Raw genomic sequence first — 72,089 nt, forward strand, 5'->3', positions numbered from 1 at the left:
CTCCAATAGTTTAGGTAAAAGCAAAATAATCTTTATAATAGAGAATGAGACCAAAAAAATTGTCTCCAATGGATTCTCTAAATCATGATTTATCTTAATATAATCCACTTATGACAATAGTTGATTTTATTATTATTTCCTATAATTTCTGATCAATAAATTGACTTAGGCTCTAGGAAAAAAGAAAAAACAAAACAAAACAAAGAAGGGCCAAGAAAACTGGTTATAAAGGACAAATAATTGATTACCTTCGATTTAATTTATCATTAATTACTTGTTTCGCATTTTTGCTACAAAATGAAGATTTTGTATGATAATAATGCGAGTGAAAAAAATATTTTAAAAAAATGATACTTTCCTTTACTTTGAAAATGATTTTATTAAATTTAATTAATATTTATTTTACATTTATCATTATTAGAAAACACAAAAATAATATTAAAAGTTTTAAATTACCAGATTAATTAGGATCTTCTGTAATTTTTTAGATAACTCTATCTTTAAAAAAAAATTACAAAGGGAAACACCACACATGGTATGACTATATGGTATATAGCTTTCTTAGTAATCAAGAATCGAACAAGTCTTCTAAGGTTAATTTTCCAGTGATAAAATTAAATTGACAAAGGAGAGTACAATGAAATTCGTAATATGATTTGTGAACTTTCATAGAAATTATGAATTGAGTATCCTCCACCAAAACTCTCTACATCTGATCTCTTTATCTAGGGCTGTCCATGGGTCGGGCGGGTCGGGTTTGTGCTCAACCCGCCGGCCGACCCGACCTGATCGGGTGGAGGCTGCATCAACCCGCCGCCGACCGAGAAACTGATCGGATCGGGCGGTTCAGACATCCGGTTGGTTTCGGTCGGGTCAGTCGGAGTCAAGATCTGAGATACCGGCGAGATAACGGCGAAAAGTCAGTGAGATTTCGCCAGATCTGGAAGAAATCTCACCTGATTCGATGAGATTTCACTAGATTTGGACGAAATATCACTAGATCTACTTGATAAGTCACCGAAATATGAAAATTTGAAGTCGGAATCTGGAAATTTGAGGCCGGAATCTGGAAATTTGATGCCGGAATCTGGAAAATCTAGCCGGATTCTGGAAAATCTCGCCGGAACTGGGAAAAACTCACCGGAATCTGGAAATTTTGGCTGGAAATTCATAAACATCGGTCGGATCGGATTTTTCGGGTTTTGAGGGTGGAAAACCGAGACCGACCCGCCGGAGTCGGTTTTTGGAACAAATGACCCGCCGCCGACCGGTGACTTGATCGGGTTTGCCAGTTTCGGATCGGTTTCCGGTCGGATCCTCCGGGTGGGTGGGTCTCGGATGGGTCTGGACAGGCCTATCTTTATCAAGAAAAGTAAAGAGAATTTTCATATGCATATACGTAAGTATTTTATAAATAAAGGAAAAACAATTTATCACCCTTGATTCAGTCATTAACTGTTTCACAACACAATGAGGAAGTGAAAAATGATGTTCTCTTATGAGTAAAATCAATGATACTTATTCATATACAAGAGAAAAAAAGATACTTTCCTTTACTTTTAAAACACAAATGTTTAAAATTTCATTATATATAGTTTTGTAACTTAATTGGTTATTATAATTTATATATATTTTAAACGAAAATTTCTAAGGTTTAAATCTCTCTTTCTCTACTACTAAATTAACAAATATATATATATATATTGATTATTTAAAAAACAAAATGAAAAAAAAAAATCTTTATTTAATCGGATTAGTATCTTCAAGAATTTTTAAGATAATTATATTTTTTTTTGGAAAATTTTGATAAAGGAAAACATAACAAAATTCATAGTATGAATATGTTATGAATTTATGAGCTATTAATTGTAGCGATAAAAAATTTAATAAAATTTCCGCTGTTAATTATGAGCTTTCCTTATATAGATATATATATATATATATATATATATATTTGTAGTTTCTGAAATGGGACTTATATAAAGCCTGTTTTGTTAGAGCAAAATATTTTGCTTTCTATCACAACCAACAAAAGAGAGAAGAAAATGAAGTTATTTTTTAAATAATCCCGGTGAGTAAATATGCTTGTATTTCACCAATAATTATTTATTTACATTTTTTATTTGGATACATGATTTTTTTTTTTTTTTTTTTATACAAGATAGAAATTTTACATGATTTTGTTAATAACTCGTTTTGTGCCACTCATTGAATTGGAAATCATGTTATTACCCTAGCAGCAATTAATGGCGATCACCACCATTTTCTTCTTCTTATGTGCAATATCTTTTTCTATATAATCACATATTTTGAAGATATTACTAACCATTTTTATATTTGATCAAACTCCAAATTCATGTTTATTTTTGAAAGCTCAAATAGTATGAAACATTATAGTTAATTTAGACATAGGTTTAGAAACTTTAGTGTCTATATCAGAACTTTTACCTTTGTCTAACTTAGCAAAATAAAAATTTTCTTTATTATTCTTATTGAAAGGAGGGATATAAACTTTCTTAGTTTTAGGCTTAAGAGAAATAGAAACACTTATGTTATCAACAATAGGCTTGGTTAGATTCAACTAACTCTTGTTCCAAGCTTTTCATCTTCTTATCTTGAGAGGAAATTTGATTTCTCAAAAATTCATTCTTTTTATTAGATTCATCCAATCTAACAACAAATTCATCTTTTTCAAGATTAGCCAATTTTAACTCTTCCTTAAATTTCTTAGAAATTTTCATAGATTTCAATAATTCTTTACAGAGAGTTTCACAAGCATCAATAAGATCAACAGTGTCCTTTTTATTCAAATCATCACAATAAAAAACAGTAAGACACTTAAAATTATCCATGACAACAGGGGTCAAGGATCAGCTCTTAGATCAAAAGATCTAAAATAGAAGAGCTACCCGCTCTGATACCACTTGTACGTTTTTAGACCCCTATAAAACTAGATTGTTTAACCTAATTAATTAACCAAGTGAATACTGTTAAGGATATATTTTATGTAGTTGACTAATCTTTTGACAAAATGCATTTTACTTGTATTTGGATAGATCTAAGTTGTGTTTAATACTTGAAGAAACATGTTGTTTAAGTTTAGTATTAAAGCCATGAAAATTGAACCAAGAAACAAGTGAAGAAAATGTGTTCAATCAAGCTAGATAGATAGCTCGACACCTACGGACAGATATCTTGACAGCTTCTCGACACCTCTCGACAGCTGGCTATCTATCGAGCTTCTTAAGGTGTTTCTTATCGTAATTTCGACACCTTCTCGACAACTGGTAGATCGATCGAGAAAGCTCCTGTCCCTTCGACAGCTTCTCGACACCTCCTCAACATCTAGCTATCTATCGAGGTTTAAATCTCGACACCTCCCGATCGATTGAGGTATCTATTAAGGTTACAGAAATCAAAATTTTCAGATCTGATTTTTGGGCCAGGCTTTTGTATTTGTGTAGGGTTTCTTTTCTCACAACCCTAGACCTATATAAGGCTTATTTTAGAAATCGTCACATAAGAGAATACAAGGAGAACGAATGCAAAAGGTGACTGATGCTTTATTCTCTCTGAAAGAAGCTACTACTTCTTTGCGCCTTAGGGTTTTGTAACCAAGTGCTTCTTGATTTTCATTATTGATGAAGTGAAGGACTTTGCAGCCAACAATCTTTTTCTAGTTAGTGATTAAGTCACGTATTGGGATCCGCGTAATTGGTTAGTCACGTATTGGGATTCGTGCGTTATCAAAGGGTGGCGTTCATATATCGAAGAGTTCAGAGGTTCTGAAGCGGTAGAAAGTTTCTGCTGTGAGTTCATCTACGAAGATTGTAGAGTCTAGGGACAAAGGTTTTGTACTAAATCGGAAACTTCTCTTTTCTATAGTGGATTACTTTTCGGGAAGGTTTCCCCCCAAGTTTTTTACTGTGAAACTGGTTGGTTTCATTGGTTTTCTTGGGTCATTATATTTTGTCTTATTTATTTTTTTCGCTGCATGATTTTGACATGATATTGATGTTTGTTTGTTTTAACAAGTTTTATTCATAATAAATCTAATCAACAATTTAGATTTAAAACTTGTTAATTCTATCAACTGGGGTCTAAATTTTTTAACAAGTGGTATCAGAGCGAGTTCAGTTTGATTGGATTAATTTCCTGAGGGTAATCCATTGACCCCTGTTGTCATGGATAGAGAACAATCTTTATTTATACCTCATTTATTTGATGGAACTAATTATGCGTACTGGAAAGTTCGTATGAAAGTGTTTTTGCAGGCTCTAGGTGAACAGGTATGGCAAGCCGTTGAAGTTGGCTGGATTAAGCCAAAGGAAGCACCGATGGATTGGGATGATGCAATAATCATTGCGGCAAATTTTAATAGTAGGGCCTTGAATGCTTTGTTTTATGGGGTGACCAATGAGGAATTCAAGAGAATATCATCCACAGAAGTTGCCAAAGAAGCATGGACCATTCTTGAGACCACCTATGAAGGTACTAAGGCAGTAAAGACTGTGAAATTTCAAAGACTCACTAGCAGTTTTGAAGAAATAAGGATGGAGGAGGATGAGATTTTTGATGAGTTCTATGCTAAACTCAAGGATATTGTGAATTCTGCTTTCAACCTTGAAGAATTTATAGCAGAATTCAAAATTGTGAGGAAAATCCTTAGGTCCTTACCTGAAAGATTCCATACTAAGATCACTGCCATTGAAGAGGCAAATGACATTAATCAAATTCCTTTGACTGAGCTTGTAGGGAATCTTCAAACCTATGAGATGGGATTAGGCTCAATGGAAAAAGGTGGAAAGAGTAAAAACTTGGCTCTTAAGGGTATAAAGGAAGAGATTGAGGACTCTAAAGATGAAGATGAAGATGAGGATGAGGATGAAGATCTAACCTTCATAACTGCTGAGATTATCAAGCTTCTTCAGTTTAGGAAAAAGGATAAGGACAAACCTCCTAGGAAATCTAATTCCTCTAGGAAGGGCAAGAATGAGAAACCCCTTATTCAATGCCATGAGTGCAAAAGTTTTGGTCATATGAGGATAGAGTGTCCAAACTACCTCATGAAGGAAAAGACCAAGGAGTCAAAAGATAAAGGGTTGGTTGCTACTTGGAGTGATACTAAGGATGACTCTTCTGATGAGTTTGTGGATGAATGTCGTCACGTTATGGCCTTTGCTGCCACAACCGATAAGGTGATTGTGGAGAGTGCTCGTGACAGTGAGGATTCTTCTGATGATGAAGTACCTAAGAAGATGACCCTTCAGGAAGCCTATGATAAGCTATACACTGAATTCATAAAATCTGAAAAAACTTCTCATCTTTGTAGAAAAGAGCTGAATGAGGTAAAAACTGAAAAAACTAATTTGTTAGTCAAACTAGATGAGACTACAAGGTTAGTTGAGACTTTTATTGTGGAGAACACCTCATTAGAAGAGAACGTCAATAATTTTGAGGTTGAGTTTAGTCAAGCTAGAACTCAAATAGAGAGGATGTCTAGTGCAAAACTTGATGAGGTCTTGAGTGCTCAAAAGCCTAGTTTTGATAAGACTGACTTAGGATATGCTGTTTCCTCCAGCCCCTCCTCGTCCACGGCTTCTGGATTAAGGACTATTTTTGTGCCACAATCTGAGAAAGGTGATAAAGGTATGAAATCCAAAACTAATTTAGCTAATTTTAAATCCTTTGTTAAGCCTCATGTTTGTCATCATTGTGGTGTTGCTGGACACATTCGTCCCAATTGCTTTAAGTTGTATCCTCATAAGCAATTGTCCAGATGGTCATAGGTTTCCTCTCAAGGACTTACACCTTTGTTTGGAGAGTTATTAAAAAATTTAAGCTTTTTAACTCAATTTCAGGAAAATTTTAATTCTTCTATATCGTTTAGTAGACATACTAGGACACGTGCCTTTTCATCTTCGCAGCCAAAGACTCGTGCTGTGTGGGTGAGAAAGGAGCCTAAGACTTAATTGTCTTTTATGTTTGTCCTCTGCTTTAATTCTTTTTATCTAAAGTAGGACTCTTTGTGCTTGATTTCTTATCTGTTTTTGGAATCATGCTTTCATGCATCTGCACATTTCTATCATGCTTTCATGCATATGCATCTTTCTTTCTACTTTCTTGTTATTTGTCTGTTTTTGTTTAGTCTTTATTTTGTTTGCTTTTCAAAATAAAAAGGGAAAAAAAAAAAAAAAAACAAAAACAGTGTGTTTGTGTACATTGGTACTTGTGTACCTTGAATGGCTATTGAAACAAAATTTTTTAAACTTTGTATTTTTTGTAATTTAGATGAGCATCTCTATGCACAACTAAGCAATTGAGTTTTATGGTTCTTATTTGTGATGAGTAAGATTAAGTCATCTCTTGAACTTAACACTCGTATCACTCTTTTTGATGGGTAGGACTAGAAAATCCTAAGAGAAAGACATAAATAACCATCTCACCACTGTTGCCCGCCAATTATAATATGACACTTATATGCTTCGGCATAGCAGAAGTGCAGTGTTAAAGATATCCGTATGCTTCGGTATAGCAAAAGTGTAATGTCTATGCTTAACATGTTGGGTATTTCTTTTCTCTCTCATATATACCCATGCATGATATGCTTAAAAGAAAATATGCAAAGAAAATAAAAAGCAAAAAAATTAAAATGCTTTAAATATGATTGCAAGTGTGTTTTCTATGAGATGTGGGAGTTATAGGATGTACCTCAAAGGTGATAGTCCCCATTAAACAATTATGATTGTGTGTGAGTTAAAGTAATTTTCTCATATCTCAAATTATTATAACATGTATACACTTATGCAATCTTGTGATGTTTATCACACACAACACGCAATATTCTTTACTACTCTGGATACATGTGAAGGTACAATGTGATTTGGCCATCACAAGTTTTACATGTGCTAATGTACGCTCACTAAACTGTCTTGACTTGTTTTTGATATATAAAATTGGTTAGACTTGTTTAGTGTATGTATGTGTGTTTTGGATCCATGTGTTTTTCACATGTTTTGCATCTTTATTTTATTTTGTCATCCATAGCATCTTATTTCATTACATTCATGCATTTATATGAATTCTCTGTACCCCATTGATCATCCTTGATCATCTTTATATTTCTTGGGTGAAACTTTCTAACTTCTTGTACCCTTTGTCAATCATGACAAAAAGGGGGAGAAATTGTGGTTTTTTTCTTTAAGATTCTACAAGTTAGGGGGAGAAATACATGCCTTTGTAAGGGGGAAATGTGTTTCATCTTGTTAGGGGGAGTGTTTACTTCCTTCTTCTTGTACCTTGGGTCTTGTAACCATGTTTACATACATTGTGCTTATCTTTGATATTTATATGATAATGTATGTTTTCTTCACCTACCTCTACATGTGTTGTTTCTTTTCTATCTTTATACACATGTTTCCTATTACTTGTATGCAATCTATTATTTCTGTTTCACATTAAGATGCCTTAATGAGTTTTATTTAAAGTGTTTCAAAAATACAGGTTGTCAGTCTACTTGCCATAAACTCTCTTCTTGCAAAATTTTTCAAGAGTTTGTGTTAGGATAGATTTTATTGTATTCAACAAGTGAATATGAGTTGAGTGATTTATGACTTCTCTCATATGTTCATTTGTTTGTTGTGGTTTTATTACGGATTACCAAATGAGGAGATTGTTAAAGACATATTTTATGTAGTTGACTAATCTTTTGACAAAATGCATTTTACTTGTATTTGGGTAGATCTAACCTGTGTTTAATACTTGAAGAAACATGTTGTTTAAGTCTAGTATTAAAGTCATGAAGATTGAACCAAGAAACAAGTGAAGAAAAGGTGTTCAATCAAGCTGAATAGATAGCTCGACACCTGCGGATAGATATCTCGACAGCTTCTCGACACCTCTCGACAGCTGGCTATCTATCGAGCTTCTTAAGGTGTTTCTTATCGCAATCTTGACACCTTCTCGACAGCTGGTGGATTGATCGAGAAAGATCTTGTCCCCTTGACAGCTTCTCGACACCTTCTCGACACCTAGCTATCTATCGAGGTTTAAATCTCGACATCTCCCGATCGATCGAGGTATTTATCGAGATTATGGAAATCAGAATTTTCAGATCTGATTTTTGGGCCAGGCTTTTGTATTTGTGTAGGGTTTCTTTTCTCATAACCCTAGACCTATATAAGGCTTATTTTAGAGGCCGTCACATAAAAGAATACAAGGAGAATGAATGCAAAAGGTGATCGATGCCTTATTCTCTCTGAAAGAAACTACTGCGTTTTTGCGCCTTAGGGTTTTGTAACCAAGTGCTTCTTGATCTTCATTATTGATGAAGTAAAGAACTTTGCAGCTAACAATCTTCTTCTAATTGGTGATTAAGTCACGTACTGAGATCCGCACAATTGGTTAGTCACGTACTGGGATTCGTGCATCATCAAAGGGTGGCGTTCATATATTGAAGAGTTCAGAGATTTTGAAGCAGCAGAAGGTTTCTGCTGTGAGTTCATCTACGGGGATTGTAGAGTCTAGGGACAAAAGTTTTGTACTAGATTTGAAACTTCTCTTTTCTATAGTGGATTGCTTTTCAGGAAGGTTTCCCCCCAGGTTTTTTATTGTGAAACTGGTTGGTTTCATTGGTTTTCCTGGGTCATTATATCTTGTCTTATTTATTTTTTCCGCTGCATGATTTTGACATGATATTGATGTTTGTTCGTTTTAACAAGTTTTATTCATAATAAATCTAATTAACAACTTGGATTTAAAACTTGTTAATTCTATCAACTGGGGTTTAAATTTCCCAACAAATACTTAGGTTTATTATTCAGATCTAGGTTAAAACAAAACAATCATATCATGTAAAGTAGCGGAAATATAAAGAACATAATGACATGATGATCCAGGAAAACCAAACCAGTAAAAAATCTGAGGAGGATTTAACCTAGCTATCCTCAAGGTAAAAAACAAATCTACTATGAAAGAATTGAAGTTTTACAATAGCGACTTTGACCACTAACATTCTATTGCAATCTCGAGTAGAAAACTTACTACCATGACCCTATAATAACTCTGAGTCCACTACTTCTTTCCTTGGCCTTTGCAACAACACAAGCTCGCCTGCTTGTGACTTTGAGACTTCACTCAAAGGTTTTGAATCTCCTTAAACGTTGATCTTATATGCAGCAACTTCTACAACACCAAATCTTGAGATTCTTTAAGGAATAACACCGGTAGAAGAGATGAGAGAACTTTTGGGTACAAAACCCTAGATCTACAAAAGAGGCACAAGATGCACTCTAATCTCTCTAAAAAACTCTGAAAACCCTACCTAGGGTTACCTTATGATGTCCTTTAAATACTGAAAAAACGGCTCGCGATTTGGGGTTCAAACCAAGGAAGTCAATTTCGTATCGTACCGGCCGGTATGGCCGGTATATACCGTTCCGACCAGTACACTGATACAAGCACACCCTTTGTTTCGTATTGGAAAAAATACCGGCCGTACCGACCTCGTACGGGCGAAATCCGGCTGTTTCGGCCGGTAAAGATGTTTCGGACCAGTACAAACAAGAAGAAAAAAGAAAAAGAAAAGGAAGAAGAAGATGAGAAAAAGTGAGAAAGGGAGAGAAAGAGGTAGAACAAGTGAAGGTTGAAGCAGTGAGAGAGAAATAATTTGTTGCTTTACTCTGTGTTTGAAAAACTGGGGAAGACATCCAGCTGCTTCTTCCTCTCCTTCTTCTTATTTTTCTTCTTCTTCTTCAGTTTTGACCGAGACTGAACTCTCTTTTGTGCTTTCTGTTTTAGCTTTGTGTGTGTGGCTCTTGTTTAATTGGTTTGTGTGAGTTTTAGTTGTGTGTGTGGCTCTTGTTTAGTTGTTTTATGTGAGTTCTGACACACCCCCGTGAACTCTTTTTTTTTTTTTTTGGAGAGAAAAAGTAAGGAACCCACGTGAACTCTAATGAGTTCAAATTTCCAAAATAGCTTGACTTCTAGGCTGGCGCACCCACGTGAACTCTAATGAGTTCAAATTTCCAATATAGTTTGACTTTTAGGCTGGCTGTCACTCACATTTGGTAAGAAATTTATATATATATTTTAAATAATTAATATCATCTTTTTATCTTTTTATTATTATTACAATCTAGTATGTCAACTTACATTATTGGGTTGATATTTGAGCAAAAATTAATTATATTAAAAATAAGCAATTAATTTAGAGAAATATGCTATTATAAATTTAAGGATTCTTATATAGATTTATAAATAATTTTAAATAAATAATCAAGTATGTATATTGTAGGGTCTGTTTTTGTAGCCCAAGACCAAAAGATATGGGTTAAAGGCCCAACGAACCCAGGACAATGAATTTGTAGAGAGTGGGCAAAAGAGCTGGACTGGTTATGAAGTAAACAATGGTTAGCTAGGTTACTTGCAGTGATGATAACATGAAATAATGTTTAAACAACTCCATCAATGAATGTCCGAAGAGATGTTTTATTAAGTGAACAGTGATTACAACATTCAGAGTTACAGTAAAGCTTTTTTTTTTTTTTTCTCCTCCCCCTCTTATCAGGGACCCTTCTTCTTTATATAGCACCCTTTCCCATCATCTCCATCGTCCACCTGTTCTTCATCCGCGTATCTACTTGAGTATATGTCACGTCATGTGCTTACTTTAGTTCTTTGTGAGTGGCGGTAGCTGAGGTTACACTGTTCAGGGTCTTCTCCACATAAATGCGGCCAGAAAAGCTGTTGCAGTGCATTAAATACGGTGGTGGCAGCTTTTCCTTTAGATATCTCATCGTTCTGATCATCTCCAGACCTACCCAGAGCTTGTCATCATCATTGGGATCGCTAGGAAGATTATACGGACCTTCCACACGTTTGTTTGATCAAGGCTATTTGTGGCCGAGGTGTGAGACATCTTCGGACCAGTAGTGACCTCTTCGGACGGTACTCCCCCTCTACTTCTGGGCTTCCTGCCTTCAAATGGGCCGTCCCCACCCAACTATTGCTCCTCGGAAATATAATACTTCTTAACCCGGTATCCCAGGCCCGTTAAGTAGCTCTAGGTTTTTACCCCCACATATATAATAATAATAATAATAATAGCGATAAATCCGAAACGGTACACCGGTATTGACCGGTATTCGAAATATATCGTACCGCTGGCCAAACCGGAATAGCATCCGGTATGGTATTGACTCCCTTGGTTCAAACAAATAAGTTATGGCCTTTCTACATTTGCTAATTTTGTTGATATGAGATTTTTGATTAATCAAGTACCAATCGAATGAAACAGCTTGTAACTCATTTTTTTCATCTCGAACTTGAGTTTTTTGTCTTGGACTTCAATGTAGACCATTCTAAACCAATGAGACTTAGTTTTTGTCATGTTTTGTGATAGTTTGCTAACATTACAAACTCAAAACCTAACTTTTTTTTGGGTTATTTATAGAATTTCAACAAATTAATCATACAGTCAAAAAAAAAATCATAATTGACCACATATTTATTCTATTTCACCATTATATTTTAGACAAAGTCATACTCTCAATTGCTCAATAATTTACTTATTTATTTGACATGTCATTTTTTTGTTACTTCTATGTTATTTATTTATTTTTCTTTCGGTTTCCTCAACTTGAAATAATTTACTTTTTCTCACCAATGCATTAATCAAAACATAATCATCTAAAGTAATTCTCTCTCATCCTTTTATCAAGAGGGGTCATCCCTATTTTTTAGCAAATTTTCACATTTTGAATTCCATATTTACATGTATTTCCACTTAATTATCTTAACATTTTTATTTCAATTACATTCATTATATGAATAATTTTTTTTTCTTCACAATTCAGTATTCAATATCATAGAGTTGGTCTTGGAACGGTATTAGGCTCTTTTTTTTTTTTTTTTTTTTTTTTTAAACTAAAAATTACTATAGATGAATAAGATAATTCAAAATTATATTAACTAAAAATCATTTCAATAAAATAATTTAAAAATAGCTGTTAAAATTTTCAAACTTTTAATAACACAATTTTAATTAAAATATTAATTAAATTTATTAGAACTTAAAAAATTAGTTTAATAATTTCAGTGTATAACTAATGATCATCGTTGAAGTTTATATCTTATATTCATCTATATAATTTTTTTTTTTTAAGTTTAATAATTTCAGTGTATAACTAATGATCATCGTTGAAGTTTATGGTACCTTACATTCTTCTATAATTTTTTTTTTTTTTTTTTTTTTTTTTTTTTTTTTTTTTTTTAAGTTTATACCTTACAACGAGGCTTACCATTAAATCTAAGATTTAGTGCCCATTTGGTACAAATTATTTTTAAATAATGAACTTCTATAATTGTATAAATTTGCTACTATTTGAAGAGAAGGTAAGTTATGAAGTCAGATAAATAAATTTATTTTAGATAATCTTATTCATTCAAGTATTTAAAAGCATTTGTTGATCATTTTAGAGACATTAATTATATGAGAAGGAGAATTATAAAATTAAGTATTGCAAAGTTGATACAATTAAGTAATTGATAAGATTTTATACAACATCTGTGAAGTAGATGCAAATAGATAATAAACTTATTGAAAAGCAAAAGTTTCAATTGGTGTCATTTGATGAGTTTGAAGTATTGTGCTATCTGATAAAAAATTTCAAGAAATTTAAATGGAGTTTTATTTTATTTTCAATTATTTTGTAAACTATATTTGGTTTTGATAAAAAGATATTATCTAGGTTTCAACAACTCATTAATTATTGAGATAGTTAATTATTATCTAGGTTCCCTTTTATTTTAGCCCTTAAAGCTCTAAAAATAGTTTTGTTCTAACAAAGTTCAAACTAAACAATGGAACATGCATGATTAATTAACATCAATTCTGCATTGAAAGTCGTTTTGAATTTTTATTGAGAAAGAGAAAGCAGTGATTGGCTGTCCTTCCAGCCAATATTTTCCTTTAACATAGACTCATTCATAATTTTTTATTTATTTTAAATAATGTTATTGACGAGCTGGACAACCGCGGATGCGTACATACGTTGCAAGAAAAGTTCAGCTTAGGCCGGTTGGTGAGGAAAACTTCACCAATTCCATATTTACTGTGCAGAAGTCATATACCCTTTACCCAATCAACTCAAACTTGGGACAGCTACCTGGGGAAGCCTTATGTATATTTAACCAAATCTAGATTACATCTAAGAAATTGTTTGGAGAAATGTTATGTTCACAATATTTTCATAACAAATTTTAAGTAACAAATTAGCTATTATTGATAGGCAAAAAAATTTATTTCAATAGTAAGTTTAGATTTTAGTGGTAAATTTAAATTTAAATTATTAACGATTTACCACTTATGATTTATTATGAAACTATTATGAAGATATTATAGATATCACCAATTCAATATTTTATGTGCACACAAGTCATATGTACGTATGATGTATCCTAACTGCAAGTAACTCAAACTGGGGAAAGCTACATGGGGGAAACTTTCTGTAAGTTCAATATTAAATTGACTTAAGCTCTGGAAAGAAAATAAAGAAAGAAGATAAAGGACAAAAAATAGTTTTATTCTAATAAAGTACAAACTAAACCAGGGAACATGCATGATTAATTAACATCAATTCTTTTTTTTGCTGAATTAATTAACATCAATTCTGTATTGAAAGGTAGTTTGAATTTTTATTGAGAAGGAGAAAGCAGTGATTGGCTGTCCTTTCATAGACTCATTCATAATTATTTTTATTTTTATTAACGTTATTGACTAGCTGGATAACCCGCGGATACACATACCTTGCAAGAAAAGTTTACCTTAGGTTGGTGAGGAAAGTTTCGCCAATTTCATATTTACTGTGCAGAAGTCATATACCCTTTACTCAGTCAACTCAAACAATTGGGACAGCTACCTGGGGGAAACGTTATGTATATTTAACCAAATCTAGATTATATCTAAGAAAATGTTGAGAGAAATGTTATGTCTATAATATTTTTATAATAAATTTTAAGTGATAGGTTTTTATTAGCTATTATTGATAGGTAAAAAAAAATGATTTCAATGGTAGGTTAAGATTCAGTAGTAGATTTAAATTATAACTACTAACAACTTATCATTTATAATTTGTTATTAAAATATTGTAAAAATGCTATGGATAATACAAATTACATATTTTATGTGCATATATATATACACACGTGTGAAGTATCCTAACTGCAAGTAACTCAAACTGGGGAAAGCTACATGGGGGAAACCTTGTGTAAGTTCAATATTAAATTGACTTATGCTCTGGAAAGAAAATAAAGAAAGAAGATAAAGGACAAAAAATGATATAAACGTGGGGGTTGACTACCTTGCTTCAGTGCTTGGATGTAATGTAAGACTAGTATTCCACGTTTGTGGACAACTTTTTTTTTGATAGGGTGGACTCAACCTTTTGTATTAGGCAATTTGCCAAATTAATTTTTTAACATAAGAATGACCATATATTTCCATTAAAAAACTATTAGAGATATATTAGCCCATTAATATAGGTTCAATCCTAATTTTATTTTGTTTACAAGCTTAAATCTCCTATTCGTGCTCGAAGTATATTAGTCTAGGGTTTAATCTATTACATATACCAATGTTAGGATTTATTGTAATACATGATTTGTATTTTATTATTATATATTAAAGATGTTTCCTCTATGGACGTAATCAGTTAAAGTGAATCACTTTTTATGCTTCTATTTCGACATCTATTATAACATATTTAACATGGTATATCAATACTAATATTTAACAACAAAAATGCATAATTTAAGAAAGTGGTAAAATATCCATGGAGACAAAGGAGAGAGAGAGTAATAAACTCCTTCAGACTTGTCAAAGAATACGGAACTTGGAGAGGCCAGGAGAACTCCTCCATCCTAGGTCCCAAGCCAAAGAAGAGTGGTTTTTAATCTATATATATATATATATAAAACTGAAGCCTTTAAAGTTCCCACAGTTTTCCACGTCAGCAATACTTATATAAATAATAATAAATCTTTTTTTTTTCTCACCAAATACAAATTACAAACCCGATGCTAATTATTAAAACCCAACTAGAAGAAGAGCCTAAACGTAGAAATTAGCCGCAAACAAAAAGCCTACCCATATGCAGTTTATTTTTTCTTCCTACTCTCTCAACACTATCTCTCAAATGCAAACTCAGCCCTAACAAACCCTTAATCAAACTCTCTCTATTTCAAACTCACTCCCATCTCCTTCTTCTTCTTTAACTCTCTCATTCAATGCAGCTCCCTCCTTTTTTCTCAGCCACAACTCCTCTGGCTGATGTCAATTTTGATTCATGGTTATTTTCTTCTTGAGTTTTTATCATCTGGGCATTGATTATTTTTTGGCCCCTTTTGGGCATTTATTTTTAGGACTGATTTAAAGAATTTGAATCCTTTTCCGTTTCTGATGTTGGACGAATTGGGATCCTTTTTCCGTTTCTGATGTTGGACGATTTTTTAGGTATGAAGAATTCGAATATGATATTTTTCAAGTTTCAATTTTATTTTATTGATATGGGTTGAAACTCAAATTGAAATTGGTTTAAATGGAACAGTGCCTCAAAGTTATGTTTTAATTATATGTCTTCAATTAGTTTTCTATCGATTTCGGGATTTCAAATTATATAGGTTTTGTAAGAAAATATTGTAAATATTGATGGTTTCATAGGAGATAGTATCGATTTAATGGGTTTTTTTTTTTTTTTTTTTGTGTTTTTGTGTTTTTGAAAGGCCTAAGAGTTGGCTTGATGATTAATTTATTTTGGCTGAAAAATTAATTCATATTGATGTAGATTGTGGTTTCAGAATTTTTAGTGATATGTATGGCCTGTGTGTTGCAGATAGTTATGGGGTTTAATAATAATTTTAGGCAGGGTTGATTTGATGCTATATAGTTATTGGGTTTTGTTTTAGAAAATCTTTAGATTTTTTGTTGTTATTGTGATTGATTTTTTTTCCCTTTCGGTTAATGTTGATTACTATCTTTATTTTAATGATGAAGTCTTGAAACACACATATTTTTACTCAGTAATGTGTTATACTAATAGCATATATTATTGATAAAGCACTAGAGCTTGCAGCACAATCTAGAGATAGCAATGGTTAACGGGTTAATGTTGTGGCGTAACTGCCAATACTCCCTCTTGTATCTTTAAGGGAGCCTTTGAGTTAACTACATTGAAATGGTCTGATGTTGCTGTCATCGATAATGTAGATCTGGTATGCAACATGACTGACCTTTTTCAATTTCCCTTTTTAAGTAATTTTGCTTCAATGGACATTGCTCATTTTGATTAGCATGTATTTAGCTACTTGAATTCTGTCAAATGCAAACTTACATTTAAAACATAATTGGTATGTTGTTGAAATAATTAAGGTTGAAGTTTAATCTTGGGTTTGAGACACACTCCTATCTATGTAGATAATCTTTGACTCTAATTTCCCCCCCTAATAATAAAGTAGCATTTTTGCAGCTTTGCATGTGTAAATTTTAGGTTATTTATGATGGATAAGATTTAAAATTGTAGCTATCATTGATCTGAGCATTCATTTTGTATGAGTACGTGGTTTAAAATTTTAGAACTTTTACCCTGGTCTTTTCATAATTTTGCTTGGAATCAAAAAGTGGTATGTTACTTTGAGAATAAATTACAATGGATGATAAATTACAATCGATAATGATAAAGATTTAGATTAGTGATTGTAGAATTATAATGGATAAGGATAAGGATTTAGATTAGTTTTTATAGCTACTACTTTTGTTGAATATCACAATGAATTTTAGTTACATAAATGTACTAATTGACCTAAGAAAGCTTATTTTCATCCACATTTTAGGAATCATCGTTTTCGGATGGGTGGTAAAGGGAGGGAAGTGGATAGTGCATACAAATTGCAAGTCTCCATTAATAGGAGAAATATATATATATTGATTCTTTTATTTCCTTCTAAATGAATTATTTTTTACTTTTGAATTATCTTATTTTGAAGATAATATTTTCAAGTGGAGAGTAGGAGTTGTACACTAAAGTTTCCATTCTGCCATTATGTATAAAGACAAACCACACCATTGTTTTTGACAATTGTTAAGTGACATAGCACAATATCTTTTAAAAGGGTCAACAAAGAATGCAATGATGCAACTCATGCCTTGGGTTAGTGAGAATATTATTTCCTTAGGAATTTTTAGATATTGATGTGAAAGCCATCCTAGTAGTTGTGTCTATTTAATGCTGCGTTTATTTGCTTCCCACTTTGAAGACCATTTTTTTTATAAAAAAATTATTAGTTTATTACATATCATGTGTTGGTTTTAAAACTAACGCTTGACAGGTAGATTTATGTTATTAGTGTGTTACCTAAACTTTTGATGATGGATGTGTCTATTTCAACAAACAGTTTCTAATAGATAACAAAGTATACTTGGATTAGCAACCTATATACATCTCTTTATATTTATGTGATCGGTGACATTAAGTAACAACCATATCTTAATATCAATTATATATCATTTTGTTCTGCCAAATAAAATTACTGATTTGAGTTGTCTTTCTTTGTAGTTGGATTGTCATCTCTTTTACGTCATTGAATGTTAGATTTTGCAGGTTCTTTCTATTGTCATGAACCAAGGGGAAACGATGTTTATTATCATCCCAAATTATTGTCTACAATAGCTAGGACTTTAGTGCATAGCATATGAAAAGAGTCCAAATTGAAGTGTTTCAATTATAGGAGAGAGTCCATTTTTTTTTGTATTCTAAGCTATATTCAAATCAAATTCAATAAATTGATCGATATGCTTTTTTATTGCTATTTTTTTCCTAATAAGTAAAAGAAAGAAGAAATATAATGGAAACTTTCATTTGTTATATATTTTTGTTCTTTTACCATTTTTGCAATAGTTGATATTGTTCAATTTTCCTTTAATCAAACGTGATTCCAGTTTTTGAGTATGTTGAGTCATATTATGAGTAGAAAGCCAGCCTATTTATTTTAAAGTGAATTTTTAAGCAAAGTAAATGTATATTATTTTTTAGTCCAATTCTTCTATCCCATTTTTCCTATTCCACTATATATTCAACAAATAAAAATATGTCACATGTCCATATAATTTATTAAATGCTAAATTTATGCCTTCTATTATTTCAATTTCCTAAAATAAATAAATAAATAAATAACCCATCATATTTAGGTAATTGAAATAATAGAAGACATAAATTTAGCATTTAATAAATTATATGGATATGTGACATGTTTTTATTTGTGGAGTATATAGTGGAGTAAGAAGAGTGAGACAGAAGATTTGGGCTCATTATTTTTCTCAAATTATTCCGTGCATTGCACGAGTTAGTGACTATGTACAACTAGCTTGTAAAGAAATACAATAAGATGCATAATATAATTCCTATATATGTAATTGAAATAATATTGATAGTCATTTTTATATTTTGTTAACACTTTAAAAAATTTTGTAAGGATATTATTAAGTATAAAATGTAAATTATTCATTTTTTTTAATTATTGTGAAGCATTTTTTTTTACAATTTATTTATTCTAAACTCTTTAGTTTTTGTACTTAATAATTCACTTGGATGAATATTTATGATGTGGTCTCATATTTGATTCTAAAATTAAGAAATAAAACTTTTTGAGAATAAATAATTTAGAACACATGATACAAAATTGAAATTCTAATTTGAGTCTTTCTTAGATTCACCTATTATTATATATATATAGATTAAAGTGGAAGAGACAAATAGTTGTTAACATCTACTTACACAATAGTTTTCCTTTGCATTGCACGGGTTAACGACTATATATATATATAATTGAAATCTTTGAAACTCTCATAATTTTCCACATCAGCACAATATTTAAATAAAATTATCATTTTATTTAAATAAAATTATTTTTGTTTAGTCCAAACTTAACATGAAGTAAAACTCTATTTTTTTAACAAGTCCAACTTAAATTCAAACTTATCATTATCATTTTTTTTAAACAAAATTATTTTTGTTTAATCCAAACTTAACAATGAGTGAAACTCTATCTCTTGAATAAGTCCAACTTAAATTCAAACTCAAACGTTGATAATTTATCTCCAAATTTGTAAAGTTAATTATGAACACTATAAAAAAAAAAAAAATGCAAACCCCAATATATTTTTTTTTTATATAAAACTGAAACTTTTGAAACTCTTACAATTTTTCACGTTAGCACAATATTTAAATAAATTATCATTTTATTTAAATAAAATTATTTTTGTTTAGTCCAAATTTAACAAGGAGTGAAACTCTATCTCTGTAACAAGTCCAACTTAAACTCAAACTCATAATTATCATTTTTTTAAAACAAAATTATTTTTGTTTAATCCAAACTTAACAATGAGTAAAACTTTATCTCTTGAACAAGTCCAACTTAAACTCAAACTCAAACGTTGATAATTTGTCTCCAAATTTGCAAGGTTAATCATGAACACTATAAAAGTAATGCAAACCCCAATATTTTTTTTTAAAGCCGAGTAGAGATTTGAGCTCTTCTTATATTATTTTCTTCTCCTCTACTTTGTTAAAATAAATTTTATTTTATGGTTTTTCACGTATTTTTTAAAAAGTAATTTTCGCATATGAACCACCAAACTCTCTTCAGCCGTTTTTTACAAGATAAAAAGCTTGTAATAATTGAAATTATTCTTTTAAATGTAACTCATCTTTCTCTTATATTTTTCTATTTTTTAGTCATATATATTTTGTTTTTTTTTTTTCAATAATTTCTAAGCAGTGAATCATCTGATTTTTTAATATTTTTTGGCCTTTTAAAAATTTTAATATCTGAATTTTTGAGTTATTTTTTTGCAGTATTTGAAACTGTCTGACAAATTTTTTATAAGCCATTGCATGTTCAAGCAATGACTTCTTTATCAAATTGTAACACAAATTGAAGTCATACAAGAGTAAATCATGCCGTGCAGTTTCTTAATCAATTTAAAATTTTATAAAATTATTTTAATCTACCTCATAAATAGATAGGTTATCGTGCATAGTACGAGTTAGCAACTAGTTTTAATTCTATTTTTAAAGCCAATGCCCTGGCCTAAGGCACTTCGTAACCAATGATGCAATACACATATGAATTATCAATAAAAGTACAACTACTACCGCATTGACTTCCAAAAATAAATAAAATTGAACAAGTTGCTTCCCAATAATTATGAATTTATGAGCTTTCTTAACGATCAAGATTAATTGAACCCTTCTACAGTTCTACTTCTACTAATGGTGACGGTATTTGACAATGACACAGGCAAGCACTATGAAATTCATAAATTGATTTATAACCTTCCTAGAAATAGCAAGTCTTCCATAACTTTTTTTTAAAATTTTTTTTCTGAAATGAGACCTGCATAAAGTCCGTTTTGTAAGGGTAAATAGTTTTGCATCCAACAAAAGAGAGAAGAAAATGGAGTTTCTTACATAGCTTTCAAATAATCCTGGTGAGAGAAAATATATATATGCTTGTATTTTTACAATTAATATTTATTTACATTTTTTTCTTTGGATAAATAAATTTTGTTACTTAGTAACTCGTTTTGTGCCACTTAATGAATTGAAAATCATGCTATTACATATTACCCTAGCAGCAATGGCAATCACCAGTATGTTCTTCTTCTTGTATGCAATCTCTTTTTTAGATAATCATGTATATTTTAAGATTCTCTGAAGTGTTAATCATCTTTTTTTTTCTGGATCAAACTCTAAATTCATGTTTATTTTCACTTAAATTGTGCAGGAAATTTGAGATCAACAAGAAACAAGAAAGGCCATATGCAAGTCAATCTTCTGAGAAGATATGTCGAAAATTACTGAGATGCAACACTCTAGCCACAAACATCAGCTTAAGCTGATGAGTGTCAAAAAATCTAATTATCAGTGTGCTGGATGTAAAGAGCCAGGGCTTGGATCATGTTACCAGTGCAACAAAAAGAAGTGTGGCTCTTTACATGATCCAAAAAGAACCACTTTACATAAAGCGCACTCCTCATGTTACCAGTGCAACAAAAAGAAGTGTGGCTTTCACCTTCATGAGGAGTGCGCTTTAGCTTCTGGTTCTGGCTCCATTACTCACCCATTCTTCAAGAACTGCCACTTCATATTTCATGATGATGAGCCTCAATGCGCTTTAGCTTCTGGTTCTGGCTCCATTACTCACCCATTCTTCAAGAACTGCCACTTCATATTTCATGATGATGAGCCTCAATCTGACACTATATTACTTTGTGTTGCATGTGGCAAGAATGTTCAAGGCTTCATGTACAAGTCTTCAAGTAACAAAGCACATGCACTTCACCCTTGTTGTTTGAAGCTCCCACACAATAAGACTGATGATGAAGGGGTGAATGTAAATCTTCGTAAAAATTTATCACTGACATCGAAGTGTCAAATATGTCAAAGTAGGAAAATTTCAAAAGAGATTAAGGGCTGGGCCTATGTTTCCAATTGTGGCAAACTCCATTATCATGTGGCATGTGTGAAGGAGATGATTTTCAACAATTTGAACAATGTTCAAGTCCTTGGACCAACTGGTGGTGGAGAAAGCAACAACGGTAACCTGACCTTGCAAGTATTGCAGCAAAGTGGCTTAGCTGGAAAGAATGTCCGTGAGTTTAGCTTGCCAATTTTGACGTTAATTATTAAGGTCATTATTTCTGCCATCTCCGGAAATGTGTCATCTATCGTGCTTAATATTGCAGATTATTTAGGCTTAGACTAGTATACATGTTTTCTTTGAAGAAGAGTGTGTTAGGCGGTTCCTTCTTACATGAAGGTGGTATCTTGTGCAAATAATGAATCTCTCATGTGAGAGAGGCCGATTTCTCCCAAAAGATCAGAATATGATGAAGAAGTGTACGCACGGTTAAGTAGCTGCAATTGTTTTTATTTTTGTAGAAATTTTCTACATAATTAGCCACTTTCAAATCAAAATTGGCCTTTGCCTATGTTATAATCTTCTTGTTATACATGTGGTATATACTTGTATAAACTCTCGATATCTTGATTGTGTGGTGTTGCTGAATGTTTTGTTTATATTAATTATATGTTTGGCAATTTTATTTGCAATACCCACTGAATTTAGCCAAGAGGGGAAAATGATAGAAATCCACTATGTCTTGATAAAGGGAGAAGACTCCCAGAAGAAGTTTAATTTTATAATTCTTTTGGGAGTGAAAGAAAATTCATGATAAGAGCTACGCAAGAGAGATTAAACGTTGTAATCCTTATTGAGTAAAGTGGATTTGATAATCATTCTTGCGCTCTCTGTATGAGTTCTTGTTGATTTATTTTCCATTACTGTTATTTGTTTAGATCTTTGAGTGTTATTGCACAACAAATAGTAACAAAACACTGGACCCGTGGGAACTTGTCTGGTGTCCTATTGCAGTGTCCTTAACAGTGAGACTGCTTTTGTTTAAATCTTGTCTTATATGTCTTAAAAAGTTGCCATATAAGACAACACATTGATTACCCTCGATTCAATCATTACTTGTTTCACTGCAACATGAAGATTTTGGTTTTGGATTATAATAAAGGCGAGTGAAATTAAATTATATATTTTACAATATTGATGATTTAGAAAACACAAATAAAAAGTAGACTTATTTAATCGGATTAAGATCTTCTATAAATTTTTTGATAACTCTATCCAAGAAAAAAACAAAATTGACAAAGGGAAACACAAAGAAATTTTTAATATGACTATCAAACTTTATGAGCTTTTTTGGCTATGTAGATTGAACAAATTCATAATATGACTATCAAACTTTATGAGCTTTCCATATGCATATATGTAGGACTTTTTATAAATAAAGGAAAAACAATTTATCATCCTTAATTCAGTCATTACCTTTTTTTCAAAAAAAAAAATCAGTCATTACCTCCAACATGTTATAATTTTCTTTTTATTCTATAAATCAACTAATGTAATAATATAATTTGAAAAAACTATGTATAAATTTCTAAAATGTAGTTAAGATACCCATTAACCTTTTTCTACATTTGCTGATATCATCAAGGTGATTACTCATATGACATCCAATACAATAAAAAACTGAACGGTTTTAGACCCCTTAAACAACCAGATTACGTAGTGTAGATTAATTAGCCAAGTTGTTACTTAGTCAAATTATGCAATTCTAGGTTAAAGCAATCAATTAATCATATCAAGATATAAAGCAGCGGAAAATAAATGAACACAAGATATGATGACCCAGGAAACCACACGGTAAAAACCTAGGGAGGATTTGACCTAGCTATCCTCAAGGTAAACCTGAATCCATTATGCGAAAGAATCGAAGTTCATACAGAAGGACTACAAGCTCCCCGCTTGACTTCCTAATGCTACCCACCAGTAGAACTTACTGACACGACCACGTGCAAGCTCCGAATCCACGGACTCCTTCTTTCTTGGATTCTTCAATCAGCTACAAGCACCCCCGCTTGATTATCTTTAAGCTTCAATGGTAGCAACCAAGTTGATCATCAAGATGTAGATAATATCTCCAACTTGAAAACCCTAAGCTTTGTGTAAAGGAAAACTCCTCAAAAATCTCACAAGAGATTTACACAAAACAGCAATGTATGAGCAACAATACAATTGGAGCAACCTACAAAAACGTGGCTAGGGTTTTGTTTATATACCTAGGGTAAAAACATAAAACCCTAAACGTTTAATGAAGTAGGGCTGAGTTGGAAATTCTGCAAAAAAAAACAACCTGTGCGATTTTCGATCGATCGAGTCTATTCTTCGATCGATCGAGCCAAGCCGAAAGTCCCAAGTACTTCTGCAGCCACTCGATTCCAACTTTACAATAATAAACCAACTTTGAGCAAGCCTAAACAAGACTAAATACATTATTTTGTTCATGGTTTGCCAATATTACAAATTAGAGTTCTAAATACATAAAATCCTAAGACCTTAGAACCTAACAAAAACACTTTCCAAACTTGACCAACATATCATTCAAGAAAACTTTTTTTTTTTTGAACTGTTCAAGAAAACTTATCAATTGGGCAACTGAAGTCCACATATATATTAAGAGTCCGGTTAATGTGTGCCCTTAGGGCACATATTAAGTCATCCATTTTTAGAAATATTTTCTCAGGAATTGAAAAAGCTGTTAATACTTTTTTAATTTCCAAATTTTTTTTTCCATAAATAAAAATTATTGTGTGCCCTAAGGCCACACAATAGCAAAATCCATATATTAATTCATGAAAAGCTCAAAACCAAGGGAATTACATGATGGTGTTGGATTAATTGGTCGGTCTACTAATTGAGCCAAAACTATCAAGTCAATGACTAGAGGTTGTCGGTGCTTTAAAGAGAAGCGCGTTAGACCTAAGAGCAGTCTCATTGTCTTGTCTTATTATAAAAAATTTTCTAATAGGGCACGACTTTTGTCCAATGTCATAGGACTCTAGGTCTGTTGCTATCATGACACATCTATATTGGACAAAAGTCGCATCCTTTCTAATTTGATTTGATCAAATTCCTTAGATTCTATCAGGGCTCAGATTCTTTAAATTTTTGTACTATTTGGAGAGTAAACAGTTACATTTACCTTTTACTTATCTATTTTTTCAAATATAATTTAATTTCAACAAATTTTCTATTTTTTCTCTATTCAATAAAATATTAGTTGATATAATATTATGAGATAAAAGAGAAATCAAGAAGAAAGAGAAAGAATTGAAATAATAGTAGTTGCTATAATTTTTTAATAAATAAAATCCAATTGCTAATGTATAATACTCATCAAACTTAATGAGCTACTGCTCATGAGCCAAAAAAATTTCTGATCTAGAGAAACCATTGGAGACCATTTTTTTTGGTTTCATTCTCTATTGTTAAGGGAAAATTTATTGCTTCTGTGGGGATAAGAACCCCAATTTTGTATGTTGGGCCTTGGGCCTTATCCGAAAACGTAGATATTTCCGAGGAGTAGTAAATGGTTGGAAGAGGCCCCAAAGTTAAGAATCTCGAAAGAAGAGAATGGAGGCATATAGTCTGAGGAGTAACTCCTTCTTGGATACAATGAATATCAGTCAAGTACGCATTTGGGTGACCTTCCAGGGAGTTCCAACGATAATCAGGATGAATCTCAAGCACGTACAAAGATGATAAGAACACAGAAATATCTAAAAGAAAAGCTGCTACCATCGCATTAAATGCACTGCAACAACTTTTCTGGCTGCATTTATGTGGAGAAGACCCTTGAACAGTGCAGTCTCAGCTACCACCATTTGCAGAGAGCTAAAGAAGATGTTTGATGGGACATGTACTTAAGTGAAGGCTTAGATGATAAACAAGTGTACGATGAGGATGGCCTGAAAGGAACTATATAATGTAAAAGACCTCCTATAATAGGATCGGGGGAAAAAACAGAGAGAGAAAGGAGAGAAAAGAAATTACTGTTGTACTAAGAATTGTATTAACCATCAAAACTATCAGATTAATTGATAATCTATCTCATCGGATAATCATTTTATTGAAGCTTACGTGTGTTGCATGCTTGTTCATCTTTTTAAATCATTATTAATCATTGTCCAATTCACCAAAAGCCCAGCTCTCTCACCCACTCTCTACAAATTCATTGTACTGGGCTCATTGGGCTCATATCTCATATCTTTTGGGCTTGGGCTACGAATTGTGACCCTACAGCTTTCATTTGAAGTATATTTATTTTCTGGTTCAAAATAAATACCACTACAAGTTTAAAGGTGTAAGGACTTGATTCGATTCCTTAGCCCAAAAGATGGATGGGCTTAGGCCTAAAAAGCCCAAAACAATGAATTTATAGAGAATGGGTCGAAAAACTGGGTTTTAGTGAATTAGTCAACAAATAAGGTAGATCTTGATGACAAGAGAAATAAAAATAGGCAAGTTTAAGCTTAAGAAAATCATCCTCGGCAAAATTCGAGGAGATTGGTTCTTTTGTATTGATTCTCAAGTTGGATTACAAGTTTTGTTTTGGATTGTTACAGTGTTTTTCTCTATTTTTTCCGATCCCCCTTTCTTCAGGGGTTTCTTACATTATATATCTCCCCTTGATTGATCTTGGCCCTCCATTTGTTGATCATTCAGATTATTACTTGAGTGCTTGTCCCATCGGACACCCTCTCTAGTCCTTTGTGAGTTGAGATAGCCAAGGTAGCATTGTTCAAGGGTTTTCTTCACATAAATGCAGTTAGAAAGTTAGTTGTAGAGCATTCAATGCGGTGATAGCAACTTTTCCTTAAATATTTCTGAGCTTCCATTCCCCTTGTACCTTCATAATGCACGTCCTTATCAGTGGAATTTCCTAGAAGGTCACTTTGAATGATAAGATATGCATTCGATCTGTACTTTGTTTATCCGAGGAAATACTCCTCCTCGGACCATCTTCTCCAACTTTTTTGTTTGCAACTTACTCATAGGATTCTGAGTTTAACACCTTCACAACTGTTTATTCGTCCTCGAACCAACCAACATTCTCAGCTAAGGCCTAAGGCCCAATATATAATTTTAGGCTCTTATCCATACAAAATGTATATAGAATGCCACACGAAGATTCAGCAGACTCAGCACATTGATTACCCACGATTCAATCATTACTTGTTTCATTGCAACATGAAGATTTTGGTTTTGCATTATAATAAAGGCAAGTGAAAATAAATGATATATTTTACACTGATGATTTAGAAAACACAAATAAAAAGTAGACTTATTTAATCGGATTAAGATATTTTATAACTTTTTTGATAACTCTATCTAGGAAAAAAAAATTGACGAAGCAAGCTTCTTGGTGATGAAGATTGAACAAGACAACACGTATTCCGAGGTTTTCGATGACCAAAATATACAAAAGAGAGTACGTTGAAATTTTTATTATGAATTATGAGCTTTCTCATAAATCAAGAATTTGAGCAACTTCTGTCAAACATTCTCTTTATCAAGAAAAGTAAAAAAAAAAATTGTCCATATGCAAATATGTAAGACTTTTTTTATAAATAAAGGAAAAACAATTTATCATCCTTAATTCAGCCATTACCTTTTCCTCAAAAAAAAAAAAAAAAAAATCAGTCATTACCTCCAACATGTTATAATTTTTTTTTTTTTTTTATATTCTATAAATCAACTAAATTAATAATATAAATTGAAAAAACTATGTATAAATTTAATTGGGATTAAAGCTTTGTTAGGTTTGCTTCTTCTTCTTTTTTTTTTTTTTTTTTTTTTTTTTTTTTTTTTTGAGAAGGAGAAGGAAAAAGGGTTTGCCTTTTGATTTCTCATATACGAGACAACATAATTACGTTATGGCTAAAAAGAAAAGAAAAGAAAAGACACCATAATTACATTTTTCAAGGCTAAATCACAATAATTTTCATTTGTTACTACAAAATCTAACATAAACTGTGGCTTGAATATTTGTTCACATCTTCATATGTTTCTTAAAAAAAAAAAAAAAGAAGAAGATCACACCTTCATATTGAGATATTTCAAAACAAAACACACAATACATTTGGTGTTTATTAATAATGAAGAATAAACATCAATCAAATATAAAAGAATTATTTTAGTAGCTTAAATAATTAAGTGAGAGAAAGAAAGTTCTAGCCATGTGTCATAAACTCATAATAACTTTGCTATTAAAAAAGCCAAGAATGAAAATGAATGAAAACTGAAAGTGTTTAAAGCTGAGTATGACATAGAGTTGTTTTTCGAAAAATTTAGTGAAAAATGACTTCTAAAAAATGTCATATTTTTAATTGAGTTTTCTGTTGATTTATTTATTTTTGATACTACAAAATATTGAAAAATGTAAAAAACTATTTTTATATAAAGTTTTCTATCAGAACAAACAAAGCGTAAAAATAACTCTATTTTATTGGAAAAGAGTTGTCACGCCCCAAACCCGATATCCGGATTTGTGACCATGACCGGCATGCTAATATCAAGTTTAAACCTGATATTAACAAGAACCAACTTAACTTTTAACAAAAGTTTTAACAAAAGCTTTTACAAGGGCTTCCCTCTTTCATATCATCTTTGTTTCTTTACTTAAATGGTATACTTTTTCACTTGACATTCAGAGCATCTATACTAAACTCAAAGAATAACATAATCCACCAGTTTTTTTTTCAAATTTCATACTTTCACATAATACATCTCTTTATGCTTTAAGGTATACACTTTCATTAGATCCTAAAATACACAATGCTATAAAACTAACATCAAATTCCTAATTTAGGATCTATACATATAAAACTAAAACCAACTCCTTCCAAAACTCGACTAAGGCTCCTCTGCTCCAAATAAAACCTGCTAACTGAAAGAGTGGAAGGGGTGAGCTACACAGCTCAGTAAAGGTAAGATATATGAGAATTCAATAAGTATGCATGTAAATTAAATCATTTCATTCTAGGAGTATTCGAATAGGAGAACATCTTTTCATACATAGTATCTTATACTATGTATAATAATAACTTATATGCTCTTCGTAGGAAAATAATTGTTCTCCCTTTTATTATCAGAATAATATTATCAAAGCATTTCGAATTGAATTTCTTTCATTTCTTACAAAGTTACCATATATATATATATTCATTACAAAATGATCATTTTAACTTAAAATCAGATAATCGGTAACTTTGTCTTAAAATAGAAGCATCTTAAAGAATAATAAAACTTTCCTTCATAAACTTCTTCTTGTAAAATATTATAACTTTCATAATTATAAAACTTAACGTTTCATAAAAAACAAATATCTGATAACTTCTTAACATAAACTTGTACTTTCTTCAAAACTTTATCTTTATAGCATAACAGAACTTCAGAAACTTTTATCTTTAATGAACAGCTTTCTTTTCATCAGAAACTTCTTATTTCACGAGAGCTTTTACTTTTCACAATGCATTTAAACAAAATACTTCTCTCATGATTAATAACATAACATAGCTGTTCATAAATAACTTGTTGGTTAGTCCATATCTGATAAGTCTGTACTTATTTGGGAGGCTTCTAGCACCTCGGTCTAGGCATCCAGCATTCCCCACAATGCCAGGTATTCCCGGATCACATCATAATACATAACTTCCAACCATGGGGTAGGTTGGCTTCCCCACAAGTTAGCCGTAACCAACAAGGGGCGGGTACAGCAGAGCCAGTCCCACTTATAATGGCCAATCAGATAACGTTTTCCATGGAAAGCTAGTAATTAACCCCTACTAGCAGAGTTCAGATCACCAGAGGACATAACCCGAAAACATTTCATACTTATTCCTCATATTGAAACTCATAGTTTGCATTACATTTTACAATAATAGCATTTCTATTGTTTTCTTTAATCATCATGTTCGTGGAATTAGTAATAGCATTAATATGCTTAAATCATATACATAGGGTTTCGGAAGCCCACGAACATATCTTTGTCTGATAATGCTTACATGCCATATCTCTAATCAAAAACATTTTAATGCATAATATACTTTAAAATAACCTCATGACTTACCAAACGCTCATATAACTTATCCCTTACCTGAAAGCAGAGGAACGAAAGCCTACAATCGAAGGAGCTTAGACCTGACGGCTGGTAACACCTAAACCAAAATCAAAGCTTATTACTATCCATTACCCTTATCATATCTTACACATTCATCTCAAAGCCTATCTCTTAGAATCAAGGAAATCCTAATCCCACCTTAAAGAGGTTCCCACAAACATATTATGCACACATCAACAAATGATGTCCAAACCAAGGAGGTTAATTTCGTACCGTACCGGCCGGTACGGCCGGTATATACCGCACCGGCCAGTGCACCGGTACAGGTACACCACTCATTTCGTACCGGAAAAAATACCGCTGTACCGGCCTCGTACCGGCCGTACCGGCGAAATTCGACTGTTTCGGCCGCTAAAGATGTTTCGGACCAGTACAAACAAGAAGGAAAAAGAAAAAGAAAAGGAAGAAGAAGATGAGAAAAATGGGTCTGACTCACTGACTTGGTGCCTAATGACCGAGCTCTGTGCTCCAAATCTTTCATTTTTTCCCTTCTATACCCTTTTCTAATTTAGATCCCATTCTCTTCACTGTAGCTACCACTGCAACTTCTTTATTCTTCTTCTTCTTCTTCTTCTTTTTTTCCTGCGTCTTTGGCTTCTTCACTGGTAATGAGCTTTCAGCTTTGTGTCTTTCAAATTTTCTTATTTAATAGTCAATAATGTCAGATGGTTTGGTGGAACTATGAAACACTCAAAAGTGTTGAATATTTTTCAAACTTGTCTTTAGTATCAATTCATTTCCACCAACCACGTGGCCTATGCTCTTAACTTTTGTTTGCCCCGGTACTTTCTTTTTCTTTCATTACCAAGGTATCAGGCACATGTACTGATGTATATATTATTATTATTATTATTATTATTATGTTAAATAAATTGGTGGGACTTGTTTTTAACGTGCCACTCCATAGTAATCCACCCAGTCACGTAGAAGGATATAAATATACATATAAATATATATATATATATATTATATAACTACAATGGTACACACTAAAATATATTTACGGTGTTGGCTTGTTTTTTTTTTTTTTTTTTTTGGATGAACTTGTGGTTTCTCTAAAGTGTATATATTATTATTGTTGTTATTGATTAGATGAGTGACATAAATTTATCATTTTAAAATTTTATATACATACATATATATATATATATATATATTAGCGGTAATCCCGAAACAGTACACCGGTATTGACCGGTATCTGAAATATATCGTACCATTGGCCAAACCGGTACAGCCTCCGGTACGGTATTGACTTCCTTGGTCCAAACTAAGGAAAAATCAACATTCTCACATTAATCTCATAAGAGCCAACTTCATTTCAAAATGTCTTTGAGATTAGGGCAATAATGCATGCATAATCATAAACTCTTTTAAGCATTGTCATGTAACCATAAACACTCTTAAGGAAACATACAGCATGTTCAACAAAACAACTTCATAAATACAACCGTCGAATGATTTAGAACCCCTCCTTTGAGTACTATGCCTTAAACCAAGTTATAAAATTTAGCTATGATCGAAACATACCACATGATGAGCATAATAAATTATAGCTCAAATCATTCAACCTAACTTTAGAATTAAATCCTCAAAGTTAGGCATGTCCCTTACTGTTCACTGTTTCATTCCAGCAGCATATACTTCAATTATAAAATACAAACGGACCATCAAATCACATCCAAACCTCATACAATTTTACAGAGCAACTCCTCTATATGTCCAATATATACCATAAAAATTTCATAGTCAAAAATCAAATCATAATTTACTAAAAATCATACAATCCAGAATACTCAAATCTGTCCTGACAGAATTTCTTGCAACTTCAAAATTAAATCATTATTTTTCTACTCATCCAATGCTGTGAGACCAATTCCATAACAACCGTATATGTCTTAGCTTTCCTAGAAAATAACCTTAGCATCCAAATTTACTATATACAATTTAATACAGAATTTCTTTGTAAACATCAAATCTGTCACAGGGACAGCTTCAGTGCATGTTCTTTCTAAAATCATCAAAAATAGTAATAGGTCTTAATTTCATTTGGGTATTTTTATACCTATAGTATACATATTAAAATCTGTTAATAAGCATTCAATAGTCCATACACCATCACTCTTTCAACTTACAAAAACAGAATCACAAGTTCAGTCTCACAAATCAGAACAGAGGATAAAGAAATAGAAATAACAAAACAATTATACTATCAACATACCCAAAATTAAATGAAGTTTTGATTACTTACCTACATACTTTGAAGATGAAACCTTAGGGTTTAGGCTCTTAATTTCTTCATAGAGAGAGTTGTCTATGATTTTTGTTGAGAGGGTGAAAGAGAGTTACAGCCGTGTGAGAGGGGAAGAAGAAAGAAACCAGAATAAAGAAGAAGGAGAAGAGAAAGAGTGCTGAACTTTCTGGTTCAGCAAAAGAAAGATAAGGAGAAGACTTTTGAGCAGCCAAAGAGGATAAAGAGTGTGGACTTTTGGGTGGGAGATACGTGTGTTGGTGAGAAAGGCTTAAGGGGAGCTTCCTAGCTCTTTCCTTAAGAGAAAATGGGCAAAGTGTGTGACTTTTCTGATTTTTGTGTGTGTGTACCTGTGGAAATTAGAGGGGAATTACCTCTTGGATGTTCTATTTGCTTGAGAAAGTCAAAGAATGAATAAGGCGGCACTTGGTGATTGCATGGCCGGCCAAGTCTTGGCCTTTTGATTTGTCAACATGCATGATGCTTAGCATTATTTGTTTTGAATTCTCATTGGTTGCATGTGAGTTGAATTTCTACTATACTATCCTATGCATCATGCTTAATTAAAACACCTACAACTATATCTATATATATATATATATATATCATAACTTAACCACTTAGTATAGTCCAACACATATATATATATATATATATTCTCATAACTCAATCACTTAATATAGTTTTGTCCATACTTAGTATATATATATATATATATATACATAATAAAATTAACCATTTAATTATTCATAATCTTTACAATTCTTATTCAAAGGTATTATAAGATAATATATTTATTTAAATACTCTTAGATTAATTTTAGTAAGTAAGTGGCTTAACATATTAATTAACTATTAATTTGGGTCGGGGTGTTACAAGAGTGACAAAAAAAACAGTACGAAATTCATAGTATGACTATATTATGAATTTATGAACTTTGTTTGCGGTCAAGAGTCCCACTAATAGTGATTTATGTGCGTTCTCAGCAAGCAAAACTGAACAAGAACTTTTCTTCTGCTTAATTGTGGTAGTAATAATAATGACAATGACAAAAGAGATCACAATGAAATTAAAACTTGATTTATGAGCCTTCCTAGAAATCAATAATTGAGAAAGAGTCTTCCATAATTTTTTTTAATTTCAAAAATTCTTTTTTGTTTCAGTTTGTGAAATGAGACTTATATAAAGCCAGAAAATTTTACTTGGGGGGCTGAATTGTAGTATTGATATATTAACCATAGTTCATATTGAATACAAAATTATTAACTTTGATATATTGTTGTATTGTTAAATATTAATGAACATACAAAAATTATATAGTTTATTATAGACAAATACAAAAAAAAAAAAAAAATCCAATAAAAGAACAGTTCACATCAAAATTATGCCCAACAATCTTTAATGGAATAAAGATAGCAATACAAAAATGTGAACAAGAAAATCTTAAATACCCTTATGCATATCAACACACACATAGTGGCAGAAGAAAGAAACAAAAATAATACTAATAGTAAAATAACAATGATGATTGATAAAAGAAAGAGAAAAGAAAATGCACTTGCATATTCACTTCTTTAAAGGGTCAAAAAGATGATGTTGCACCAGGAAAAAAAATGGATTAATAATTTTGGTTGAGATAGGAGTTTTTGTGTTGAGAAGAAACAAAATGGGTAAATGGGCTGGCACTAGCAGCTACAACAAAGCTCTGTAGGTACCTAAAGATGAAAAAAAATTGAAATTATGTTGGAAAATGGGTTGTCAATGATGCTAGAGAGTGGGGTATTATCCTTTGGATTAATTATAAATTTTTTGGACAATGGAGAAGATCAACTATTAGTCATTATCTTTTGGATTAATTATAAATCTTAGGAATAATTGGGGTGGACAAGTAATAAAGTTTTGAACAATTGAGGAGGCCAACTAAAAATCCATTGGACTAACTAGAAATCTTAGATATATTTGGGGGGGCCGGTTCTAATTTTTTGGGAGGGCTATATCCTATTACTAGTATAGTTGTAGGAGGAAAAAAAAAATTTGGGGAGCAATGTAGCTCCGCCCCTGGGCACTGGGCCGAAGAGAGAGAAAACATAGTTATATACTTTTTTTTAAAGATAATATATAGTTATAATGTTATATAATTTTTAGTGTGTGTTTGGAAATAGATTATAACTAAGCTAGTTTTTTTTTTTTTTAAATAAATTTTTATGCACAACTTTTTAAAACTTTTTTTTTTCATTTTTTCAAAATACAAGTATAGATGTCTTTTTGGAGAAATAAAAATAAATATACTTAGTTAAATAAATTATTCTCAAACAGATATTTAGTTAACCGCTTTTAATTTTTCTTTTCAATGGATAATGAGTAGTACTACTGTTTTTAAGAGCCCTAGAACTGGATGCACATCTACTGCAAGAAAAGTTCAGCATATATATATATATATATATATATTTTTTTTTTTTTGAGAGGGAAGTTCAGCGTAAGTTGGTGGGGGAATTTGACCAATTCGATATATATTTCCTGTGAACAAGTCATGTATCCTACTCAATCAAGTCAAACTGGGAAAAGCTCCCTTGGGGGAAACCTCGTGCAGGCGTTATTTAATAACAAATCCATATTACATCTAAGAAAACATTTATGTTAATATAATCCACTCATGACGATAGTTGATTTTATTATTATTTCCAATAATTGCTGGTCAATAAATTGACTTAGGCTCAGAAAGAAAGAAAAAAAAAAAGAAAAAAAAAGAAAGAAGGGCCAAGAAAACTGGTTATAAAGGACAAAAAATCATAAATAAAGGACAAATAATTGATTACCTTCGATTTAATTTATCATTAATTACTTGTTTCGCTACAAAATGAAGATTTTGTATGATAATAACGCGAGTGAAAAAAATATTTTAAAAAATGATACTTTCCTTTACTTTGAAAATGATTGTTTTAAATTTAATTAATATTTATCTTACATTGATCATTTAAAAAACACAAAATAATAATAAACGTTTTAAATTACCAGATTAGGGTCATCTGTAATTTTTTAGATAACTCTATCTTGAAAAGAAAAAAAATGACAGGGGGAAACACCACACATGGTACGACATTATGGTATATAGCTTTTTTAGAGTATCTTCAATGGCTTCTTTAAAGCCAATTTTAGAGAAAAAACACCCCAAACGTCCACTCCAACAACTTCTCCATCTCCATTTTTTAAATTAAAATTGCTACAGTGCTTCTCTACAAGTAGGGAACACTAAAAATATTGTAACAAAATAATTTTTAAATGTATAAATAATGCCATAGAATCTAGTTTTAAAGAAAATTTTGTTGAAATTTGTACGAGTCCTGTGAACAGTTCACAGGACCCACACAAAAAACACAAACGCGTTGCCATCCAAACCCAACCTTATGTGCTTTGTCATTGTCAGTATTATTAAGCAGAAGAAAAGTTAAGCTTACTTTTCTTCTGCTTAATAAAATTGTACCAGTACTTTTCTTCTGCTTAATAATATTGACAGTGACAAAAGAGATCACAACGAAATCAATAACTCGATTTATGAGCCTTCCTAGAAATCAATAATTGAGAAAGAGTCTTCCATAATTTTTTTAATTTCAAAAATTCTTTTTTGTTTCAGCTTGTGAAATGAGACTTATATAAAGCCTTGTAAGAGCAACTATATTTCATTCCTTACAAGTTACAACCAACAAAAGCTAGGGAGAAGAAAATAAAGTTTCTTACATAGCTTTAGAGTAATTCTGGTGAGTAAATATATGTGCTTTGTATTTTTTTCATAAATATTTATTTATATTTTTTTTCTTTGGATACAAAATTTTGTTAATATCTCGTTTTGTGCCACTTATTGAATTGAAAACCATGTATCATCACCACCATTTTTTTCTTCTTCTGTGCAGTCTCTTTTCTCCACATATAATCATAATATATTTTTAAAATATTATTATGAACCATTTTTTTTATTTGATCAAACTCCAAATTCATGTTTATTTTCACTTAAATTGTCCAGGAATTTTGAGATCCACAAGAAACAGGCCAGGCATTGACTTGTGAAGTTAATCTTCTGAGAAGATATGTCAAGAATTACTGAGATACAGCATCCCAGCCACAGACATCGGCTTACACTGTTCACAAGTATACAAACTTCTTTCCAGTGTGATGGATGTAAAGAGCGAGGGCTTGAGTCATGTTACAAGTGTAACGAAGGGAATTGTAACTTTCATCTTCATGGAGATTGCGCCTTCGCTTCCGGTTTTGGTCCCATCTTTCACCCATTCTTCAAGAATTGCATATTCACATTTCATGGTGAGTATCAAGCTGACAATAGAAACTGTGTTGCATGTGGGAAGGAAGTCGGAGGGTTCATGTACGAGTCTTCAAGCAACGAAGCACTTGTACTTCACCCTTGCTGTTTGAAGCTCCCACATAGCAAGACTACTTCTGATCATGGGGTGAAAGTAACTCTTCGTAAACAGGTCTCACTCATGAGAAAGTGTCAGATATGCAACAGAAGGAAACTTAGAGAAAATATTAAGGGCTGGGCCTATGTTTCCGATTGTGGCAAACACCGATATCATGTGGCATGTGTGAAGGACATGATTTTCAACAATTTGCACAATGTTCAAGTCCTTGCACCAACTGAAGGAAGCAACACAAGTACCTTGAGCTTGCAAGTGCAGCGAAGTGTCTTCAATGTGAAGAATTTCCGCAAGTATGGCGGAAGAATAATAAAATTGATTGTTGAGGTCATCATTTCTGCCATCTTCGGAGATGCATTTTCCATCATTCTTACTCTTGTAGATGTTATACAACAAAACTAGTATGCTTTCTTCAAAGAAGAATGTTAGGCGGTTCCTCCTTGTGCGCGGTTAAGTTCGTAGCTGTTTGTTTTTCTTTTTTGAGAAATTTTCTTCAAAATTGGAATAAAATCGTTTCAATTTCAATATGTTGTTCTGGACGAAGATAGCTTCATGTTGACTGGTGTTGTTGGTTTAATCTGCTTTTCATTTGCTCGAATGTCAAGACTCACTTGGTGACATCTTGTTTTTTCTTTTGTAACCTCTAGCATTTGTTCTACTTGTGATCCCATTATTTTATAGTGAAAGTTTTTAATAAACTAGGAACCGCGGTTTTTTCCTTCTTCATTGGAGAATTTTCCATGTGAGAATTCACTATCTTGATTGTCTGAATTTTTTGTTTATATTAAAATCATGTTTAGCTAGCTTATTTGGAACACCCGCCATTGCATTTGCACAAAGAGGGGAAAATGATATAATTCCGTTGTGTGTTGTATTACTTAATTGGCTATTTTCCCAACAAAGAGTTTCTTTTCATAGAGGAGAAAACTTTAATAAGAAGAGTAATTTGATTGTTCTTATGGGGTTAAAATAAGAGTTGTGCAAGAGGGTTTGAGCATTGTTATCCTTATTGATTATAGTTGATATGGGTAGGTTGGTTGTTAAACAACCCAAATTCTTCTATATATTCTTTATATGTGTACTCGTTTAATTATTTGCTGTTATTGTTATTTCATTATTAGTTTAAATTCTTGAGTTTTATTGCACAGGTGGAAAGAAAAATTCCACCAAATTGAACAGTTCTTTATCATCTTTGTTAAAGAAAATCCAGTCTTGTAAATTGTAACAAGTTAGCCTTAATAGTCAATATTGTCAAAAAAGATTTATTGGCCAAAAAAGGAAATTAAGGGAAACCTACCGGTTTGTTCACTGATCCAAGACTAGGATTAAGAATTGTTCTCAGGATAATTTAATCTTAGCATCCTATCTATCCCATTTGAAATAAATAGATTGGATTTTATTACTGAAAGGGCTCAGATTTGTGCTAAAAACACACGAGGTTGTTTAGACCCCAAATTTTAAATTACGGCTAGATTACTTTTACTCTTACTTAATCAAAGTGCGAAACAAGAGTAAACATGCGTAATGAACCGATACTACTCTAGTGCATAAACATAAACAACAAATAATAAATGTAAAGTACAAGAGTAAAGGAAGAGAGATGCAAACACAAGATAATACCAAGACGTGTTATCAAAGAGGAAACTAAAGAACTCGGCGAAAAACCTCTTCGCGACCCTCCAAATCGAAATCGATCTACTAGAGAATAAAGTTGAAGTACACGAATGACAAAAGATCCTCTAAACCTAGTTTACCCAATGTACTTGAGCCCTCCAAACTCTTGCTACCAACGGATTTCTCGGAGTCATGTCTTCTCTAACTTTCTAGATTCCGCAATACGCTCGATTGCATCCGCCAAGCCTCACCAGCTTCTTTTGGCAAATCCCCAAACTTTTCAAACTCCAAAACACTCTCTACACTCTAAATAAGTATGGGTTGTGTTTAGGTACAAATTTCCTCTCAAGGTATGACAATGGGAGAGGAAAGGAGAGAGGCAAGGAGAAGATGCTACAATGATTTTTCACTAAAGGATGAATAGCTCTCTCTCTAAAAGATAAGTGTGTTGTGTTGTAGAAAACCTATCTAGAGTTTTTCTCTCTAATAATCTTTTTACATTTGTGGGTAATGAGGGTATATATAGTATGGGTGAAAGGTAAAAAAGTCACACTTAAAATCCTCAAAGTAGAGAGTTTCGCGAGTACCTCGCGGGTTGGCCCTTCTCGTGAGACACTTGAGAAACTGACAGCTTGTCATAACTCTTCAGCTTCCAGTATGTGCTTCTAATGTGCCCTTTTCGCGGGAACCTTTACTTGCGAGCTTCTTGCGAGCTAATTGAGAAATTGCACTGATTCTTGATTTCATGCTCAATTTTTCACTAACTACACTAAACTCAATGCAATAAAAACCCACAAAATATAAGAAAATAATTTAAAACACTTAAACACTTTTTGTCATAGAATAAAGATGACATAAAACATAGTTGTAAATCACAACTTTACAATTACATTATCAATAATTTAAATATTTATGACAATGATGATAGTTAACACAAATTTTTTTTTGGTCGAAATTTTCTACGTAATTAGCCACTTTCAAATTAAAATTGGCTTTTTGCCTATGTTGTAACCTTTTTGTTATACATGTGGTGTGTTATCTATACACAGACACACTAGTGTAGTGGATGGTATGTCCAAAAGAAGAGTACATAAAAGAAGCAATTTTGAAGAATTTGCATAATGTCCACCATTTGTATCTAATCCCTACCTATGGAGAAGGTATTACATGTTTCAGAAACATGCATCCTCCCCCTCACAGAAAGGTGGACCCCATATTGTGAGGGGGAGGATGCATGTTTCCGAAACATGCTGAATTTTCTTCTACCTATGGGATCTTTTAAGGCACACTCAAGAGAGTGCTTTGTAAAATATTTGGAAAATTGACACTTGCTACACAACTAAATCTAATTAAATCTAATGCATCCGCTACATAACTAAATCAAATTTCCTCTTTTTATCTTTAACCAAAAAAAAAAAGTAATAACTCTAGAGGGGTACCCAAACACGTGCAAGTCCTAATCGACATGCAGAATACGCATCTTCTGCATCCAAACATACACAGTACACTCTCTCTCCAGCAGCAATTTACCATCCGAAACAGAGAGAAAGATCTCAAAATTTTCTGATTCCGAAACCCGAAACCAAAAAAAAAAAAAAAGAAAAAGTTCCCTCAGTTCGGAGCCACGGCGGAGACTCTAAGCAAAGCGTCGTCTATGGGGTTCCGAATCGGCACGGACGCTCATCTCTACGACGATCCCGAAGATGTCAACATAGCTCCTCTCCTCGACAGCAAGTTCGACTCCGAGAAATGCGAAGCTCTTAAGCGATTGCTCGCTCTCATTGCCCAAGGCTTCGACGTCTCCAATTTCTTCCCTCGGGTTCTCAAAACTACAATCACACCACACAAACAAAATATGCCTAAATCTCACTTAATTTATTGCTCAATTAATCGAATTTCAGGTCGTTAAGAACGTGGCAACTCAATCATTGGAAGTGAAAAAGCTGGTTTACTTGTATCTACTACATTACGCTGAAAAGTACGTAACCTAGGGATTTTGACTTTTATGTATGTATGTATTCATGTATGTACGTACGTATATATGCGTTGTTTGGCTAGTGTGTAATTATATAATTTGATGAAAAATTAGGCGTCCGAATGAAGCATTGCTATCTATTAATTGTTTCCAGAAGGATTTGGGGGATCCGAATGCGTTGGTTGAAGAATCTTATAACAGTTACTTGACTGTTATAAGAGATAGGAGGACCGGTAAATTTAATCATTTAACCACATGCTTCTAACAGGACAACATGAATTGAAAAGGGTTTTTTTTTTTTTTTTTTGTTGGTTTTTTATGACTTATGTAGATTGTTGGAATATTGTTAAATGACCAATCACCTGGAGTGGTTGGAGCTGCAGCTGCTGCATTTGCTTCTATGTGTCTGAATAATTTTTCACTCATTGAGCGGAATTATCGGAGGTTATGTGAGATTCTTCCCGATGTGGAAGAGTGGGGTCAGATAATCTTAATTGGGATCCTTTTGTGCTTTGTGATAGCTAGGCATGGGCTTGTTGAAGAATCTATTATGTTTTCTTTGCGTAGTACAAAGAGTGGCAAGTCTTAAAAGAATGGTGAAGCTACCAAAATTTCAAATAAAGAAGACACTGGATATGCGAGTGGGAATGATGATTTTGGATTAGGTGCTGACGTGAGTGGAAATATTGACTTGTAGTTAGCAAATATGGTTTCCAGGTGTTATATTGAAGGGCTGGATGAATACTTATCACAATTAAGTTACGCAAACACGGGTCCTTCAGAACTGAATGTTGCACAATTTACTTCTGGAAAAAGTAATGACGATGTAAAGATCCTGCTGCAATGTACATCCCCATTGTTGTGGTGTCATAATAGTGCAGTGGTACTTGCAGCTGCTGGTGTACACTGGATAATGGCACCAAGGGAGAATGTCAAGAAAATTGTCAAACCACTTTTGTTTCTTTTGAGATCATCCAATGCCTCAAAATATGTGGTACTTAAAACATCTCTTTGAATCTTTGGTTTATGCATACTTCGTATGATCCTTCTAGTTGAATTACATGTTTATATGAAATGCATGCATATCTTATCTAAAAGAAAAGGGATAGCTTATTTCTTTTTTTGGTTAAGAATATCACCTGCCTTGCTGATCTGATCCTCTATAATAGGATGAGTTTGCTTATATCTGTTATGTAACCCCCATCCTTAATTCTCCTATGCCCTTTCTGGGACCTGTTGGGTGAGAAGCGCTATCTTAAAGCTTATGGTTGGTTAAATAGCCTGCTACCTTTTGATGTGGGTGATACCCATGCATGAAATTCAAAGTTTTTCTCTGGAAGTTAGTAAGTCATGATATTGGATTTCTTATGCATTTTGTTTTTGTAAGTGAAAATAATTTTATTTGAAAGAGGAAGCGTGCATTGAACCATGCATTATGAGAATAGATATTGCTTTTGTCCGAGTAAAATCTGGGATTTTATTTACTGCTCTTATATTTTGTTATTTTTCAGTTTAGTTTGTAAGATGGTAAGGATGGTTATATCAATTGACTTTTGCAGGTCCTAGGCAACATTCAAGCCTTTGCCAAAGCAATGCCCTCTCTCTTTTCTCCACACTTTTGAGACTTCTTCATATGTTCTTCAGATTCATATCAAATAAAAACTTTGAAGCTTGAGATACTCTCATCCATTGTTACAGAATCAACCATTTCATTTGTTTTTAAAGGGTTTCAGGTATTTCCCCCCGTATTTTTAATAATCTCTTTTCACTAACTTTTAATTATAAGTGGCTACCTTTTGGAGGAATGTCTGTCAATGTTGGGCTTTTTTGGTCCCTATATATCAGATAAAGTAATGATCATTTTGGAACTTGCTGTGGGCTGGACTGTAATTGAGTTACTTACTACATCAAAATGTTGTGTTAAATAATTAATTACAGTTCTTAGTTTTCGGAAATTTACCATCATTTGTTGGAATTTAATTTATGCTGGGTAATCCATAAATAACTGTAGTCAGTGACATGTTACACTGACGTGTTTATTTTTGCATATATGGGAATGTTTAACAGATGCAGCTCTAAAATGGCAATGCGGTCATGCACAATCAAATGTGTAGGGTTCATGCATTAGACCAAATTTGAAAATGGTCATGCTTCCGTACATCTTGATACTAACTATTTCATGACCTTGATGCTGTCAGTGTATCTGCTTGGAACTTTGTTGAACACTTTGCTTTTATTTCTTTTTTTGATAAAGTAATATATATATATATATATATATAAAAGAAAAAAGGAGTCACCCAAGTATACAGGAAATATATTGGGGTGAAACAATCAGTTACAAAAAATTTTTAAATCTAATAAATCAACAATAGAAAAGAAAGAAAGATTTCTTGAGGCAGTCAGCCCGTCCAATAAAGTTTGGAAAAAGAATAACTTGAGATCAGGCATAGAATGCTTGGTATCTTCAAAACTTCTGCTATTCTTTCCCTCCAAATGCACCACATCAAACAATGTGGGATAATCATCCAATTGTGACCATTTCGATGACCTACCAAAGTGACCTTGCCAGCAAGCTAGAAGCTCAACTGCAGATTTTGGCATCACCCAGAAAACTCCAAACAAACCAAAAATCATGGACCACAAATCTGAAACAATGGGGCAATGTAGCAAAAGGTGGTCAATAGATTCACCGTTACATTTGCACATATAACACCAATCTATGATCTTTATCTTTCTGTTCCTTAAGTTGTCAATAGTCAAAATATTACCCAAAGCTGCAGTCCATACACAAAAAGCTACTCTCAGAGGGACCTTGGATCTCCAAATTATTTTCCAAGGGAAAAGATGATCAGTAGTAGCAGTATCATTATCAGTAGCAGTATCAGAGTCTAAAAGTCGGTAATAAACACCGACCTTGCAGTCCTTTTTCTTATCTGGTTTTCAGCACATCTTATCCTCTCCTATCCAAAACACAATAATGTAAATATAACATTGATTGGGTAGACATTGGAACGCATCCCTCTGTGTAATAAAAGAAGTTTCAGACCTGCTTCTTGGGGACAGGAAACAAATAGAAATTTTTGGCCAATTTGAGGAAAAGTCATTAGGTGGGATCATCAATTGAAGGAATCTATTTTAATGCTAATATGTCACTTTCAAGTTTGTGACACTAAGACTATGTCTAAGACACCAATCCACCATATCCTATGAAAATCTTGAATTGTTGACCAACTCTTAACATTAACTCACGTGTATGACATATGAGTCGCATGCACACATTCACGCGCAATTTTTTTGCTGTTGTTTGGATTGGCTATAAAATTATTTTATAATTTGCGTTTTTGTCCATCACAACCATTGCATCTCTTCTTTCATGTTCTTGGGATTTTAGTGCGTGAATTGATGTTTATCTTTTAGTGTTGCTAGGATTACATTAGAGATCCAGACAGGAGATTTGCTGCAGATACTGTTGCTGCTATTGGTTTATGTTCACAAAGACTTCCCGATATGGCGACCACATGCTTGGAAGTTGGCCCTGACTAGACAGGGTCTGTTGCCTGCTACTTGTTTTATACTGAGCTTTGGAAAAATGTTTTTTTCTTTTCTTCTTTGTTAAATGAAACGCACAACAATGCAGAATTTTTGTCTAGTGACTTTGGATCAGTGGATGGAGAAGCGGGTGTTTTAATTCAAGCAATAATGTCAATTCAATCAATCATAAAGCAAGATCCACCCAGTCACGAGAAGGTATTCTTTATTCTTCTGTTGTTGTGATCCTCTCTTACGTGTTTCAGCTTTCTATGTTCTGTTTATGTTATCTGAATTTTCTGGCATTTTAGAAGAATATGTAGAGGCAAGGCAAGGGACACATTAAAAAGGAATGGGATGGCAGATATGACACATTTAGTTTCATTTTGGACATAATTTTTGGCATCTTGTGTGTTGGTTCAAGAAAATTGGATGTAATTTTTTTTTTTTTGGTTCTTTTTGTTTTTTATGTTACTTGGAGGTGTTCCATGCTATTCTTTTCATTATTTTATTAGGTTTCTCAGCATTTTGAATTTCCTGTCATGTTGCATGTTAAAAAATTATCTAATAAGAATTCAATAACTCTTTATAACATTAGTTATGCATTTTTTAATTGAACTATAAATTCAGTTAGATGAAACAAAAAGTGCGTATGTAAAAGGAGAACCTTCGTATGTCATTGCATTAGTTATGCATCTTCCAGGAATGTTTTTGGTTAATACTTTCTGTTATTTATGTTGTGGTTGAGTTTTTACATTGAAGTGCAGGCCTAGTCTTTACATTGCCTTTCTTTTGGGATTAAGGCCTATTTAACAATTTAGTTATATCCAGTAACAACAAATTCAAAAGATTCTTTTTGGTTTGGATTGTTCACTACAGCACATATGCTATAGTCATGTGTTCTACAATGGAATCTTATGCATGATCTTAAGAATTTGTTCTTGCATCTATAAGTAACCTCTTTTTAACTTTTACAGGTTATAATTCAGCTGATTCATAGTTTGGATTCAGTCAAGGTACCTGCAGCCCGTGCAATCATTATTTGGAGTATAGCTCCTTGGGGGAGACAATACCGAGGACATTATCCACAGTACTGAAGTATCTTGCTTGGCACTTCACCTCAGAAGCATTAGAAACAAAGCTTCAGATACTTAATTCCATTGTGAAGGTATGTATGAGAACTTTTCTACAGTTCTACTTTAATCTCATCAATTATTTCTATATCTTAGTAGAGAACATTTTATGTTCTTCAGTGTCCCTCTTCTCCATCAAACAAGCTACTAAGGCTATAAACATTCATTCCTTGAAATCTCTAAGGAGTGTGAAGTTTAGGTTGCAGTACTCTTCCAAACTCATACACATTCATGAGTCCCTTTATTTTTGTCTGTTATAATCAATTCACTCAATACTCAATTGTACTTAAGTGTATATTTGGTCATGCTATTAAGATTATTTATTGGTCAATTTCTTTTATTATGACAGTTCTTATTCAGATTAGTTAATACGATTTAATATATATATATATATATATGATGGTTCCTGGTGTTTCTTGTTGAGGTATTGAAATCATATTGATTTTGAATTGTTTGATTTTAGTAGGTTCGAAAAAAATGTGCTATTTATTTCAAATGCCTTTTTGTACAGGTCTTATTATTTGCAGAAGGGCAAGACATTCAGAGCTTCAAAAGAGTTCTAAATTATGTGCTTGAACTGGCTGAGTGTGACTTGAACTATTATGTTCGTGACCGTGCACGTTTTCTTAGGAAAATTTTGTCAAGCAATTTAAAGCATTTGTCTATGTATCGTATAATATGTACGATTTTACGATACGATACGATTCATACGATACACACACTGTATCGTACGATTCATGAGCACTTACGATACTCTGATACGATACGGAACTTTTTACACACGATATGTATCTATCGTACGATACTGACAACCATGCTCATATATACAGCTAAAACAACCAGCAAACATTCTATTTTTGTATATTTTTAGCAATAAAATCCAGACCTGCTGAACTGAGCGGCCCAATCAGCCAAATAGAAACTTTTTTTGAATTTGTTTAAACCTTTTCCCTGCTATTTTCCTGTCTTATTTATTTACTATTATTTGTTTGCTTATTCTCAAAATGGTTGAGGCACTAACAGGAAATAGAAATGGCACACTTTTAGTGGATTATAAATACTAATATCTGTCGAGTCTCAAATATAAATAAGGTTGTCATTTTAGAAGAAGGGATCTTTACCATCACATCAAGGATACCCAAATTCTGCTTGCTTATCATTGTATTTTCCTTCTAGTAGATTTAGTCTTGATTGTAGTTGGATTGTTGAATTATTAAAAGTAAGTTTCCTTCCAATATTTTTAACTTTTCACAATTAAGCCTTATTTAGTTTAACTTAGCCTCAAATTACTTTTTTGCAAGTCTTTAAGTAGTTTTTATCCTTGATTTGGCTTATTCTCGGTTTACTTTATCTTAAATTTTGCACTTATGAACCCTAAAATTTCATAGGGTCTTTATGTCCCGGTGCAAGCAGTTTCATCTTGTTTTATTTTATTTATTTTATTTTATTTTTGAGAAAAACATCTTGTTTGATTTATATGGATTTTTAAAGACAATTAATTTTTTTTTAAATGCCATGTATCTTATATTTGGCTAAAAGTATGAGGAAATGGGAGGAGATCCATTTCTGATTGATAAATATGATTTATTCGTCTCATATTGCTTCTATTCTATTTTTCCCACTTTTATACACTGGTAATATTTTGTGGGTCTAAATAAGAGAGTAATTTTAGTCAATTTTTTTTTTTTTACGCTTTTCCGGGCAAAAAGAAAATATCAATTCATTCTTTATTACCTCTCACCTTTTTACTCTAATAATCAAAGAATCAAACCTAAATCTTTCTTTCCATGCCCTTTGAAGTGGATTTACATCTCAATTAAAGGCTCTTTTTTCACTGATGTCAAAGACTCAAATTCTCTTATTATAATTATTGAATTATTAAAAAAAAAAAACAAGTTTCCTATTTGTTCCCTAAAAAAGAGTAAATTTTTGCAAAATGTACACATGTCAAGTGGCTATTTGGTAAAAATTTGAATTTTGACAATAAAATTTTCATCTAAATATAAACTTGAATAGATATCTATTTAAGATCTTGTCATATATGTATTTTTGCAAAAATTACTGCAACTTAGTAGAAATTACTACAAATCCTTTTCAAATAAGAAAACAAGTCTCCTTTCCGTGTCTGATGGATTACATTCTCCCTTCTTTTAAGTTAAATAATGAAGCGTACATGGAAACACAATTGCCAGTGAGCACACAGCACGAGGAAACCACTTTTGACATGAAATAAAAGAAAAAATAAAAACGTGAATACTTGTCTAATCTTTTGATAGGAGTCAACTTCAAGTCAATTTGGTTGATATCTAAGCTTGTGTTTTTTTTTTTTTTTTTCCTCGTGAATGCATAAACAAATGCCATGGATCAACCAAAATATTCGTATCAATCTAATAAATTAATAATCATATAACTTGGGTTTGAGAAACAAGAGGAAGAATAGGACCTTGATTGTCAAAAGTTATGAAAAAAGAAAAGAAAAAAAAAGCAAATGACCATTATCATTTTTATTCCAAATTAACCTGATTGCATCTTCCTGAGGAGGCACTCCTCAAAAAGCATTTCTCTTTTTTCTTTTTCTTTTTTCTTTTTATATTTTTTTTCTTTTTTATGTTCACATGAGCTTGATTTAAATTTAAGAAAGATAATAATAATTGAAAAACCGGGAGGAAGAATAGGATTTTGATTGTCAAAAGTTATGAAAAAAAAAAAGAAAAAGAAGAAGCAAATGACCATTAACATTTTTTTTCCAAATTAATAACCTGATTGCATCTTTCTTTTTTTCCTATGTTCACATGAGCTTGAATTTAATTTAAGAAAGATAATAGCAATTGAGGAAGTCTTTGTGATGTGGGCTACCATAATAGGTGATCAAAAGTTTTTTTCTTGAATACTTGAACTCTAATCTTGATCTTGATTTTGATCCTGCACAATACTTCAAACAGAAGTTAATCTTGTTGTAAGAGTTTTACTACCATTTAAGGAAATTTTGTTTTGAAAAAGTGATTAATTTTTTTTTTGAGAACTTTTTAAAAATTTATAAACAATTTCAAAAATAAATAGTTAATGGTTTACTAATCTATAGCATACATTAGTAAACCATTTTAAGAAATTTTTTATGAGAAAAAAAAAGTGATATAACTTTTTTGATAATTTTTTTAATTTTTCATAAAAAATTTTCCAAAATCGATAACTAATTGGACCCTAAATTTTTTTTAACAACTTTTTAAATTTTCATAAACAATTTTAAAAAATGAATGGATAATGGATGCATGCATTGACATTTGACCAAACCTTCTTGAATTGTCAAAAATCTTCCTATGTTGTCACTTGTCAGATAGCACCATCAATCCGTGATTTGCATGGCCTCTTACACTTGATTTTTTCCTATGTGGACATTCTCCGGAGTAGTTTTCAGACGGAACGCTAGTAAATTGATTGAAAATTTGAAATCTCTTCCATTAGATAATGTTTTTTTTTGTTAGAAATTAAAAACTGAAAATACTAACAAAATAATTTTTAAATATGTAAATAATACTGTAAAACTTATTTTTAATGAAAAAATTACTAGAAAAAAAAAATTTGTAGATCCTGTAAACAGCGTATGAGATCCACTAATATACACTGTCAACTGCTTATTCTCTGGTAAAATGTCTGTCACTGTCTCATAAACGGTGACCTACAACATCTTCACATGCATCTCAATTTAAAAAATAAAAATAATAAAAATAATAAATAAAAAAAGGCCAATGCTGGCCTTTTCATCCGTATCCAGATCCGGATACATTCCATTTCAAACACAAAAAACCCAAAGAGTCGTACCGCAACTGAAGCTAAATTCTATTTTATCAGGACAATTTTCTCATTCCATTTCAAACACAAAAGACTCAAAGAGTCGTACAGCAGCTGAAGCTAAATTTTATTTTATCAGGACAATTTTCCCATGGCTCTTTCGTGGAGCCTTCCTATGCCAATAGATAGATTTTCATTTTTCTATGCAAATTAAAAATTGATATTTTCTATCGTTCTTGCTAAAAATAAAATAAAATTGATAGCTAAGTTCCGCGGACTTAGAGCAAATTAAAATCCTATTCGAATCATAAGCGGAGCGAGGGGTGTCAAGGAGGGCCATTAATCTTCTTTTACATTTAGTAATAAATCTAAAATTACACAAAAATGTATTTATCGGTTTTCCGAGAAAACTTCTTGACTCTATCACTGATTTAAATGCCCAAATACTGAAAAACGATCAACATCCTGTGTTATAGCTTTTTTTTTTTTTTTTTTAATTTACTTGTCACTACAGTAAACTGCTAGCAACAAGTTAAACACAAGAATTTTTTTATATTAAAATATCAATAAAGAAATAATAAAAAATTAAAGAAAGAATATTTAATTGAAGTAGTACAATAATAGAGTATGGATGTAAGGTATATTGTTAGGTAGTATGCTAAAATTGATAAAGTGATTTTTTGGTATGCTAAATGCTAATTTTTTAGCAAACCAAATATGAATACTCTAAGAAAGTTATTATTATTATTATTATTTTTTAAATGGGAATAAGTTCTTCTATGACCATAATTTTGTGTCATGATTTTTTTTTTTTTTTTAATTTTGACGTGGTAGATTATAAGTGGTTGCCTGCTATTTTCATATAGAACCACAACTTTTTCATCACCACTCAAAATCAACCACGTTAGATTGATAACAAAAGCTACAACTAGTGTGATTGTGCATGATTGACATTTTCTACTCGTTACTAACTTATACGACCCACCATTTTTCGTTAATAAATTATAATTGCACAAATTAATAAGTTGTGCAATGAAGTGTGAAAATGATTATATTTGTATTATTGTTGCAAAAGTTGTATCCATATTTTCTCTTCTCAAATTCCTAATTCCCAACTCTCGACGGAAATCTAAAGGTTTTTTTGCTTGATTAGAAAAAGAATCATATTTTAGCCAATTAATCTCAAAATTCACTTACATCAAGCTATTAAAAGTTGTGTAAAAATACATGATTACTGTAAAAACTTTGTATTTTTACACTATCACTATTAATTTTATACTTATTCTTTAGAAAAAAAAAAAAGAAAAAAAAAAAGAGAATAGATAATGGTTTTTATGTATGAAGAAAGAAAAAAAAAATTAAAAATCAAGAAAATTTGATATTTTAATAAAATATAGTATAAAATAAATAATTTGATTTTGGGTGCTTTGAAAAGTGAATATTTATAATAAAAAACGTAAATTTTTATACTAAAATAGATATAAATTTTTGCATTAACCAAGCAAGCAATCTTTCCACCTTTGTCAATTTAAACGACAAAATATTTGGTAGAACACAAATCCCAATAAATAATTTAGAAGCACCGAAATCCCTGAATAGTAATTAGTTTGATCATAATCACATTTGACATAACACAGGCTGTCGTATAGAAATGTAATTTTGTTTCATCATCAAATTTTTACTTTATTTTATAAAAATGTCATTATCGACTTTGGAAATTAGTTTCAGTATAAAAAATTTTGGAAATTAGTAAGTACGGAACGTTGACTCGGTCTTTGTCTTTGTGAAGACTTTTCCCCTACCATTTATTTATTACTGTCTTACAAAAAATTTCTCCTTTTTTTCAAATTTTTTTTTTTTTTTTTGGTAAAAGGAAAAAAAGACAACTTAGCAAGAAAGCAGAGTATCAAAGCAGAGCCTTTTAGAGTACAATCCTTGGCAGTCAGCCACAATAAGGTTCATTAGGTCCACAGGCAGACTGCTATAAACAACAAACTCAGGACTGCTATAAACAACAAACTCAGAGTTTTGCAGTCGACCCATACTAACTAAATGATTCGCACACGAATTTGGTTCACGATAAATATGTCTCAAAACAAGCTGAGGAATTTGGGCAGCCAACTATTTGCAATCATAAAAAAGAGGCAAAACCACTGAATTATCATAAACCGGGTTATTCAATGCATCTACTAAGGCTTTTGCATCTGATTCAACAATGACACTTGACAGGTTCAGTTGACTACATAACACGAGTCCGTCTTTGAGTGCCCAAGCTTCTGCTATGAAACTATTTGCTTTTCCTACTCTCTTGGTGTACCCCGCTACCTAATTCCCCTACTCATCTCTGATCAGACCTCCCCCTCCAGCAATTCCCAACAGATCATCAAAAGAACCATTGGTATTGAGTTTCATCCAACCCGAGACTAGTTTTTCCCACCTTATGTGTTTTGTAATCATGCAACAATTGCTTCTTGGACGATTAATACACAGAAAAAATTTAGTAGCTTGCATTTTGATCTGCTTGGCAAGGCACAGGTTAGGGCTCTTATGGCGATGTTTCCAAATTAGCCATATAGCAAAAGGAAAAACAATATTCCATGGAACCCCTCATCATTGTGGGAAGTCTTGGCTTTTGCATTAGTGGCTAGCCAGTCTCTGATGTCTTGGGATTGAAAAATATAATTTACCCTTTGTTGCCCTAGCTAATGCCATATAGACTTGACAAATCTGCAATCACGAAGAGCATGGCTGATGGATTCAGTCTCGGTATGGCATAAAGGGCAAACTATAGGAATATGCATTCCTCTCTCAGCCAAGCAACATCTTACTCCCACACTATTGTGCATACGCTGCCAAATAAACATTTGGATCTTTGGAAGGATACATACTTTCCATATCCACAAACGTGGAAAGGAGGCTGATTCAAATGACTTTGTAGCAAGACTATAGGCACCTTTTGAGCTGAAACCACCCTTAGAAGACCCTTTCCAAGCCAATTTATCAACACTTCTAGTTGCAATGGGAAAAGGGATTGCTTGAATGTTCTCCCTAATATCTTGGGGTAAGTCAAAAGGAATGGCTGACCAGCACCAGCCATATGGGAAGATGACGTCTTTAACTTTAAGATTAACGGATTGTAGGGGGATTGGGCCATGAATAATGAATCTAAAGGGATCTAAGTCCGACTAACTATCTCTCCAAAAATTAAACTGACTCTCCTTCCCTAGAATCCATTTCATGCCCTTTTTAAAAACCTGCTTCCCCTTCTTCAAACTCCTCCAAATGTTAGATCCCAACAACTTGGATACATTTCTGGAGTTTATACGCTGCCTAGTCCCATATTTCAACTTGAGCACCTTAGCCCAAAAAGCATCACTCTCCAAGTGGAATCTCCAATTGAGTTTTGCTAAAAGGGCTGTGTTTCTACCCCTTGCTGATTGGAGCCCCAGACCTCCCAAATCCTTCAGGGTAGTGACTTTCTCCCAATTAAACCAGTGCATTTTTCTTGAGTTGTTTGTAGACCCTCATAAGAAATTCCTATTAACCCTATCTATGCCCTTGAGGATCTTAACGAGTAGCTAAACATTCTGCATAACATAAGTGGGTATGGTGGATGAAGATGCTTGGATGAGAACCATTCTACCTGCCATGGAGACTAAATTTGCTTTCCAACCGACAAACTTTTTTTTTTTACTCTATCCAAAACAAAGTCAAAATCTTGCCCCTCCCCCTTACCCGAATGCTTAAGAGGAAAGCTGAGGTATTTGTCCAAATTAGGGGTTGATCTAAAATCAAGGATGTCAGCCAGGTTATCCCTTAAATCAAAGTTGACATTGGGAGAGAAACAAACCCGTGACTTTGCTTCACTCATGGTCTGCCCAGATTTCTTGCAGAATACTTCAAGGACATCCTTTATGGCATGGCAATTAACTTGATTAGCCTTAGCAAAAAGAACAAGGTCATCATCAAAGAAGATATGAGAGAAAGCAGGGCCACTTCTTGAGGCTTTTACGGGTGACCAGAGCTTCGCTTCACATTTTTCCTCTATCAGATAACCCAAATACTCCATGTAGAGGATAAAAAGGTACAGGGAGAGAGGATCTCCCTGCCTAATGCCTCGAGAAGGGAGGAAAGACTCCAAGCATCCCCCATTAAATAGGAGAGAAGTGGAAACGGACGACACAACTCATGATGAGGTCAATGATACTATCCAGGAAGTTGAACTCGATAAGCATTTCTCTAATAAAGGCCCATTCAATCTTGTCATATGCCTTTTCAAGATCAATTTTGATGGCCATGTAGCTTGTTCCCCCTTTGGCTCTACTCATAGTGTGAATGAGCTCTTGGGCTATAATAATATTGTCTGTGCGCATTCTACCCGGGATAAATGCAACTTGGTATGGAGAGATAATGCTATCCAAGTGAGGTCTGATCCAAGTAACAATCACTTTAGTGATGATCTTGTAGACCATATTGCAAAGACTTATAGGTCTATAATTTCCTAAGGTTTCCAAACCCTGCATCTTTGGAATAAGGACAATAAGGGTTTTATTAAAGTAGTCCGGAACTCTCCTAGTATTAAAAGCCCTCTCCATTTCCCTTATCACCGAGTCACCCGTTATGAGCCAAAATCTTTGAAAGAAACCTGCATGTAGTCCATCCAGCCCCAGGGCTTTGTATGGTTTCATGGACCAAAGAGCACCTTTGATAGCCTCAATAGACACCGTGGTAGCAAGGGAGCATTTTACCTCCTCTGACAGTCGGCCATGCCACTGAACAACTTGGTGAGGGATTCGGGAGGCAGCTTCATGCGAAGTGGAATATAGAGAAATGAAACCCTTACAGAAGTACTCTGTGACCTCCCTAACATTGGTGATCCACTCTCCCCTTTCATCCTTAACCGAGGCTATATGATTTCATTTTCTTCTAGCTAAGGTAGATATGTGATAGAATGAAGTATTGCGGTCGCCTTGTATCATCCAGTTGACCCTAGATTTCAGCAACCAAAGGTCCCTCTCTTGATCCAAAACCATTTCGAGATCATGGTGGAGTTGGTTTTCAAGGTTGAAAAGAGAAGCGCTTGGATAATTGGACAATGCCTTCTGAATACCATACAACCTTGCAAGGATCCTCTTCTTCTTAAAATGGATGTTTCCAAAATGATTCTTATTTCATAAGGTAGCCTCATTGGAGAAAGAATCAATTGAGTCAGCCAAACCCCTATTGTTATGCCAGCAACAACATTTGGGAAGGATGTATCTGACAACCAAAACTCCTAAAATCTAAAAGGTCTGGTGAGTGGTATGGCTCTGCCTGGACAGGTTTCAAGCAAGACAGGACAGTGGTCTGAGTGGCATCTACGCAGATGCGTGATTTTTGCTTCCGGATACAACACACACCATTCAGGATTCATAAAAGATTAGTCAATCCTCTCTAGAATCAGATTATTAATATCCCTCTTGTTAGTCCAAGTGTACCTGGGACCTGAGAAGCCTAGATCCATCATACTACACCTATTCAAACAATCCTTAAATAAGAGTGACCAGTTTATGCTAACCCCTCTGCCTCCAAACTTGTCTTCATCAATAAGCGACTCATTAAAATCCCCAACCATCACCCACAGTAGGTTATGAAGTTTAGCTACTTTGGTAAGATTTTCCCACAAAATGATTCTTTCCTCACTTTTAGAACTTGCATAGATTGCAGAAAAGATCCAAGAAAGGTTTGAGGAATGTACCTTTACTTCGACATGTATCTCCTGCTTCATGCTTGCTAGCCTCTATATCTCCATTCTGTCAGAATTCCATAACAACCACAGCCCGCCAACATACCCAATCGTATCAGTATGGATTGCCCCATCAAAAGGTAATTGATCTGTAATCTCCCTTGCCCTGTCACCTCCTAATTTTGTTTCCATAACCACAAAAATGGCCGGATCATGAATCTGAGCTAGATCATGAACATGACTCTGAAAGTTTGGCTTCAGTGCACCCCTGTTATTCCAGATAAAAATATTCATGATAAAAAGATGGTTGAGGTTAGGGACCTCATTAAGCGGAGGTAGAAGCTCCATCTCCTTCCACAGTCTCCATCCAGTCTTCATCAGCTTCACCAGTCCGTCTAGTAGACACTACTTCCATAGATATTCCATCTATCCCCACAGCCGACCCATAAGTGTCAGATGCTCCATTCTCCTTATTCCCACCTGTTAGGTTCTAAAGACTTAGGATTTTATGTATTTAGAACTCTAATGTGTATTGTTGGCAAATCATGATCAAAATAGGTTGTTAGTCTTGTTTAGACTTGCTCAAAATGTGGGCGTTTTATGTAAAGTTGGAATCGAGTGGTTGCAGAAGTATTAGTGACTTTCAGCCTGGCTCGATCGATTGAAAATTAGACTCGATCGATCGAATCTCGGGCAAAACATTTTTCTGCATAATTTTTCAACTCAGCCCAAGCCTATTAAGGATTAGGGTTTCAGATCTACTTCTCCCACTATATAAAGAAAACCCTAGCCACGTTTTTAGAGGAGCTCTGGATGCTCTTGTTACTCATATTTTGTGATTTGTGTGAATCTCTTGTGAGATCCTTGAGAAGTTTTCCTTCACATAAACTTAAGGTTTTCAAGGTAGAGATAATATCAACATCTTGATGATCAACTCAGTTGCTGTCATTGAAGCTTAAAGAAACACAAGTGGGGGTGCTGGTATCTTGTGGAGAATCCAAGCAAGAAGGAGTCCGTAGATTCGGAGCTTGCACGTGGTCGTGTCAATAAGTTTTACTGGTGGGTAGCATTAGAAAATCGAGCGTGGGTGCTTGTAAATCCTTTTGTATGAACTTCGATTCTTTCATATAGTGGATTCAAGTTTACCTTGAGGATGACTAGGTTAAATCCTCCACAGGTTTTTACCGGTTTGGTTTTCCTGGGTGATAATATCTTTGTGTTCTTTACATTTCTATTGCTTTATTTCTTGATATGATTATTTATTGTGTTAACCTAGATTTGCATAATTTGACTAAGTTAATCACTTGGCTAATAAACTAGGTTAATCTAATTCTTGTGTTTTAAGAGGTCTAAGATCCTAACACCACCATTAATGGCATAACTAACCTCCATGCTTCCCCGAACATGCGGTTGGGCTCTCTCATTAAAATCATAAGGGTCGTCCAAATCTCCATGATGCCGCACACCGGGGTCTTGATCACTTTTACTCCTGATCTTAAAGTCCATTCCGTCAAACTCAGAGGACTTAAACTCAAAGGCGGCATTTGAAGATGGTTTGGTAGCAAGGTTGGTACGAAAGGTAAAATTGTGTGAGGGAGAGGGTGAGCTGAAGGAGATACCTTTTGTTTGAGGAGTGGTAGCATTCTTAAAATTGGTACTTCAAGGTTTGACTCTTGCTAGAACTTTCTTTCCTTTCACCGAAGCGGATGAGGATCTAACTGATGGGCTGCTCTTCTGTATCAGACTTGAGGCCTTTGAACCTGCCCTTTAGGACGAGCTAGGCCCGCTAGCTTCATAAGTAGAATGGGCTATGGCCTCGTTATCGATATTAAAGGGGTGAAAAATTACGGGCTTGGGCCCTTTACGAGCTAGCTCTTGGGCTTTAGTCCATTCTCTGCTACCCACATCTCTACGCCATCCCTGCCATCCTCCACCGGAGTTGCCGTATCATTCCCATGCCGAATCATGTATGGACAAGCCTCCACCTTGTGTCCAACTCTTCCACAGGTAAAACAAAGCTTATAAATACCCTCATATGTCACCGATTGCTCGAAGCACCCAATAAGGATCGTGTCTACCAATGGCTTGTTAACATCAATCTGAATACAGAGCCTCGCATATTTCCCTCGAGCTTCCATGGTTGTATGGGCATCTATCCTCAGCACTTTGCCCAAAGACTCGCCAAATTGATAAACATATGTCACCGATTGCTCGAAGCACCCAATAAGGATCGTGTCTACCAATGGCTTGTTAACATCAATCTGAATACAGAGCCTCGCATATTTCCCTCGAGCTTCCATGGTTGTATGGGCATCTATCCTCAGCACTTTGCCCAAAGACTCGCCAAATTGATAAGCCACGACCCCTTATCCAAAACTGAATCCAGATCCTCTTTAGTGTAGAATCGGACTAGAAAGAACCTGTGGGTAAGGTCCGCACAGTCCATACGCCTGACGGTCTCCAAAGTTGCACAAGCTTGCTTTGCCCTCTTCCTCCCTAGAGAGCGTTCTTGGTTCATCCCTAGACAGTGTTCTTCCTGGTAAAAATTTCATTTTTTTCGTTGGCTTTTGATGGTGTGTAGCTTTTTGATGAAAGAAATAATTAAAGTCGTTGTTTTTCTGTCTGTTTTTTGTTTTTATTGGGAAAGACGTTGGCTCATGAAGAAAACTCTTTATCATCATGTTAAGATATCAATAAGTTTTTAGTGCAGTGGATATCTTATATGTCTGTTTTTTGTTTTGGGTGAAAGAAAAGAACACAAAAATTGCCAAAGGTCCGTCACTTTTGTGCTGCCACTAAAGTTACAAGCTTGCATGAGTCATAACTGAGCTCTGCAAAAGTTGAACAGATGCAACTGAATGATGAAGAAAACAAACTATTTATTACATCTTGGTGCTAAGAACTTCTTTTTTTTTCTTAAAAAAAATATCGATAACTTCTTATGAGAGATATTTTTTGTACTTATCTAATTATCTAGTTATTATGTATGCTAATTCTATATATATATATATATAAGTTGTGTATATTGATATTGAGGCCTATATAGAGCCATAGAGGACATAAGTTCCCGTTACTTGTTTTCTCAACAAAAAATATAAAAATGCAAAAACCACATTTTCATCCTTATATTTTCACGCGATTCCCACTTTGATTCCTAACTTTTATTTCCACCGCTTTTAGTCCCTATCCTGAAAACACGTCTCGTTTTTATCCCTGTCATTACATTAGAGACGGAAAATGCACACGTGGCAAATGGAATACACTGTTGCACACTAAAAGCTGACGTGGCCATTAAAATAATAAAAAAATATTATTTGGCATTAAAAATTGCCACATCAGCATCTAAATTTAAAAAATTTATTTATTTATTTTAACTAAATAAAAAAAATAAAACAGAAATAAAAATCAAAATTCACATGAATTAAAATTTAAAAGTATTTTGAACAAAAACACCAATCCAGACTTAAGATGTCAAAATTGAAAACCAAAAACCACAAACCCAGAAACACAAACACAAACCCAGCAACATATCAACCAAACCAAATACAAAAGCAATCAAAACTATTAAAAAAAATCTGTTAAACACAAAGAAGCATCATAATTCAGATTTAAAGGCAAGCATCATATACTTTGATAACAATCCAGAAAATGCAAATCCTATTGTTTGATAACTGTACAAGTGCAAATCCATCAAAACCCAACAAAACTAGCACATTTTAAAGAAGACCCAGAAAGCCAAATGGTCATAAAAAGTCGAAATTTTATGAGGATTTAAAAGTATAAGTCTGTGGAAGCATCAACGGACCTCGCCTCAAGTCCTTGTCATCCAAAAGCCTCTGCACCCTCCTGTTCCGACGGTACTGTCTATCAAAATGCTTCACCTACCATTCCAAAAAAGCAAAACAACAATAACAATAATAAAAAATTAAAATCCCCATGAAACAATGGCACTAAAATTTGAAATTTTAGTTTTGGGGTTTACCCAAGAAGCACGGCAGTGTTTTTGTCAAACTCGGCCCTGGAGTTTTTGCATTCAGATGGGTATAAGAGCCCGACGGAAGCGATTTCAGTGGGTCTCTTATTGGATTCCTTATCCAAACACGCGTAGAAAGCATCGCGCACCTGAGGAGTTTATCATATACAATACAAAACAGAACAAAATATGAAACCCCGAACAAGAAAACAAAGAACATAAAAAAGAGAGAGAAGAAGAAGAGAGAAAGAGGAAGAAGGGAGAAGGAAGAAGAAGAGGGGTTTTGAAAAATCAGTTGCTGGGATTGTGTTTGTTGCTTTTGTATTTGGTTTGGTTGATCTATGGCTGGGTTTGTGTTTGTGTTTCTGGTTTGTGGTTTTTGATTTTCAATTTTGAGATATTAAGTCTAGGTTAGTGTTCTTAGTGTTTTTGTTCAAGATATTTTTAGGTCTTAATTTACGTGAGTTTTGATTTTGATTTTTGTTTTGATTTTTTTTTATTTAGTTAAAATTAATAAATTAATTTTGAAATTTAAATACGTTTGCTACGTGTGTATTTTTCGTCTTTGATGTAACGATAGAGACAAAAAAAAGACTCGTTTTTCAGAATAGCAACTAAAAGCATTGGAAATAAAAGTTAGAGACCAAAGTAGAATCATGTGAAAATATAGAAATAAAAATGTGATTTTCGCAATATAAAAAAAATGTTCCTGCTACAGTCGTTTGGAAGGGGTCAAAATTCTAAGTTTAAGTCCTTAGTGCATACTTTCTCCACAAAAAAAAACTCCTTGGTGCATGCATACAATTGGTTCGAAGAGGATCATCTAGACTCTCAATTAGTTCAAGTCATAAAAATGTTTTGTTGTGTGGTTGGGACTAGCTTTTAAGCTAGCTTTTTAATTTTTAATAATTTTTTATGTATAATTTTTTAAAACTTTATTTCCTTAAAGTACACTTTCATTAAATTTTTTTTAGCAAAAATCTAAATAAGTTGTTCCCAAATACAAATAAAGTTTGAAGCAAATTTTTCCTTGAGCTAGTTGTCCTTACAATCTTTTCTCTTTTTTTTTTAAATTTTTTTAAAGAAGAGTACATAAATTGGTAATCGTCATTCTTCTCAAAAAAAAAAAAAAAACGTCATGGTCAATGGTCATACTAAAAAAATTTGTATCTAATTGTATTTATTCTTAAATTTGTCCATGTGCTAATTATAGTTTAATAATTAAACTTAATGTTGTTTTGCTTGAGCTTGAATTAAGATCTTAGGTGTCTATTTGTACTAGTTGCCCTCGAAATTTCCTTGAATGTCCCACATTATATTCTTGCCTGAAACTTTAACATCATTTTTACCAAAGCAAAGCAACAACAACCTATCCTCTACTTCCTATCCCTCTCCCAGTCTTATCTTCTTCTCACTTCGCGGCTATGCCACCACCACCTCTTCCCACCATTGGCTGCCATTAATTATTCCCACGCACCCAGAGCCATTTCCAGTTAGCTCACCAAAACTGTTTTAAACACAATTGCTCTGGCCACAGCATCACCATAAATCAAGGTAACACTTTTGGTTTTCCATAAATTCTTGATTTTTATATATATAATTGGAGCTTTAGAACAATCCGGGTGAGTAAATATGCTTGTATTTCTCCAATAATTATTTATTTACATTTTTTATTTGGATCATGATTTTGTTAATAACTAGTTTTGTGCCACTCATTGAATTGGAAATCATGTTATTACCCTAGCAGCAATTAATGGCGATCACCACCATTTTCTTCTTCTTATGTGCAATCTCTTTTTCTATATAATCACATATTTTGAAGATATTCTTAACCATTTTATATTTGATCAAACTCCAAATTCATGTTTATTTTCACTTAAATTTTCCAGGAATTTTGAGATCAACAAGAAACACGAAAAGGCCAGGAAGTGATCAAGTCAATCTCTTGTGAGAAGACATGTCGAGAATTGATGAGATAAAACACTCTAGCCACAGGCATCAGCTTAAACTAATGCGTATCGAAACCTGTTATCAGTGTGATGGATGTAAAGAGCAAGGGCTTGGGTCATTTTACCAGTGTAACAATAGGAGGTGTGGCTTTCATCTTCATGAGGAATGCGCTTTAGCTTCTGGTTCTGGCTCCATTACTCACCCATTCTTCAAGAACTGCCACTTCATATTTTATAATGAGGAGTCTCAATCTGACACTATATTAGTTTGTGTTGAAAAAAAAAAAAAAAAAAAACGTCATGGTCAATGGTCATACTAAAAAAATTTGTATCTAATTGTATTTATTCTTAAATTTGTCCATGTGCTAATTATAGTTTAATAATTAAACTTAATGTTGTTTTGCTTGAGCTTGAATTAAGATCTTAGGTGTCTATTTGTACTAGTTGCCCTCGAAATTTCCTTGAATGTCCCACATTATATTCTTGCCTGAAACTTTAACATCATTTTTACCAAAGCAAAGCAACAACAACCTATCCTCTACTTCCTATCCCTCTCCCAGTCTTATCTTCTTCTCACTTCGCGGCTATGCCACCACCACCTCTTCCCACCATTGGCTGCCATTAATTATTCCCACGCACCCAGAGCCATTTCCAGTTAGCTCACCAAAACTGTTTTAAACACAATTGCTCTGGCCACAGCATCACCATAAATCAAGGTAACACTTTTGGTTTTCCATAAATTCTTGATTTTTATATATATAATTGGAGCTTTAGAACAATCCGGGTGAGTAAATATGCTTGTATTTCTCCAATAATTATTTATTTACATTTTTTATTTGGATCATGATTTTGTTAATAACTAGTTTTGTGCCACTCATTGAATTGGAAATCATGTTATTACCCTAGCAGCAATTAATGGCGATCACCACCATTTTCTTCTTCTTATGTGCAATCTCTTTTTCTATATAATCACATATTTTGAAGATATTCTTAACCATTTTATATTTTATCAAACTCCAAATTCATGTTTATTTTCACTTAAATTTTCCAGGAATTTTGAGATCAACAAGAAACACGAAAAGGCCAGGAAGTGATCAAGTCAATCTCTTGTGAGAAGACATGTCGAGAATTGATGAGATAAAACACTCTAGCCACAGGCATCAGCTTAAACTAATGCGTATCGAAACCTGTTATCAGTGTGATGGATGTAAAGAGCAAGGGCTTGGGTCATTTTACCAGTGTAACAATAGGAGGTGTGGCTTTCATCTTCATGAGGAATGCGCTTTAGCTTCTGGTTCTGGCTCCATTACTCACCCATTCTTCAAGAACTGCCACTTCATATTTTATAATGAGGAGTCTCAATCTGACACTATATTAGTTTGTGTTGCATGTGGCAAGAATGTCCAAGGCTTCATGTACAAGTCTTCGGGTAACAAAGCGCACGTACTTCATCCTCGTTGTTTGAAGCTCCCACATAATAGGGCTAATGATCAAGGGGTCAATGTAAATCTTCGTAAAAAGTTGCCATGGATGTCAAAGTGCCTAATATGCCAAAGTAGGAAAATTTCAAATGAGATTAAGGGCTGGGCTTATGTCTCCTCTTGTGGCAAATTCCGTTATCATGTGGCATGTTTGAAGGACATAAATTTCGAGAATTGGAACAACAATGTTCGTCTCCTTCAACCAACTGATGGAAGAAACACAAGCATCTTCAGCTTGCTACTGCAGAAAAGTGGCTTAATTGGAAAGAATGCCTTAGTATAGCTTGGAAACTATAATAGTGATTGTGGAGGTCATTATTGCTGCCCTCTTCGGAGATGCAACACCTATCTTTCTTTCTTAATATATTATTTCAGGATATAATTCAAATGTTTATTTAAGCTTTGTAAATGACTTCTTTTTTTTTTTTTCAAGCTTCTTAGATCATCCATCTTTACCCATAAAAATATAATTATGTTATATATGATTCTGATCCGTATGTGTATATATTTATGAATTTTATGTGGATAAATGGACAATTTGTGGCATTCTATGTGCTTATTTTCTATGTATAGTAGTGTTCCTCTCAACAACTAACATCTATAAATAATTCAGGGTCCATATCTTTTTCTTTTTAGAACAAGACAATAGAATTCAAGGTCCATATCGTTTGATCTCATATATATGTGAAGAGAACATACAACTCTTCATGAGGTAAATGATAATATATATATATATATAATCTTTATATTATTAATTACACTTGATTTTTTTTAAACTTTATTTTGGGTAAAGATGAATTTTTTTTTTTTTTTTTTTTACAAGATAGAATTCTACTCTAACCTAATCTAAGTATATATGTGTGTACACATAAGAAATTTGGGTTTAGGTGATGTTTATAAAATGTCACTAAAAACCCAAAAAAACGTCACTATAGACACAAAAGGTCTACATCGACGTTTTCTTTTGCAATGTTCAAAAACGTCACTATAGACTTGAACCCCGGTCCTTACCCACTACACCTCACAAGCACTTATACTTATAAAGTGACCATCATATCAAAGGTGTGCGGTGGTTTTTTTTTTTAAGAAAGGGGTAAAGGGTAATCTGATATAAAAGACTAAGGAATAAAATAAGAGTTAATACAATACCTCTCATAATACAACCTAATATAATCATAAAGAAAAAGCAAATTGATCTCCATGGGAGGAGAATCATAAATCAGAAAATCTTATTGTAAGGAAGCTCTCTTCTTTGCCAAGTAGTCAACAGACTCAGCACATTGATTACCCTCAATTCAATCATTACTTGTTTCACTGCAACATGAAGATTTTGGTTTTGGATTATAATAAAGGCGTGTGAAAATAAATTATATATTTTACATTGACGATTAAGAAAACACAAATAAAAAGTAGGCTTATTTAATCGCNTCTTTCACATAAAGATATCTAACTCTTAAAGATTCAATAGATCTGAAATGTAGTTTTATAATTTTCAGTTGTTCTAATAGAGTTGAATCACTTGTTAATAGCTGAAGTTGGCAGTTGCAGTTGGCTGATTTGTTCATAGGAAATAGGAATACAAACTAGGGGTAGTTATTAATATTCCAATTCTAAGTTTTCTTTGAAGGAATTTTTTTTACATCTAAAAGACATTTTGAATTACATATGGAGGTGCATATTTATATGTCCAATGGAGGTGCATATTTATATGTCCATGTGGTACTGGCATGTGCCAGTGTATGGATTGAGTGCTTGTAGCACTAGTTCTTCCCTGTTTATTAGGAAGTCAATAAGCATAAAATGATGATTGCTTACACCAATATAGAATGCGTGGTTTTGAGAAAATATAAAAGTCCTTGACAAACTTATAGTCCTTAATGAGAAGAGTGAAGGTATTCTACTATCTAACTTTTATAGTGGGGATCTGAACTAGAATCTATTTAACTAGATTTTTTTAGTAAAAAAAACAGTCAACTAGTTGACTACCTATATTCCTGTTTCTTTGTCCATGCATGTCTATGTATGTCTATATGTGTTGATTTTCCCGCTGGCAAATTTTCATTTAACCAATTCCTCTTTCTTCATAAATTTAACTCTTTGAGTTTCTTCAGGGAGGTGGCTGAGCCTATTATTAAGACCTGTTAAAAACTTTAAAGCCTAGCTTGTTATTATTGTTAAATTTTTTTTTTATGGGGTTCATGACAGGACAAGAACTTAAATTCTACACTAAAGCATGAAAAGAATCTCAAAAGTATCGGTATGCTCCATAGTCCCTACTAAAACAGATCTTTCTTGTCAACCCTTATTTTATGCTAAACTGTATTCTCCATTTGTATTGTTCTTATGAGCCAGGTTCACTCAAACACAAGACACCGACTGGTCTGGAGCATGCTGAGAAAGCTGCAATTGTTGAAGCAGATAAGCAGTTAAGGCTCTAAATTTTTTTCTTTTCCGTCTTCTTTAAAAAGTTGGTTTCCCCTATTTCTAGATTGTATTTAATTTGGATAGTTTATTTGAGGTGTTGACAAGTGTTTACTGGGTCATTTTGTAATATGATTTCTTTGTAGCAACTGATTTTCTTCTTATGGTGTCTTGAATCATCTTATGTACTTCCATTACAAAAAAATCATGTATAAGTATTCATTGCATATCTTTTTTGTTGTTACGCATGAAGTTAGAGGTACCTTACTGGCAAAAAAAATTCCTCTATGGAATGTGAATGCTAAGCACTGAATTGATTTGATGCATAAAATCAGTCAAGGATCTTTCTTTGTGTGTATTTTAGGCCTCAAAAAATAAATTAGAATACAAGGAAAAGCAACTTTTGTGTGTTGTGCTCTAAGTCTTTAAGAATGAAGTTAGAGCTCTTTTACCTCATATAAAGGCCATAATGTGTAAATTCATTAAGGTCACTGCCATACTTGTGTCATGAGAGGGGTGGGGTGGGGGTCAATATGCAACTATGTATACTACTCAAGGCTCAAGCGAACATGTAACAACCCCCTCCTCCCTTCCCACCAACAAATAAAAAAAATCCCAACTGTCCTATTTTCAAAACAGAGCATACACAATAAGTTTCATAGTAATCTCCTTTGGTGTAACCTAATTAAATAAAGGCTAATGGTTTTCATTTGGTAGACTGAAAAAAACTACATACTTATTTTTTTTTTAATTGTTGTCAATATCCATAGCTTTTATAAGTAGAGACATGACAAGTTTTCCATTATTAATGACAATGAAAATGTGAATTTTTGCAGCAATATGAGCCAGGATACACAGCACCTTCTAAGAAGTCTCAGTCGTTGGTGATGAAGCAGTAACCATTAGGTACTTTTTCCAATCCATTATTTATTATTAGTTATTATTACATAACTTAGAAAGTAAGCGCGCATGAGCATGACAAGTGGCTTGTTTTAAATTCTAGCAAGAGTCACTCACCTTTATTTTCGTGTAGTTTATGATTGAGAATACTCTTGGATTGGAATGGATTTTTTTCTATAATTTATATTAAATATTATAAACCTAAAGTTCTATTAACTGTTAGATTTAAAATTTTCAATGAAATAACACTCTATATGAGATGGACATTAAAACATAAACCAGTATAACTATAGGGAGTGAGTAATGGAAACTTTCATGGCTTCATTACATGCCTGACTTGAACTGCATATAATAAAGGAAACTTTAAGCTCTTTGTATATTTTTTGTGATGTCCAAACATTTATATATATCTTTTGTGATGCCTTAGTGTTGTTGCTTGCTGCCTTAGTGTTGGGAACTTGCCTTAGTGTTGTGATGCCTTAGTATTGCAATGCTTGCAAGCAAATATTATCAATTGCTTGATGTGCTGTTGGGAACCTGGTCATGGACCTGTGATGTTGGATGTAACAGTTGTATATATGTATATGGCAGGAAGCAGTTATTTAGGTAGGGGGTGGAAAAAAAAAAAAAAAAAGCTATAGCCGCGTTTTTAAAAACGCGGCTATAGCTTGCTCAAAACGTCACTGAAACAGCAGCAGTGAAACTACAGCCGCGTTTTTAAAACGCGGCTATAGGTCCGCAGCCTTAGCCGCGGGTGTAGAAACGCGGCTCAGCCCTCCCTGTAGCCGCGTTTTTTAGAAAACGCGGCCATAGGTATGCAGGGCCGGTTTCCTGTGCCAGAGGAAAAAACGCGGCTACAGGTCCACCTATAGCCGCGTTTTACAAAAACGCGGCTATAGGTCTGACCTGTAGCCGCGTTTTTGAAAAACGCGGCCTTAGTTCTGGAGCCGCGGTACTTAGGCCGCGTTTACAAACGCGGCTACAGGAAACGCGGCTCCAGCCTGTAGCCGCGTTTTTGGGGTCTATAGCCGCGTTTTTCAAACGCGGCTATAGACCCAGTTTTTTGTAGTGTCGGATTAAGATCTTCTATAACTTTTTTGATAACTCTATCTAGGAAAAAAAAAAATTGACGAAGGGAAACACAAAGAAATTCATAATATGACTATGTATAACTTTATGAGCTTTCTTGGCAATGAAGATTGAACAAGACAACACTGTTCCAAGGCCCGTTTCATCTACACGTATTTTCAAAAAATATAAACAACGTTACTAGAATAACGTTACCAAACAGCCCCCAAGAATTTGAGCAACTTCTGCGAAACATTCTCTTTATCAAGAAAAGTAATAAAAACGTCCATATACATATATGTAAGACTTTTTATAAATAAAAGAAAACAATTTATCATCCCTAATTCAATCATTACCTTTTTCTCCCCCCCCCCCCCAAAAAAAAAAAAAAAAAATCAGTCATTACCTCCAACATGTTATAAATTTTTTTTATATTCTATAAATCAACTATTGTAATAATATAAATTGAAAAAACTATGTATAAATTTAATTGGGAAAAACTATGTATAAATTTCTAAAATGTAGTTAAGATACCTGTTAACTTTTTTCTACATTTTCTGATATCATCAAGGTGATTACTCATATGACATCCAATACAATAAAGAAAACTTACCAAATTTGACCAACATATCATTCGAGAAAATCTTTTTTTTTTTTTTGAACTGTTCAAGAAAACTTATCAATTGGGCAACTGACAATGACAAAAGAGATCACAATGACATTAATAACTTGATTTATGAGCCTTCCTAGAAATCAATAATTGAGAAAGAGTCTTCCATAATTTTTTTTAATTTCAAAAATTCTTTTTTGTTTCAGTTTGGTGAAATGAGACTTATATAAAGCCTTGTAAGAGCAATTATTTTTCATTCCTTACAAGTTACAACCAACAAAAGCTAGGGAGAAGAAAATAAAGTTTCTTACATAGCTTTAGAATAATTCTGGTGAGTATATATATGGTTTGTATTTTTTTCATAAATAATTTTTTATATTTTTTTTCTTTGGATACAAAATTTTGTTAATATTAATTGATTGTATAGGTTGTACATATCAGTGATTGTATCTGTTACTTGTAGTTTTGTACATGTAGGAGTAAACTACAGTAGCATAGCATAGTTAGTGATAAACGGCTATCATTTATATTGTACAGCTTAATGAGATAGTTATAGGTCCACTCCACGTGTACAGTTTGTATTGGATAGTTGGGTAGTTATTTTTCTGTTTCTTTTTCCCACCTCTGTTCTCACTATATAAAGAACAGAGTATGATAAGTTTATTCAATGAATTCATTTTACAAGTTTCATATCGTTCTATCTCTCTGTGTTTGTTTACATTCCTCCATTAATGAACCTTCAAAGCTTGTATGAGATTCAATATGGTATCAAAGCTGAACTAGTTCAGAGATCATTCTAGTCTGGTATTCTCTGATTCTTCCTAGTTCAATTTCTTTCTTGATTTCTTAGTGCTTCTTTCAGATCAACTAGAAATTTACTTCATTGTTTTTTTCTGTTGATTCTTGCATTAAGATCATCATCTTATAGGTCTTGATTTCTTTAGTGTGTTGAAATCTTGATCTTGATTCTCCCGTTCATAATTGAAATTGAAATCTTCAATCTTAGGGTTTCAAATTTTTTTTTCTTCGATCTTAGGGTTGTTCTATTCCCAATCTACAGCTTTCTATTGTGATCTCATCAAGATTGTGAATTGCATCTTGATTTGATTTAGCTTTTACATCATCCCACAAAATTCATTTCTTGATTCTTGAAGAGTTCTCGAGAAAGTCAATTCTTGATTTTTTTTTGCTTGGGACTTTGAATCTTCATCATTTTTCTTTGATAATACTGCACTAAGTATGACTGAGAGTACCTCTACATGTGCTACTACTCCTACTGTCCAGCCTTGGGAAAACACATCCAATCCCTATTTCTTATCTAGTGGTGATAATCCAGGTGTTTCTTTAGTTGTTCAACCTCTCACTGAAGAAACCTATGACACCTGGAGTGGGGCAACCCTCATTTCTTCGGATGCCAAAACCAAATTGGGTTTCATTGATGGTTCTATCCCTAAGTTCAATCTGTTGATCACCCACATTACACTACATGGTGTAAATGCAAGAGCACAGTCCTAGCTTGGTTGTTTAATTCTGTTTCTAAGGATTTACAACCAAGTATAGTTTATTTCAAGACTACCAGGGATGTATGGCTTGACTTACAATACAGATATGGCGAAGGAAATGGACCTACAATTTTTGACTTAAGAAAAGAGATTAGTTATTTGACCTAAGAAAACTTAACCATCAATGCATACTACACCAAATTTAAGGGACTTTGGGATGAGTTTTCCAATTATAGGACATGTACATGTGGTCATCAAGTTGAGGATTGTACTATGTCTTTTCTGATGGGGCTGAATGAGACATATGCAGCTATTAGAGGCCAAATTCTCCTTATGGAACCTATGCCCTTGAGCAAAGTGTTTTCTCTTCTGCTGCAAGATGAGAAGCAGAGAAAGGTGGGTGCTGGGAAGAAAATCTTGGTTGATACATCAACAGTTTTGGTAGCTTTTGGGTCCAAGTCTGGTAACACCAAGAACTTTGCTAAGTTCAAGAATGGCAGACCACAATGCACTCATTGTGGAGCCATGGCACATGTTGTTGACAGATGTTACAAGTTGCATGGATATCCTCCTACGTATAAGTTCAAGAACAAGGGTGGTCAGCCTTTTGCAAACAATGTCATTGTTGCTGAAGATCATGCTAGTGAACCTGTCACACTCACCAAGGCTCAATATCAACAATTGGTTGGATTGTTGAACTCTCAATGTCACTTTGGCACTCAAGCACCACCAGAGGCATGTTTGGACAATACTCACCAAGCTGCCACCATCATTACTCAGCCTTCAATGGATGTTCAAGCCCAAACCTTATCAGGTATCTGTTTTTCTCCTTCTCTTGAGCATTCAGTCTTCTCTTCTAGTGTCAATACCTCTCATATTAGTTCATATGATTAGATTCTTGATAGAGGTGCAACAGACCACATGGTACATTCTATTCATTTGTTTACCTCTATTACTTCTTCTATTCAGATTTCAGTTAGACTTCCTAATGGTGAAGGTGACTCATATTGGAACTGTTAATTTTTCAGCAACTCTAACTCTAGAACATGTCCTTTGCATTCCTACCTTTTCTTTCAATCTTATTTCTATCAGTAAGCTAACCCAAAATCCTTCTTGCTACTGTATTTTCCTTTCTCATTACTATTTTCTTCAGGACTTATTGCATTGGAAGATGATTGAGTTGGGTAAGAGACATGGAGGACTGTATACTTTGCAGTGCACTGATTCCATCACCTTACCATCTTCTGTCTTAGAGGTTTTATCCAAATTAGTCACAGTCCCGCTCGCTGCGCGTGATAATTTTTTTTAGGGTGGTCTTTTATTTTATTAATATTTATCATGTTATTACATCTCAAGCTGTGTTATATATGTATTACCAATATATAGTAGGTTTCATGCTGATTGGAGCTTTTGCTCATGGAACTATATTTTTTTTATTAGAGATTACTATTTGGAACAAAATGAGGATAATTTATAATAGAATTGATTTTTTTTTAAATGTTAATTCTACCATACTCGGTTGACTAATTTATACATTTTCAAGTCAATTGAACACATTTCGCATGTTACATGTAATTCCTTGTTTCCATAAGGGTAAGGACATTCATAATCACAATGATCCACTCCAATATTTTCGCATGCTTGGTTTTTTGGGATACGAAATGTGTTTGTTACAAAAATTGTATATGGAAGGATTTGTCAATAGTTTTGGAGAAGGTTTTTTTTTTTTTTTTTTCTCCATCTGGTTGATTTATAATCGAAAATAGTAGTTATATTCCCTCGTCATTTGATTCACATAACAGCGCAATTGCTAATTCATATTTTGCATTTTTGTCCCCTTCTATGTTGGCTTGAAGAAGGATTTCTTTTCCTCTTCTAATTTGATCTTTTACAAAATATTTGTGATCATGTTGTGTGCTCATTTTGTGATTGTGTTGTTATATCATGTTTTTAATTTGTAATTTTTAAGTTGTTTAGGATTGTAATTTATGGTGTTGTGCGTGTTTTATGGATTAGTGATTGCTCTAGTTATTAGCAATAATTATTCATTGTCGATTAAGTGAATAAAAGCTTTTGATATACCCTTCACAATAAAGCCCAAGCCTTATAGTATTTAATATATTTTTCAATTATAGCTAATGTTTAATGTTCTCCTCAATGAAGCCCAAGCCAAATAGTCTTTCATGCTACAATACCTATTCAACTGCCACTTTCCTTAAGAAAATCAAAAGACAATTGTAGGGTATATTTTTGTGGCCCAAGCCCAAAAGGTTTGGATTATCAGCCCAATGAACCCAGAATAATAAATTTGTAGAGAATAGGTAAAAGAGTTAGGCTGATTTTGGACTAAACAATAGTTAACTACAGTGCTAAGAAGGAACTGATAAATAACACACTTCAAAGTCTTTCAATTTAATGTCCGAAGAGGAATATTATTGAATGAAAAATCAATACAACTCTCCAAAAAGTCCCCTCTTCTCTAGAAGCTTTTTCTTTATATAGTATCATCCCTCATTATCTTCACCGTCCACTTGTTCTTCATCTAGGTGTCCACTTGAGTATGTATCATGTTAGATTTCTTCCTTAGCTTTTTGTGAGTGGTGGTAGCTAGATTGACACTGTTCAGGGGTCTTCTCCACATTAATGCGGCCAGAAAAGCAGATGCAGTGCATTTAATATGGTGATGACAGTTTTTCCTTTTAGATATTTCTTCATTCTTCTTATCTCCAGGCATGTCCAAAGCTTATCCAGATTGCTGAAGTCATTAGTAAGATCATTCGAATCCCCTAGATATTTGCTTGACCAAGAATTTTTACATCCGAGGAGAATGATCTCTTTAGAACGCTGGTGCTCTCTTCGGACGGATCTTCTTTACTCCCAGGTATCTTTCTTTCATATGGAATACTCCTCAACAATTTTCGCCTCTTCGGACACACAGTAACCTTCACATAGGGCTTTGGACTCAATACATAAGCTTGAGTTTCTACCCCCCACAATAGCCCCTCAAAATTTTAATTTTTCCCTCGCATCCGAGGAGAAAAAATAAGATTTTGATTTGCTACAAAGTAAAAGTCAAAAATACAAAAATATCTTAGTTCACACGTGTAGGAGCATAGATTTATGCACTTCATAACTGCTGTTGCCATTTTAAGATTTTCAAAGCGCTATTAATTACTCCAGGCGGCATTTTATCTTTGCCATCTAACGATGGACTACTGATCCAACGGATGTGGTTCTTCCTCGGAATTTAGGGCAGGATAACTCCTACCCCTTCGTTTGTCTCTATATAAAGCCCTAGAAGAGGTTTTTCCTCCTTTACTTTACAGATTCTCAGACTTTCCAGCGAACAAAGGCATTCAAATCGACCAAGCTCTTCAATCATCAAATCCAGAATCTACAAGCATCTCTACGAGTTCAAAGATCATTTTCCGATCATGTTCATGTAAGTTCTCATATACTCAAGTCTTTTATCTTCTCCTCAGACACCTTCCTTGGCCTTCGAGTGGTCCCTCCCTAGTCACTACGTTTAGAGTCCCTCCTTTCTTGTTTGTTTAAGATGGGTAGATTCCAGTATCTAATGGACAGCCCCACTTAGATGGAGGAGTTTAGGGCCACATACCGCATACCTGAAGATGTGGGTTTGAGATATTGCCCTCCAGAAAGAATACTAACAGATCGGAAGTCGGGTGAAGTAATAATCCCTATCATCGCTTTCCTGGAAGGAGGAATGACTATTCCTATAGGCCCCATCACCACTAACTACCTTTGAAACCATAGGCTTAGCCCTGAACAATGTGCACCCAATGTCTTTAGAGTCTTAGGAGCCATCGATGATTTGAACCGTCATCTAGGATTGGGTCTCACCTGGCAGGACATGGTACATATGTACAAGTGCCACAGTCAGAAAAGAGCGGGATATTATCTGAAATCCCGGTCTGACACTGTTAGGCTCATCTCCTGCCTTCCCAAGTCTAACAAGAAGATGAAACACGACTATCTGATCATCTCAGGCGCATGGCATGACGGTCTTCACTGCCTAACCCGACCAGGAAAGCCAAGTGGGGGCATCCTAGATTTAGGCTTGCTAACAGTAGATTTA

The 72,089-nt window shown here is 33.4% G+C and overlaps 2 protein-coding genes, 3 long non-coding RNA genes and 1 pseudogene across 5 annotated transcripts; 4 read left to right on the top strand and 2 right to left on the bottom strand.

Moving 5' to 3' along the window:
- The first annotated feature begins 20,916 nt into the window (after nucleotides 1–20,916).
- LOC112016453 (uncharacterized) lies at nucleotides 20,917–21,819 on the top strand. Its single transcript, XM_024049017.2, has one exon. The coding sequence runs from the start codon at nucleotides 20,917–20,919 to the stop codon at nucleotides 21,817–21,819; it is 903 nt and encodes a 300-aa protein (XP_023904785.2).
- A 6,130-nt stretch (nucleotides 21,820–27,949) lies between these two features.
- On the bottom strand, nucleotides 27,950–32,131 carry LOC112016446 (uncharacterized). The gene is made up of 3 exons (XR_010632866.1): nucleotides 31,896–32,131; nucleotides 29,624–29,684; nucleotides 27,950–28,414 (listed from the first exon to the last, which is right to left on the bottom strand). It is a non-coding gene; the product is annotated as an uncharacterized LOC112016446 (long non-coding RNA).
- A 3,367-nt stretch (nucleotides 32,132–35,498) lies between these two features.
- LOC112013858 (uncharacterized) lies at nucleotides 35,499–37,048 on the top strand. The gene is made up of 2 exons (XR_010632867.1): nucleotides 35,499–35,650; nucleotides 35,914–37,048. It is a non-coding gene; the product is annotated as an uncharacterized LOC112013858 (long non-coding RNA).
- Nucleotides 37,049–39,590: 2,542 nt separating this feature from the next.
- LOC112016452 (uncharacterized) lies at nucleotides 39,591–40,236 on the top strand. Its single transcript, XM_065783008.1, has 3 exons — nucleotides 39,591–39,755; nucleotides 39,838–39,914; nucleotides 40,026–40,236. Exons 1-3 carry the CDS (start codon nucleotides 39,591–39,593, stop codon nucleotides 40,174–40,176), a joined length of 393 nt encoding a protein of 130 aa, XP_065639080.1. The 3' UTR covers nucleotides 40,177–40,236.
- Nucleotides 40,030–45,515, top strand: LOC112016451 (AP3-complex subunit beta-A-like; annotated as a pseudogene).
- Nucleotides 45,516–57,648: 12,133 nt separating this feature from the next.
- On the bottom strand, nucleotides 57,649–58,515 carry LOC112016431 (uncharacterized). The gene is made up of 2 exons (XR_002883307.2): nucleotides 58,069–58,515; nucleotides 57,649–57,967 (listed from the first exon to the last, which is right to left on the bottom strand). It is a non-coding gene; the product is annotated as an uncharacterized LOC112016431 (long non-coding RNA).
- Between the last annotated feature and the right edge of the window lie 13,574 nt (nucleotides 58,516–72,089).

Source organism: Quercus suber, unplaced genomic scaffold, assembly GCF_002906115.3.
Source record: "Quercus suber isolate HL8 unplaced genomic scaffold, Cork oak 2.0 scaffold_325, whole genome shotgun sequence".
Taxonomy (NCBI): Eukaryota; Viridiplantae; Streptophyta; class Magnoliopsida; order Fagales; family Fagaceae; genus Quercus; species Quercus suber.

Excerpts from the sequence above, each read along its gene's own strand:
- LOC112016452 (XM_065783008.1), top strand. The coding sequence starts at position 39,591 with ATGGGGTTCCGAATCGGCACGGACGCTCATCTCTACGACGATCCCGAA. Across the intron at positions 39,756-39,837 it reads TCTCCAATTTCTTCCCTCGG|GTCGTTAAGAACGTGGCAAC; the intron begins GTTCTCAAAACT and ends ATCGAATTTCAG. Across the intron at positions 39,915-40,025 it reads CTACTACATTACGCTGAAAA|GCGTCCGAATGAAGCATTGC; the intron begins GTACGTAACCTA and ends ATGAAAAATTAG.
- LOC112016453 (XM_024049017.2), top strand. The coding sequence starts at position 20,917 with ATGCAACACTCTAGCCACAAACATCAGCTTAAGCTGATGAGTGTCAAA.